The sequence below is a fragment of the Sinohyriopsis cumingii genome, unplaced genomic scaffold (genome assembly GCF_028554795.1).
Source record: "Sinohyriopsis cumingii isolate HCF-2022 unplaced genomic scaffold, ASM2855479v2 utg000198l, whole genome shotgun sequence".
In the NCBI taxonomy this organism is placed as follows: Eukaryota; Metazoa; Mollusca; class Bivalvia; order Unionida; family Unionidae; genus Sinohyriopsis; species Sinohyriopsis cumingii.
Genome location: NW_028315875.1, coordinates 4,247,694 through 4,319,782, shown reverse-complemented (window position 1 = coordinate 4,319,782; position 72,089 = coordinate 4,247,694). Strand labels below are relative to the sequence as shown.

Genomic DNA, 72,089 nt, shown 5'->3' with positions numbered 1-72,089 from the left:
AAGCAAGCTCAAAACCTCAGTCCAAACTCGCCAATAACCTTCCCAAACATTACTCAAACACTCGAAACCGAGGAACTAGACGATACCCTCCCATATCAGAATTATCAATTCCTAGTACAGACAAACAAGTAATTCAGAAACCACTACCCACCCCGAGTTACTTAGAAAATGCGCAATCACCAATTAAAAAACGAATTGCCACAATCATTGAACCAACTAATAAACCAAAACCACAAGCAACAACTACAACCCCTAGTGACTTAAAAACATCCAACAATAAGCAAAGGAAAACAACATCAAAAAAAAAGTAAAGTCAACTGACACTCAAACCAAACCCCCCAAAAAATCCAGTAAAACCTCACCAAAAATAGATAGCATAACAGCCGAACCCCAGGACCATCTTAAATACTAACTTTAGGGGACATTGTATACAACACTAAGGAAAACAACACACCAAACAGGGGTGGTCTAAACACCAACGACCATCAAGCCCAGCAGCACAAGGGTGCAAATAAAACAACGATAATTTAGACAAGTAAGACCTTAAAAACAGAATCCTTCATATAAGGTGGTCTCTAAAGTCCAAGACCATCAGGACCAGCCAAACAAGGTGGCAAACTTTACTAAAATCTGTCACCTAAGATACCTCTCCTAGACTAAATTCTAAACTCAAAACAGCACAGAGTTTTTTTTTTCAAAATTGTGTAGGACGACAATTTAGACACGATACCCTGAAGTCTAGGAGCACCGACCTGTGACCTTGGAGCCGCCTTTCCTCCTTCTCCTCCCTTGCCACGGCCAGACATCAAAACAAACAGTGTACAGTGCACGCACTTAATACTACTGAAAATCCAGTATCAAACAAATGAGTATGTGATGGGTCCATTCCCACTCATACATACTTAAAATGCAGCTTAGTAGTGACGACTGAATAGGTTGAGTGTGTGCTGGTCTATTCCCACTCGCCTTCAAGCACTCTGTTCAGACAGTTAAGACCTCTTGTCAAGTCCACTGCCTGACGGCTTTAATTAAAAAGTGCTCCCTGATCACAAAAATGACATGGGGAAATGGCTCCATTTCCTTCCCCTAGGAGCAATAAATAGCCAACCATGTAGGCATAAAGCAGAGGTACATGCTCGAAAGAGCGCAAACGTCTTTAATCCAACATAGATAGATCGTTCGCGCCATTCAACCTTGAATAAACCAACATTGCAATAAACTTGTTCAACAATTTGAAGGATAGTTGGTATTGGATGGTAGATGCGGAGTATGTAGTAGAAAGACTTGAAAGAGAATGGAGGTTCCCAGGCAGCCTGGACTTTGCGAACAGCCTAAAAGTAGCCAGGAACCACATACAAGGGATGATAGAAGAGGAAGTAGAGAAGTTGAGAGGTTTCATCAATCCTAAATATGTAAGAGTCCTAATGTTGAAGCAGTCCCTTGATATTGTTATCAAAGTGAGATGTTTTTTGGATAATATCTTCAATTTGACTGAGTGGGCATTTGTCAAAAGAGGACTGGACAGACTAAAGAAAGCCGAAGAAATTATGAAAAAGGTAATGAAAGAAAAATAAAGAAAATTAAAGATACCTCAAAAAAAAAAGAGAGAGAAAGGAAAAAGAAAACAAAAAGAAGAAAGAAGAGTTTGACAAAATGAACAAGAATTGGATGAAGATGCAGGAAAAATTTAGAGTCATAGGCCATCCTGACTGGATAGCAGAGGATGAAAACAAGAAGAAGAAAGAAACTTTTGGGAATGTAAGGAGCTGGTAGAACAACTGGGGAAAATAGAAGAAGAACCCAAAGGCCCTTGTCAGGGCCACTCATGTGCCTCGAATAGATTTGCTTTCTTGCCTCAAATTTTTTTAGTTAGTTGTATAGTTGTTTGTCTGTTGTCTGTGTTAACTCTGTATCTGTCCCGCCGGTTCCGTTCCCGCCAAGCGTTCTAGGTTTTTTCCCCGCTCTTTGGTCAATTGAGGTCAGCTCCTCGCAACATTGTTGCTAATCGTTAGTACCGTGACGTCACATTCCCTGTTCAATTCCTCTTGTCCTTATACAGTTCCAGTACTTTTGTCCGTATATAGTCCCAAGGTGTCTTTGTCCGTATATCGTCAAGGCGGGGGGAGGTCCGTAATGTATTTTCCCATTGTCCGTATATCGTCCCCCTTCACTATTAATAAACCTGAAAAGACACAGTTTAATCAACGGAACAAAAGTTTTACAACAAAATAGTCAAGGTTTGTTTAAAAGGTAAACATGGAGTACTTTCAACCAACGCGACCAAAATATCATCTATAGTGGAAAGGTTGAACCTGTATCAGAAGACTAGAATGTGGAAATATTTCACTCCAGTGGAAACAAAAAACCAAAAAAATGTGTTTACGTTTGACCAAAACTAGTTTAAGAATACAATAACACTTATCAAAAGACAGGACTTCTGGAAGCGAGCGATCACATACAAATAGATGATGAGTGTGGTATCAGTTATTTAGCAAATAATACAAATGAAACGCTTGAATTCACAATTGGTAAAGCAGCAAAAATGCAAAACACAAAACAATAATTTCAAATGGGCTACCTTTCTAACTTCACCGAGAAAATATTTAAAATCAGGTAAGTGATAATATGTGATAAGGTTATTCACCTGTTTGAAGCGTTGAAGGGAGAGGATCATGATAATATTTGTTACGAGTTAGGATATCTACGGCATATTTTAAGCAAAAGATATGACATATTCAGATTTGTAGAGATCAAGAAAATGAAATGCACAATTTATGTACCCATGCAAATGAATAACCACTGGTTTACAGCCAAAATACATCCGAAATAACTGTTATCAAACTTTACTAATTCTGGGTCACTGAGAACGAAAATGATATTAAAGATATAAGGGGCGGTCGACCCTTCTAGTGTCAGTGGCCAGCTGTCCATATTGGATGTCCTTTGCAAGCCTCCGATCCTCCATGCGTCGGATGTGCAGCAGCCATCGAAGACGGTGTTTGCTCTGCAGGGAGTACATGCTGGGGATACGTGCACGCTGAAGGATCTCTCTGTGTGGTACGCGATCTTGCCAGCTGATCTTCAGGATGAGTTTTAGACACCGTATATTGAAGGAATTGAGCCGGCGCTCTTTACGCATGTAGGTGCTCCAGGTCTCACATTCATATAGGAGGCTGCTGAGAACATAGGCCTTGTAAACTTGGATCTTGGTGTACCCTGTCAGCGCGTTGTTTTCGCACACCCTCTTGTTAGCCGGAACATAATGATGTTTGCCTTTCCAAGCGTTCTGTCCAGCTACATATCAAACGAGAGAGTGTTGCTGATGGTTGGTCACAGTTAAGTAAAGTTGTTGACTGCTTCCAGGGTGCCATTGTCGATTTTGATGGAGAGGGCAGTGGTGGAATCTTGAGCGCAAACGTTTGTCTTTTTCAGGCTGATGATGAGCCCGAACTGCTTGCTGGCATCAGCGAAACGGTCTCCCAGTCTCTGGAGGCATCCTCTGTGTGGGTCGCCAGAGCCGCGTCAACAGCAAATAGCATCTCCCTGATTAGCACCGGCCTAACTTTGGTCTTCAAGCGCAGTCGTGCCAGGTTGAACAGCCTCCCGTCAGACCTGGTGTGCAGATATACGCCTTCAGTTGATGAGTCGAAGGTGTAGGACAGGAGCAGGGAGAAGAAGGTCCCGAAAAGGGTTGGTGTCAGTATGCAACTATGCTTCACGCCGCTGTTGATGTGGAAGGAGCCTGAGGAGGATCCATCGTAAGGACTGGTCTCTTCATATAGGCATGGAAAGAGATTATCATGCTGAGGAGTATGAGGGAGGGGGTATCCAGTCATCCCGAGAAGTTTAAATAGGCCCTTCCTGTTGACCAGGTCGAAGTCCTTGGTGAGGTAGATAAACATCATGTAGAGTGGCTGACCTTATCTCTGCTCTTCTCTTTGAGTTGTCGGAGGGAAAAGATGATGTTTGTTGTCGACCTGCCTGCTTTGAATTCGTACTGGGATACAGCGTAAACACGGTCCAGTAGCAGCTGAAGCCTGTGAAGGAGGATGCGGGTGTACACTTTGCCAACGATGCTCAGGAGTGAGATCCCTCTGTAATTGTTACAATCTCTGCTGTCTCCCTTGTTTTTATAAAGGGTCACAATGCTGCGTCGCGAATGTCTTGGGGAACTGCTCCTTTCTCCCAACAGAGGCAGAGTAGCTCAATTAGCGGCTGAAGCAATGATGGTTTCCCACGTTTGATAGCTTCAGGCGTAATGCTGTCACTACCAGGTGCTTTGTCCTTTGGGAAGTAGTCGATGGCTTTGCTGAGCTCCTCTAATGTCGGCATTTTGTCGAGCTCCTCCATGGTGGCAAGTATCTGTATGTTTCTCAGGACCACATCAGTGGATTACGTTTCTCAGGTGTACTGCTCTGAGTAGTGCTCCACCCATCTGGCCATCTGTTTCTCACGATCTTTGATCCTCTCTCCCGTTAGCGATTGTCCTATATCATCTCTTGAAATCATACAGTCCTGTACTCTCATATCAGTGTTTCATTTTGTAAAGGGACATTTTTATGTTTACCAAAAGTGTGCAGGGATGCAGCGTACTTGTGTGACAATGCAAATAACCTCCGCCATGTTTTTGGCGAAGTGATTTGTGCATCACAAAAGTGCAGTATAACCACTATGGTTAAGAAAGCCTATCACCTTTATTTTGGCTGCAATATTAAAGATCAGGAAAACAGGTGGGCCCCATGCATAAGCTGCAACACGTGTACTACAAATCGTCGACAGTGTTTGAACAGGAAATGTAAATATATGCCTTTTGATGTGCCAATGATTTGGAGAGAGCTTCAGATCAGTGTTATCTCCTGGCAGGTGATGTTAGTTTCCATGTTCCATGACCGTCAAAAGGACCTTGTCCCATTCTTCTTCATGGAAGTTGATCTTGTAGCCTGCAACAACATCGATGGTGTGATCGCAGCCCGCAACATCATTATGATCAAGATGAGTGGAGACTGTTCATTTATTCGTCGAAGATGAGTGTTAAATCTGTTTTGCTGCGTATAGGGAATGTTGTACCATCAATTCCAGTTGGTCATGCAGTCAATATGAAGGAAACCTATGAAAATATGCAAAAACATTTGAGGTGCATAAACTATGACTAACATCAGTGGCAGCTTTTTGGTGATTTGAAGATTCTTGCTCTCTTGCTTGTTCTGCAGACTGGAAACAGAAAGGTTGTGTTCTACAGTTTCGTATTTTGCATAGGGTTAGAATTTTAAAGAAAAGAATTTCCCCAGCTTTTCTCAATGGTTATACTGGCTATTTAAAAAAGACCTTGTATATTTTAGTTATAATTCAAAGAACCATTTTTGGTGTATGATTGAGGGGCTTAATATGGGTTATAGAGTATACAGCTTGGCTTTACTCCAGACGTGCACCTTTCCAAAAAGTGCTAGCTCCACTTGGTCATTTTCACTTCCTGACCTTCAGAGGTAAATTGTTTTAAAAAAAGACCCGATAACTTTTTTTTTACATTTTAAATATTTGGTAATTCATGCATTGCACTTTCAGAAGCTGGTATTGTCAAGTCTGGCAAAATTCATTTTCCCTATTTTAATAGCTGCTATGGAAAGTGTACTTTAGACTAATTCAGGCTGATTTTTTAGCACAAGGGAGCAGTCTTTTTAGTTAGCAGTGTGCTTAGATCATGTACAATTTCCATCTCACCTCTGCCTGCTTGGGTTCGAGTCCTTGGCTCGGTTGGAATGTGTACGTAGGAAAGCCTGCCAGTAGCTTCTCGTGGGTCGGTGGTTCTTCCCTGGGTTTTCCAGGGTTCTTCCTCCACCAGTTATACTGGCCGCCATGTATAGCCTATCTTGTGCTGAAAAATGGCGTTAAACCCTAGAACAACAACAACAATATCAAAAGAAATATCCTCCACATTACATTAATGTAGCATAGATGTATGCCAACATTCTCTCCATTGTGCACGTTTTAAATGCAAACAACTTCAACTTACATACGTCACTCTCTCAAAAGTACATAATAACTGGTAAGTGCCCCCAAAGTAATGCTGTTTTCTCTGAAAATGTGATAGTAGTGCGAGAGATTCCCACTATATTAAGAAAGAGTGGCCACTCCGACAGTCGTTGGAGCCTGGGAGGAAAAGTGTTCAGCATCCACCACGTATTGAATCAAGGAATATTTTGTTATAACCCTTGCAGATCATGCTGGGTCTGATGAAGAACTTTGTCAAGGCCATGGACAAAACACAAACAGCTTTCTAGTACCTCCGTGGAAAATTTCCAAGGTTAAGTGAAACTAAGATAAAGGAAGTTGTCCTTGTTGGTCCTAAAATTCGTGTAGTTCTTCGAGATGATGCAGTTGGCCGTGCATTGCATGGCAAGGAAAAGACGGCAATGAATGTCTTCCAGTTAGTGGCAGCAAATTTTCTCGGAAACAACAAGGTCAACAACTTCAGGGAGTTGGTGGAAAATCTCCTCAAGGCATACAAAAGTCTTGGTTGCAATATGTCACCAAATATACATTTTTGCACTCTCATCTATATTTTTTCCACCGAACTGCAGAGCAGTGAGCAACGAGCACGGTGAGCAATTTCACCACGATATTGCAAAATGCAGAAAAGATATCAGGGCAAATGGAGCCCACCAATGCTTGCGGACTATAGCTGGACAGTGACAAGAGATGCTCCATTTAATGACTACAAGAGACAAGCCAATAAGCGCCGAGTAGACACTGAATAAGGACTAAACTATGTACTTACAAATACATAATAGTGTTTTGCCTTTGTTTCATAATAAATTTTACTTATGTAACCCTATTCCCGTTTTATTTAAAGCGTTACATAAACAAGACAGGTGAAATATTATCATGGAAAGCAACTATAAACACGTGAAAAGACCTAGGTTTACAATTTATGGTTAAAACTCTAACTGTCTACACTATATATATATATATATATATATATATATATATATATATATATATATATATATATATATATATATATATATACATATATACATATATATATATATATATATATATATATATATATAGAGAGAGAGAGAGAGAGAGAGAGAGAGAGAGAGAGGTAATAGGAAAAAACTTTAACATCTTGGAAACATTAGCCAATCAACTGTTTTAGTTCTCATATTTGAATTCAACTAATCAAAATCCATAATAAATAACACATTTTATCCTTGAAGCAGACAACTTCTACAAAAATATAGACCAGTGTAATTTAACAGCTGAGAATCATCGTTATTATTAAGTTAGCATAAGTAGTTGAAGTTCATGACGTAGGTCGAGGTGTCAAGCAGCAAGAAGACCTCGAGTTCTCGAAAGATGTTCTGTTGGCTTTAACGGCACTTTTAACATTATTGGCTAAATATTGCCAAGGAAGTGGCGCTATATCCTTTGCATATGGAAATATCGAGACAGCCTACACTGGCTAACTTGGATGGTTATCTAACCCCCATGCCTTGGATTACGAATCTGACGCTCTAAAATATATGCTGATCTAATCACCAAGACATGTATACTCTTCTCAAACTACATTTAAAAACGATAGAGTTGCGAGTCACACAACTGCTCGATCAAGTATGCATTTTTCCTGGACAAAATCTTTAGCATGTTAAATAGTACAATATCACCAAAATCATGGATAACATAGAACTGCCACAGGTTTGACCAAAATTGATTTGGGAAGAACGTTCTTTTCTTTGAACACATCTTTCAGCCTCTCGTCTAACTTTCTGTTATATTCAATACTGATTGTTCCAAATCTTTACCTTCAGTTTCTCTTAAACTTTGTTAGATGCCAAACTAATGATATCATTTTTATCTATTTAATGCTGTTTTCAAACATTTCAAGACCCAGTTGTATGAATTATGCATGTTTTGACAGCTGCTTTTACAAATGCTTTTAATTGTTTTTCCTCTTCTGTGCAATTTCTCCTTTGAAAGATGTTCTCCGCTTTTCTTGATAATCATCGATTATAGTTTCTGATTCTCTCTTATGTGAAAAGGAAATAAGTCATTTGTGTCTACTGGCATCTTTATTTCCTCGAGTACTAACATTCATTGTCTGATGGCAACCGATGACTCATTTGGATATTGACTGAAAACATTGCTAATCAATTAACGTTCCAAAGATTCTTTCGTTTCTTCTTTGACTCTAAGAGTATTTAATCTATCTTGAAATTTATTTGTTATGGTAGAAATAGAAACAACTTGAACAATTAGAACAACTGAAATTTCCGAAGGATCTAGGTTAAGTCGTTTTGATCTAATTATAATGTTATAACGACATGGTATTAAGGCTCATTATTTTCGGCACTTATTTAATTTTCATTTTCTAATATTTCTATATTATATTTCTATATTTTAATGATCATCGACTTTGTTTGTTAAATTCTTGATTTCTTCTGCGATAAATCCCGATCCTCCGTATCTCAATCGAACTACAAATTCAAGCGATCTTTAATACAACACGATAACTCATCATTACAATTTCAAGATTTATTATACGAATCTTTCCTCAGAAATTCTGATCTAACATTATAGTCATTATTTCTAGATAGTAGCTCCAATGCAACTTGTTTTTCTATTCAGTATGTTCTATGGTATTAACACTTACGACATTGTTATATTTTTTCATTAAAACCATAGGAAAGATTTTACTTTTAAAACCATTATATACATTTATAAGATCATCAGTTATATTTACAGAAGGTTAGTCAATAAAAGCTTTTGACAAATCCCGCTGGAAAACATGAGTGATAAATGAGTCGTAAGGACGTATGAATTATTTTGTCCATACCAGTCTCTTACTCATTTTCAGATGTTTCAATTTACACTGCGACACCATTGATAAATAACATGAACTGAAAGATAACTCCATTACATAGGAAGGAACAAGATATTTCACTAGATGTTGGTCATTTAAGCTAGACTTCACTCGATCTGCGTTTAATACTGGGTTTAATAATGTGCGACTATGCATTTTTCAAGACGACAATAGAAGGGAAAGTGGGAATAAAAGATTATAACAGATAATTGACAATTATAAACGGCAGTTGTTGTTTTGTTATTGATGTATTGGTACTTTTAGCCAAACTAATTCAGATAAGAAGCATCTTGTTATCGTGAAATAGTTACGAATCTATGGTCTTAAGTAGTAAGAAGAGTGAAACCAACAAGATTTGTTAAATTTAACAAATAATTTATTTTTTATAATACGAAATGAAAAAACAACTTACATAATTTTCAGGCGGTATGTAAACAGTTTTATCTGGTGCAGGTTTCATTAGCTGAATTCTGGTCTTCATAAATACTAACTGATATAGTTCAATTAATAATAAAATCATGTAACACAGAACTTATATCAATTTTATCAAAATATTTGGTTTTAAAGAACATTCATAACATGGTTTTGAGACATAATGAAACCGTTGCGTTAGCCATTGCTAAATTGAACAGCGCCGACGACGTGACGAGCAATGAGTGTACGGATTAACGTGATAAGCAATAATAAGTCAAATTGCACAGTTACAGAGTACACTGAGTCAGGAAAAAGACAAAAATTGTAAGAAACACCGATCAATAAATGGATATTCGCTGGTAATTGTTCGTTTTAATCAAATCTTTTGGATACGACCACTGTGCTAGAAAAACCTACACCAACTGAAACTGCTTATATGCTTGTCTCCAACCATTTAAAACCTTTAATATAGTTCCGTATTTCGTTATCATACCTTTGTCGTATTTTCCCTCCTAGACCAAATTATATTTTATGTCTTACGTCTAGAATATATGGTTGTGCCGTTTCACTCGTCTCATACGACGTTTACCTATCAAATAAAACAAAATATATCCAATATATACTAATTCTGCCAGGTAAAAGCTCTTTCGCTATAAAGCACTCAGTTGTGAAGTGGACAATATAAACTGTAGTAATGAGCTTGGCAGCTTCAACTGCAAACTACCATAGCTTTTCCAAAAGCATATTGTATTCAAAAGAAATGACAACTTATTGTCTCGTGATGAGTTGTGCTGTATTTTTCTATTGAGCTATACGTGTTGTGGGTCATGTAGTGACCACGCTAGTAATATATACTTGATTTAAAACGCGAGTGTCAGATCTTAACAAGCTTGTTAGATAAAAGTCATTTGCCATTATGTAGGAACTTGTGAAACGACCGAGACTGAGTAGGACAATTATCTTTGCAATACCTTTAACGTAAATTGTAAATGCTTGAGATTTCGTTGATTGCTCATTTTTATTTTTAACATCTTTTATAAACGTCTGTTAGAGCGCTGAATCAACGTAACATTTTGAACAAATGAACAAGATTCCCAAAACAGTTACACCTATCAAATAGTAAATTATGTTGCTTGAGACTCTTTCGTTTATTTCGTGTTGTTTGATTTCACTTGCGTCTTGTTACTACTTCCAACGTTCAGCACTAGACCCTTTAAATGCCTGTCACGCGTCTTTTGAACATCAAAATAATCTAGTAGAATTAGTAGACCTAACTTTCCATCTAAACAATCAGGCTAGCCTTAGAGGTACAACAAGGTATGCTGAACTCATTGAATGTTTGTATTACCTCTCTGAAAACCGTTGAGTTGATCACAATGTAACTTTGTTCTTTCGTTTTTGATATTCAATTAAATTTCAATTGTTTTGTCTCATGCTGTCGATGCGACACAGTTTTAGCATTGTATCCACTCCATTTACGGTACTAGCAAGATTTCAAGATATTTATAATGTGTGTTTTGTAGTAATGCCTCTGTCGATTGTAGACTACATTTACGAAAATTTGGTAGTAATCAAAGTATGCCAGGAGTGTGTGTGTGTTTTGCTGGATTCATGCAGTAGTCGATAGCTTTGTGACAGTAATAAGTTAAAATAGCGCGATCATAGAGAAGGATGCTAACTGAAGTCCTGGTGTTTGAATTTTGTTGTTGTTGATGTTGTTGTTGTTTTAGGGTTTAACGCCATTTTCAGCTCAAGATAGACTTTACATGGCGGCCAGTATAAATGGTGGAGGAAGAGCCCGGGAAAACCCAGGAAACAACAATCGACCCACGAGAAGCTACTGGCAAACTTTCACACATACCCACATTGGCCGAAAACTAAACTCGAACCCACGCAGACAGAAGTGAAATGGCAGTGATCCGAAACGGGAATTTGAATTAAACACTGTATGGATGAATTTATCGATGGATGAAAGGTCACCTAAAATCTATGAGAAATAAAAATTATCTGCATGATTTGTCGTTACAATTAACAATTTAGAGCACTATAAACGTCTGACTTTATTCTAAAACGCTAAATCCCTTTGGATTATTGGCATGCAGTATTGCTTACATGGTTTTGATGCTTTTACATTGCATATTTTTAAGATATTACCTATAGATTGCATTAACAATATCGGAAAAGAACTCAGGGATGAAGGGCGTTATCTCTCACTTCATGCATTTCATATCCTTTTTCATTTGTGTGTAGTTTTTATTTGCTTTTTGATAGTTTTAACGGCACATTTAATGTCTTATTGATTATATCATACCTAGAAAATGGGAGCTAATTGCCTTTCCAAAGGACACACAAGCAGTCTAATCAGACTGGCGACACAGGGATTACAAGTTCGACGTTCTACTAACAAAGCTGTAGCGGTTAATTGAATTTCTGCTGAGTCAACTATCAACGCAAGCACGTCAGATACCATAAATTATTTTCTCCAGTTGCAGACAGTTTTTGCAAAAATATATATTGCGCACGTGGGTGTGCGAATGGTCTAAGATGCTAACCTTTACAGACACTCACAACTCGTCTCCGTCCGCGTAGGATCTGGTCTCGGCTGGACCAACGTGGATATATAGGAAAGCTTGTCTGTAGTTTTCTGTGGGACAGCGGCTTTTTCCGAGATCTTCCTCCATCGAATATATTACTCTATCACCTACTTGTTTACTTGGGTAAGTATTCTATGTTCATCGCGTTTACATATGCATCGCGTTTACATATGCTATTATAAGTTTTACAAAATGAACACAAAACTCGTAGATGAATACACCAATTCGTTTAAACGTTTCATGTTCCCAATTATAACGGTAAAAAATTAGGTAAGGTATCGCCTCGTGCTTCTTTGCCTTGCTCTTAGTCATTCGACAGTCGTGACCATTATTTTCCAGACCTTACTCGTGTACGCTTATTGAATATCTTCATTTGAATACAAGACATGATGTGTAGTATTGAAAACTGAATTGTGTCTGACACTCTAATTTGAAGCAAAGGTCACCATAAAAGGCTCCAGCTTCAGTACTAAACTAAAGCCTGTAGGTTAATAATGAAACCGGAAGTATTCAATGACCATGACAGCGGGACACACTCCACGGTATTGCAAAATCTGTAGCCTTAAAAAGCCAATTAACTGTTCAGCCGGAAAATATAAACATTGGTAAGATGAACAAAATAATCTCCGTAAGGACATGCCAACATCTGCTTCTTTTACATAATGAAAACTCGTTGGTAAAATAGCTCCCCATACGATTTCGTAAAAACGGGAATTACAAAATAAAAAATATTTTCAAAATCATCGTTACCTTTTTACAAGAATGCTAAGAGCAATGATAATGAATATTTTATTTCAGCCGTGTCAAGTCATTTCCAGGTACGAAAATTTGGGTTTAACTTTAGAATATTCTCTTCTATACTGAATATAATCTGGTAGTTCACTGTATCCAAATAACTTGAGATCAATTTTAAATATTTGCTGAAGCTTTGACACCAACGAATCCGGAACAGAACTATACGCCTCCAGTAGAACTTCCACTCGATTTCGCTTTCTATCTACAACATCGCCAGAAATATATAACTGTAACACAGCGTTAGTCAAGTCAGCTTTTCGAATGGTTTCGCTTCTCTCAGGCCTGAATGGATATGTGTCTTTTTTACTTAGTATTCCACGACTCTGCAGTCGGCGCCAGAGTCTGAGTAAGGCTTGATGGAAACTGACGCCGCACGCTTCAATATCCTCTCGTAAATTAAAAACCCAATCGACGGCGTCAGCTACTGCATTTTTCTCCGCATCGACACTGAAGTCATTGAATATTACACGATTTGTTTGATTGAGTTTTGATATGATGTACCGAGTATCTTGCTCAATTGTCTCCATCTTTCCGATATACGTGTAGTCAATGTCACACGGTGAACAGTGACGGAAAATTTCAGAGAAATGAGGCTCAACGCACTGGTTCATGTCGAACCACCTAAGAATAAAACTGACAAATTCTGCGAACGTAACATCGTAGCCACAATATACTTGCTGAACACCCTTTCTCTCTGTCCTCACTATTTCAGCTCCAAAGTATTTCCAGTTTGGGGGATTCGGATTGTAGAATTTATCAAGGTAAGCGGAGAAAAGCCGAGAAAAAGGATCTCTCACGAACATAACCTTGACTGACTTTCGAAGAATATCATATACCTTACCGAAACTAAGTTCCTCGAATGTTCTGAACCCACCTTCGTAGGCGGAAAATGTCTCGATTGCCTGTGGATTATAGACGTCTTTGTAGCCGGAAAGAATTTGTAAGATCCGCAGCCAGAAAGTGCTTCCGGCTTTTTCCACTAAGCAAACTGCTAGGTTCGGGCCCGGGGACGAGATATAGGCAATATGCTTCTTCATCATCTTCTCCCTGCATGCATCGGTTAGAAAGGCTGCGTCATACTCCGTTTGCAACTGGTTGCAACTTTTCTGTAACAAAGTTTTGCGATTCTGGAACCTTTCTTCAATCTCGCTATCATTTTTTGCACGAGGCTGAAATGTATTTAACATGCACCATGAAATCAGCAAATGTCTTCAGGGGTTAAAATTATGTTCTTTTTAGTGTTATATATATATATATATATATATATATATATATATATATATATATATATATATATATATATATATATATATATATATATATATATATATATATATATATATATATATATATGTGTGTGTGTGTGTGTGTGTGTGTGTGTGTAATAATATTAAGAAAGAAATTACAACAACAACAAAAATTGCCCCCATAAATCTTTCTCGTACATGACAAAAATTCACACGTCATATTTCTATTTCAAAACCCTGAATTTATGTATAATGGTCGAAATGAAAAACCTTTTAATCTTTATCGATGAATGTAAGATGTTTTTCAAATAAAAAGAAAGAAACCAGCGAAATTACTCGCAAAAGATAGAAATGGGCCATTTAAAAAGTCTCCTTCGTCGTTGATGGTACGATATTTTTGTACCAAAAGTAGTATTATTAGAGAACTAAAAGCCCTACGAGAATCAGCATTACGCTGTAGTTTAATATTTGGGGTGGGGTTGTCGATATAGAGCCAAACGGGAAATCCGATGTTAAACTGGTCTGTAGGATTAGCATTGGGGTCAACGGTAACGATGTCAGAAGCAGCTGATCTCGATTGGGGTTACATAGTAACATTGTTTAAGTTGACTTCAATATACGCCCCCATACGTACGCATGGGAAATCCTATGCTAAATATACCAATAGGTTTAACATGGGAATTATATTATAGATCTAAAATATAAATCCTAAGTTAACTTGGGATCGTTTAGACCGTTGCCATGTTGAATTTCTCTAATCTGCTTTCCAAACCCACACTATGTGCAATCTAACACCCGCTTTTTGACTAGTATCCAGACACACCGCATATACAATCCGATCCCACTTTTGATACTATCCATTTCAAACACACCACACATCCAATCCGGTACCCGATTTTTGATTACTATCCAAACACACGCCCCTCTCAGAATGTATGGCCTAGAAAGGTTTTATTACTTCAAACGGAAAATTAACATTCCCTTGTAGGTTTTAGACCATGTCATCATCTCTATACAAGTCTATTGAGTCGAAGAATTTATGTCATCGAATGATTTTATTGCTTCAAACAGGAATGCTAATGTTATACTTTTCATCTACAATCCGGCGCGCACCTTACCAGTTCAATACAGCATATGCACATTTGAGACCATATTGCCTCCTGTATAGAAAACTATGGAGTCTAAGAATGCATAGCCTCAAAACGATTTTAGTATTTACGGTACTAATTTAACTCCAATAGTAAACATATGGAAACACTATCATATTCAAAATTCAATAACTTAAAATTTCTGAGCGCTGATGATGAGACCTATAATTCTCCATGCACGACTAACCTTGGTGCAAGCTTATGTGTGGAGAACACCATATGAGCCGCGGCATTTTGTTTATCTACATGTGCATGAAACACATATTATTGATTCTGCACCAAATGAATCAGGTGCTACTTTCATTATAGAGTACTCCGAAGTCAATCCTGTAAAAATACGAAAATTGCATCAATAGAATTTTGTGTATATTTTTTTTAAACATTACAGATAGGATAAGTTCTCAAAAGATGTTTTTACTAAAATTATAATTTCCATTATTAACCAATTATGGACCACCAAACCCGTAAATACTCTATTATTTGTTCACCCATTTCTAGACTGGTTCAAAGTTCTTCCGTATAATTAGTACCGTGTGTCCTATAACCAGATTTAAAATTTTTAGAAAAAGTTGTTTTTTACTCATTGATATTGGAGCATAATTGCAAGAAAGAATTGGCCATGCTTGTGCATGGATAATAGTGCAATATCATTTTATGTGATACCAATGTCTATAGCTAAATTGCATCCGCATTACATGTTGCTGTGTTGTAATGTACTTATAAGTGGCTTATTCTTGTTATTAAAATAATTGTTTCCTGCCTATGTATCTTCATGTTATCTTTCTATGGCTTGCATGCTACACAAAAGAAACACAAGCATGCGGACATCAGCAAGTATGGCATCACAGGGTATCAAATTACATGACGCATTGTATTTTCATCTCTCACTGGCTATAAGACAAGTTTTAAATGTTTTAAATTTCAAAATTGCATTTCTTTTCTTGCTGACTCTCACAGAAATAAGATACAGTTCATCGCTGTTCATATCAACCAAACAAAACAAATAAGTGTGCCACATGACAGGTCAAAATGATAAGAGGCCAATGCCCTTTTGTGACTAAAACAAATACACACACCCATGAAGCATCAAGAGATGCGGACATTCCAAACTTATTCAAACTATCATCACATGTGATTCATCACCCCCAAATCTTAATAAAAAGGTATAAAAGCTAAAGAAAAGTTCCATAAGCTTTATTATACTGAAGAATTACATAACAGAGTGCTACCTTTTAGTATAAAACTATGGGGAAGGGTGAGGAAGCAAAGAATAGACAGAGTAATTTCTTCAAGCCTGGAAATGTTCCCCACAATAAGGGGTAAAATGTGCATCAACCCAAAAGACACAGCCCCTTGAGGTCTGTTACATAAAGACAACAAGAGACAAATTTGAAAAAGCTATCCAAAGTTCCTATAATGCTGACATTGATGTTGGAGACAGAAAGCCCATGTACAAACTGCTGCTGCCCAAGTTAAGAAGTAAGCTGGATGTGGAGAAATATGTGGAAAACTTTGCGATGCCAAGACAAGTCCATATTTCAATGCAATATTCAGACACTGATAAAACTTGTCACTGCATAAACTACTTGTTAAATTTAACTAATAGAATTGAATTGCATATTAAAATTGTCTAATACATAAATCTATACCTACATTTACCCGAAACTCAAAAAAAGTTAAGAAAAAGTCTCAAAATCATTACTGTGGCTACTTTCCACTATAAGTAGTATTAAATTACTTACTTTTTAATATAAAGCTGAATAAAATGCACAAATTATTGAAAAAAGAGAAACAAAGCAAACCTTGCAATCCCTCAATTACAAAGGGGAGGGAATACACCTTGATGTGGCAAACCAAGTAGCAAGCTCTAATTTACAGCTAAATGATTCCTTACTATTACTTGATAGTAAGTGCAGAGCAATGTTGGCTTATAAATAGCTTTTGTTTCAAACATGAACTATATTTCTGATATGAAGCTTTTTTGTCATCAATTCACAACAACAGATCTGGTGAACAAAACACATATCACTTAGTGCACACAGGAAAAAATGTTGAGATGTGGAATAATGTGTTCCGAGAGCACCAGTTCCAACACCCTGACTATAAAGGTTTTCTATCATGGGACTTGGTACAGGAAGAGAAAATATGTTCACCATGCAGCTATACATCAAGAATGTTTCAACTGTATGAAGAGATGCCGAAGAGAGGTTGGGGAAGAAAAACTGCCTGTGTAAATAATGCAATACAGACAGGACTTTTGTACCTAAAGGAGGGGAAAACCTACAAAACGAAGACAGGCAGCAAGCATTTCCACGCAGTTGTGAACCGCAGATCGTAGATGTACCAGGACCTGAACAACAAGAATCTGCACATCCCACAAATATGAATCTTCTATGGCAAAACTGACTAAAGACAGAGAACGAAGAACAAAGGAGAAGATATGTGTGAAGTGTTTGACCCTAACGATCCTGCGTATCAGTTAGAAAAAAACTCGTGGGGTGAGTTCTCGCCAGTAACAAGAAGTTATAAATGAGACCGCCTCGGTTCGTCTGTAGTCGCTCACTAATAAAATAATGGAATGAAGAATTTTTCACTCTGATACGATATCAGCGACGAAGTTCGCACGCCAATGATGAATTCGGATGCGATTCAAATATTGGTGTTTTGCGCGAAATCTACGTTGCATTCGAACATATTGTGACAAATACAATCCGAAGTGTTATTTCAATTATTACAATATCATCAACAAAACCAGAATTTAGTGTGACTTTTTCTATACCAATTTCCGCGGGTTAAGTCTCGTGCTCGAGATAGCATTTGCGTCGTTGCATATTTATTTCATTTGATCTAATATCTGAGCATGGTCGTTTGATGGTCCTGGTGCAAATACCTCGTCTGTATTTTCTGCAGACAATGGCACCACCTGGAAAAATATTACGACATGGAGTTAATTAATAAAGAGATTAGACGAATAATGACGCTGGTGAATGGCTAAGACTCTAAAAAGAATTCTATGTGAACGTGATCCCACACTCAACTCTGTCAATTCAATCCAATCTGTACCATATGTGGTTGATATTACACAGTCGTGAGTAAGAACAATTATTGATTATCCTGAACGAATTTCCGAGGACAAACAAGTTCCATGCATTGGATACCATATTTACCTGACATTGTCAGGATTACCTCAACCATTCAAATTAATTCCACTTGTGACACCATTAGCAGCAATTTTGAAAGCGGAACTTCCACAAGTGTGGCTGCTCAAGGTGACATACGTGACGAGTTTTCACATACTGTGAACTGGATACTTGATATCGATTACTCACGCATTACCCGCGTATCTTCCTAGTCATAAATGGTCAGTTGACACAGGCCGTTTTACCCTTGTAGACCAGGACAGATTCATAGTAGATCTCACGGGGAGATCTGGGCAATGCAATTGTACGTTTGAGATTGTAAAGATAATTAAATATAATGACAATCGTACTGGACTTGTGGTACCAGTGCGTGTTGTTAATACGTCAAAACCCCTTTATATGGCATATTATGGATCTGACTTTGGTGATGTTGCCTGCGAATTGTTTACAAGCGCACCCACTGTGTTTGCGACTTGGTCATCGCGCTCTGCACCAATTTTGCGATGCGAATCGCTGATGGCATAAAAAAAATGTTGATGAAGATCGATTGAAAAACCAATGGTTGAAGTGGTTCAATCCTTTCTAGATATATTACTCATCACCGGAAATACTGCCAACCTCGGTTGGTAAACTCACTAATGAAGCAGCTCAAAAAGGTATAGCTGATGCATCTATTGCAAATATGGTAATGATGAGTGCATACGGAAAACGGAGCTTCTTAAAAATGATATAGGCGAAACCATTATTGTATAGCTTCACAACGACTCATTTCAAAGATATATAGATCCTTAATCTGACACTGATTCATACCCGGCTAATGTACAAAAAGCAACAAAAATAGAATTATAAGTGCAGGGCACGTATTGTTTTTTCTTCCATGTGATGCCTTCTTAGAAATTGAGGAAATATTTGTACAGGCCAATTATAACAATTATAAATAATTACAATTATAATGCTAATGCCAAGATGGATTTGTCAACAACTGAATCAAGTCGTTGTTCAACAGGCAAAATATTTCAACAATGATAAAGAAAATCAAAGCTATTCTCGACAAGGTAGACATTGCCGCGAGATTTACTAGTCTATGTAGTTTATCAAGGATACCTCCGATAACGCAGATCATGAAAATTATACAATCAGTCTTCCTCTAACAAAAACAGGCAGTTTCACTGCAGGTAAAGAACATATAATCATTAATACAAATTCAAAGGTTAACTTTTGATTTGTACACTGTCAACTACATCGTCGTGGAAACGTGTTGCAATTCCCCTCAGTAAGCTATCTGGGTTTTGTAGGTATGTCCGCACGGTTATTTTTGAAGCCAAACACGGTCACATTATTCATTAATAACAACGCCATTTTAGCGTGTTAAAGCTGCCGCGGCTGGTAATTCCGAGTTGTGGATACTGACTTTGTGGATGCTTGTACTCACGTTTTCGCTGACCATATAAGAATATTTGTTATCATTTATGCAGTCTGGAATTGTGTCACCTCTATCGTTTCTCGTACATACCACAAAGGTGCACCCAAGAAGCGATGTTCAGGGACAGTTTACAAGGCAAATAGGAATTCAGCTTGGTTTTATCACACCAAAACAGGTATTCGTGGAGTTTCAAATTGTAATTAGCGATAATGACTAGACCCGTACAAGATGATATTTGCCACCTACGAGTGATAAGTTTCTATACAATTAAAAGGTCATCAGGGAACCTCGAAAGAAATTTTGCTTAATTCCAAAGAAAAGTCGCACGTGCATTATCACAATTTGTGCACGACTTTCTTCAATTATACTCCATTTATTACTTTTGATTGCAACAGCTGAACTTTTGAGACAGTTTGTTCTCGACACGTATTTTCATGACCGTGTAGATTTTCCTCTAAGACAAGATTATGTTGCTGGAAGGAGCAAGTGGATCTATGTTGATTCTAGATGCGCCTGTGGAAAATGTATATAGTAATTAGACGTCTCATTTTTTAAACAAATTGTCCTATCACAAAGTTACGGCTGGTCTTAGCAAAAAAGCAGCTTATCAAAATACAAAAACGCAATCAACCAAATTTGTTGAATCACTTTGATTATCTTCATGTAACAAAAAGATAAAAAAACACCTCGCTGACATTAAAATTAACCAAGTCTTAGGTAATGCAAATGCAAAAATCTCGTAGAATATTTCCATTCATCACAGTAATTGCAGCGTATATAGAGATGGCAGCTGCAGCGGATGCAAAAGCGGCCGCTTATGGGGCTGTCGTAACCGCATCCGGATTTTCTTTGAAAAAGGCGGTCATTGGACGAATAAAACAGTAAAAGATCTTCATTTGCCGGGAACTAATTTCAGAATACTTTCTGACAGTGGTTTTCAACTACCCGGTACAGCTCACATAAGGCATTGTCTCTCATCATTTCTGATTTACTTGCGATGGTAAAATCGGTCAAACATTTTCGAGGCGTCTTAATGCGGTATGAACTCGGATCCAACTACTCTCAGGCGACGATTGCACGCACACGGAAACAAGCATTGGTAACCTGTTATACGGGTGGTGCTAGTAAAATGTATTTCATTACGGATATATTCGCGAATACGTGTCCATTCATAACTTCTCGCAACAACACAAAAGCAGTCTTATTACGATTAACAAACACTACTCGTCGGCTATTCTGGAATAATAATCAGCAGGGCCAAGTTCGAGACTATATCAGTGGAAATGCAAAAACATCGACTGCTCCGCGCACAGATACGGAAACGGGACGCCAACGACCAAAAACAAGTTGGAGCTCTACAGACAGTAAAAATCGAATAATTATTTGCCTACGCATATTGATCAGTATGCCACACTCAGTTTGATTTGCGAAAATGTGTACGCGATCAAGGAGTGTAGTAATCGTATTTTCCATAGTGTAATACTTCTGTTTCCCCAAAATTACATAGTTTCACGTTAGCCAATTTTGCTACTTACCACTCTACTCAAACTAGCCATATATCTCGTCAATCTTACCTCTCTGGCAGACATCCACACTCCACCAAAGCTTTGTCCTGGCTTCATTACTTGTGTGAAAGTGAAGACAAATGAGTACAAAATGCTAGAAACGAGGAAGAAATGAACATTGGAAGTCTTTCTGTGGACGGATAGGATTTAGAGAGAACCCAGATCTACGAATTCCAGTGAAGCTTATTTCACAAATGTCCCGCGTGTTTCCCTCAACGGAATATGAAAAATCCTTTCTTAGAGAATATCATGTGGAAGAGTTGTACAGGTAAACATACCAACGATGCTTAACGGGAAATAGAGAAGGATGTCAGAGTATATAAAGTACGATAGACGTTTCAAACCCGATCCAGAACTTAGTCACATTATTGAAAGTTACAAAGTGATGGACATTGAATGTCTATATCCACGCGACAGTTTATTTGGAGGACAGGCCAACGTAGCACGCTTTCTGTACGAAAAGACGAGTCACACTGAGAAGAAATCAAATACATCGTGTTTCCCTGTATACTTTTGTATGTAATTATGCTCGATTTCCAACTGGGTTCCATCGATATAGAACGCATTCGTCAATATAATGGATTGATCAAATGTAACGTCTAACCTCTATCTCACTTGTACCATCCGGGCTGACCTCATCATTTCCAAGGAAAACAAATATTTTCTTTATGGATAGGTAGTCTTATTATCGGCACTGCAATGTGTCGCGAAAATCATTTCTAACATTAGATCTACGTTTTCCGACAAGAAAAGAAAGTTAAGACTAAGATGAGTATCCAACACATGCGAAAAATAGATTAACACAATGTAACAATGTATGCCTGGTTTTCAGTCCTTTTTTAAACAGTTTTTTTTTCTTCAATATTCTCCAATCTATGGTTGAAGGAATTTTGTTGATTTGGCTTTATGGCACAGCTAAACAAGTAGGTTAATAATGCCTTGCCCGAGAACATAGCGGTAGCTGAACAAGACTGGACCAATAGTATGATTCGAATGGCATCCTTTTGATTGTGAGTCTGGCACGCTAATCACTTATCCACCGCTGATCCCAGGGACCTTTTTAACGTTTAAACCATCAATGCAAGTTCAGCAAAACAAGTATAGTGGGAGCACAGCAAATGTTACTGCAATCAGTCGACATTAACTATACCACACCTTTTTCAAACTGATGAATTAAAAAAAAATTCACATTGAACGTTTCTAACATAAAATTTACCCTTGTAATCAGGAGCTCATACAAAAGGCTAACCAAATGTTAATTTCTCTTTGTCCTGTAATGCCACAAAAACATAGAACAAAATGGCCGTCCAACTTGTCTGTCTTTTACCATCCCCTTATACTCTCTCCCCTCTGTCTCTCCCACAACTGTAATCGCTATAAACTGCCACACTGCAGTCGTAGCGATATGACTGAAACATTGTTAAAGCTACATTACAAAATGTACACACACACACACACACACACACACATTTAGAGATATACAGACATATATTTGACTCCAATGGAAGAGTGGAGTACCAAATTGTACTAAAATATTAGTAGAAGTCTAAATATACTATTCAGTTGAAATGTGTGGATGATTAGATTAACATACGAAGATGCACACTGGGTCTGACACCATTGTACATGGTAGGACTGTAACGAATATAAATGAGAAAATAGTTACATCAATCAGACCATTCCTACCTGTTCTTGGGCGTGGTAGTCAAACATCGCTGTCTCTATGATGCGTCTAACCTGACTTAATTTTCTTTGCTCCTCAGTCTTGCAATAAAAACCTATTAAGAGATATATGTATTACAAAATTAAAACCCACATGGTTTGCCACAGAGGTGTGCCCATTTATTGTCAAAGCCATTTCCACATTTTAATTTATGTAGCATAACACAAACAATGAATTGTAAGATTCCATCCGATTCTTGAGTTCATTGGTGAGATATGATTACTGTATCGTATACGTTTGATTCTCGGCACTATACCAAAGTTTAGTAGGGATTTTCTCCCCATCCCAAATACCAGACATTCTGGCTTTTCGTCCCACACAAATAACTCCGTTTGTTATTATTGCTTTATGCATATTTTATGATAATTTAGACTGAACAAATGTTAGATGAATTAGATTGTTACCATTCAATCATCACGTGGTGTAGTTTTGACCCCATAATCCTCAAATGTATGCATTTTAGTTTCGGCACTCTGTTGTAGTTATATGTCAATAAAATTTGATGTACCGCTTTCAAGTTACAAACTTTTGAATAGATCTTGTGAAAAGTATATGAGTTGGAACTGTTTTACACAATTTTTCTGCATTGTAATTTGTATTAGCGCCCCACCAAAACAACTTGGCAATAACAAGCATCACTAACAACTCTAGACCTTTCTATTTAATGAAAAATAGCTACGAGTGTCACAAAATAAAGCAGGTGTAAATTAAAACGTGTTTCAACTGCCTTGAATGTTTTGGAATTATTTCGATAATGACACTGAAAAATATTAAAAATCCATGCAAGGACTTACCTATTAGGATAACGACGAACATCAGCACAATCAAAAAATGTGTTGCTTTCTTTTTACTGTTGATCGGAAATCGGCGGGTCAGGGAAAACATTGATGTATTCGTTAATGTTGTCTGCAAAAGAGACAATATAGTTGCTTTAATGAATGTATCCTGAGAGAGAGACAGAGACAAACAGAAAAAGAAAAAAAAATCAGAAAAGTTTCATTATCTGGAAATGTTTTAATATTTCAGCATGTATTGGTCTATACGACAGTCAGTGGAAAAAAACACTAGGGGTGTGACAAAGAAATACTGTGAAGGTTGTGAGAGACGAAAGACGAGAATCTTATATATCTTTGTTTAATTCTATGAAACCCGCATCGACAAGTTTGCAATTAAGGTATAAAATGTGTTTACAATTCAAAAATATAGGTAGATAACTTGGACAACCCTGTGCAAGCCCTCAAAAAATGATCTTATTTAAAAACATCGCTTTTATGCAAATCCCATGTGTAGTTTACAAATAATCATCATGTAAGACTTATTTTGAGCGTTTTATTCAACGTTTAGAGGTTTGAAACGCGGACTAAGATGTCTTCATAAAGCTGACATATAGCATAACGGTGCCCGACTGAAATTGCCCGGGTTAGATTTGACTAAATTAAAACTTTATTTTTATTGATTTTATCATAACTTACACCTCTCTCTCTCTCTCTCTCTCTCTCTCCCTACCCCCCCCCCATACTAAAGCAATAAAGTCATGACCGTCATCATCATGATATACCTTACAGAACTTGGCATATGTAGATTTTTCCCGTTTCACTCACATTATCCTGAAGTAAAGTATCTTCCTACTTCAGTTTGTTTTATTACAGAGTATCTACCCAATTCATCGCCAGAAAACAATTAAATATGTCAGTCTGCTCCATTATTTACATTATTCCTCAAAACGATTTTACGAATATCCTTACAAGACAGTTTTTCACTTTAATCTTTAACTTTTAAGAAATAAAAGAATAATAAATGGAACAATATATTAACGTGTCGTAATTGATGAACAATATTATCATGCAGTGATGAAAATATATATCATGGAAATGTGAACATAGAATTGTATTTGTTTACTTAGCGTTGTTTTAATTTCTTGTCGTTTTTTGTTTGCTTCGTCTGGGGTTTCTTGACAGTTGCATCTGGTGAATCGATGAGTTATTGCTTAAAATTACGTATATTCTATTATGTATTGACTATATGAATCGTCTGATGTACCCAACAATTTATATTATTTTATTTATGAACTATATGAATCGTCTTGTGTACCCAAAACCTATATTATAGTATACACTGACTATATGTATCATTTCATGTACCAAAACCGTATATTTGATTATACATGGACTATATGCATAAGCGCATGTATATATTCTATTATTCATTGACCTAGTGTACCAGAAACATCTATTCCATTAAACATTATCTATATGCGTTATCTCGTGTAAAAAAAATGTATATATATATATATATATATATATATATTGCAATGTGCGTTACCTCATTTACCCATTAAATTAATAATTACCTCATTAAATCATTGAATTAACAATTACTTCATTTGCCCATAGAATTAACAGTATAATTCATATGCATAGTTTCCCTTGATAAAAATGCGCTTTATATATAGTAATATGTTTATTGCTCCTATATATAACATGCTTTTCAGTATTTTGTTACTTGCATTTTGTATTGGGGCATGTTTCGCAATGTTTTGACCCTATAGGAGCAACATATTCGGTAATTCTAGAACATTATTCAACTCGTTTCATAAATTCAATATTAAATCATTACCCATTTGAGAACTTCTGTAGTTACTTCAGTAGCGTAAGGTCGCTACTTCGCCCTTTCTCTTCGCCTTTACCTTGCGATACTCACCACCTTCAGCATATAAAGGTTAACATTTCATCTTCACCTAATTCACCGCCCCGACTTAAAACATATTTTATACTTCCATATGTTCTAAACGATATATTATATCCTTAAATTCAATCAGAGACAGGTGGAGAAGGTGCAATTTCCTTTCCAGCTGCATTGCACCTTCTCCCCCCCCCCCCAGGAGTCGATCACCTTTGTCCCCCGTGATTACCTGGGTTGCTCAAGTCTGGTGTTCAATCTTAAATGTTTATATATATGCAATTCTGTCCAACTTCAGTAATTATATGTTTAACTGTTCCTGTGTTTAAGGTAGTTTGCAAATAAATATTCTCAATGTTTACTCTATATGGTCTTGTATTATTCTTTCTAACCAAAAGCTAGATATAAATACCTAAATATTTTGTCGTCCGGATGCCACGTTGCACTATTAGACATTAAATATATGTATCATTGAATGTACCGAAACGTATATTCTATTATTCATTTATCAAAGGTACCATCTCATGTACCAAAACGTATATTCTATTATTTATTGATCAAACGTACCATCTCATGTACCAAAACGTATATTATATCATTCATTGATCAAACGTACCTTCTCATGTACCAAAACCGTATATTCTTTTATTCACTGATCAAATGTACCATCTCGTGTACTAAAACCGTATATTCTTTAATTCACTGATCAAATGTACCATCTCATGTACCAAAACCGTATATTCTTTTATTGACTGATCATATACGCCATCTAATGTGCAAAACCGCAACCATTGCATTACAGAAATGAAGGCTCGTGCTCAAATTTTAGTTATTACAACACGTATTTAGGACATTTGAAGTTTCAATAAGCACAGCAAAAAACTGTGCAATGTAATTATTTGTATGTGCTGTAGTTCATAGTTTATATTATGCAAGTTGCCAATAATTCTAATATTTAATATGCTGCCAGATGAACGACCAAATAAGTTTTTTATTTGCTAATATTTCACAGCAAAACTTTCCAAACAGTTTTCAAACAGCCCGTATAAATGTATCTGAAAGCATGGGCCGATTCCAGGAAGATCATTTAGGGTGGAGGTGTGTGGGTGGAGAAAGGGCATAAACAAGTAATTAAGGGGCCTATGGTATGGAACCTCCAGTGAATGTACCAGGATCCGAAAATTCTGCATTTTAAGCCGGTCTAGGGTATAATTGTGACCATCTAACTATTAATAAAATTTATTCTAGGAGACATTCCAATTGTTGTCTCGGACTCAAGTGTAGAACGGGGAGGGGGACTTTTTACCCCCAACGCAACCTAACCCGACCTCACTCGCACTAATTTTTAAAAAGTGGCGCCTTTTAACACCCCACACCCATTGAACCCACCATGGAAAGCACCTACAGAAATGACCACGTACCATAGCGGCCATGTATTCCAACCATATTGGTTGCTGATGTTACAACCGACTAACCACACCCTAACTGGTCAGTTTAAAAGCTAATTTCAGTCTTTCTGAGTTGGTACATTTTTTATGAAGATTTAATAGTAGCCAGATACCTTAAGGATCATCATATCACTTTGGTCATTAAAGCTTGTAATTTGACCATAAGTAGTGAAAGGGGGCACTCTACGGACAATGGGAATTAGCATTACAGAACCCCTTGGGTCAATCTACGGACAATGGAAATTTAACATGGCGAAAAATCGTGGGTCAATCTACGGACAAGGGGAATTTAACATGGCAATAAATCGTGGGTCAATCTACGGACAAGGGGAATTTAACATGGCAATAAATCGTGGGTCAATCTACGGACAAGGGGAATTTAACATGGCAATAAATCGTGGGTCACTCTACGGACAAGGGGAATTTAACATGGGGAATAGAGTTTGGGTCTGTCTAGGGACAAGGGGAATTGAACATGGTGGGACTGTCTAGGGACAATGATGGTGGAGGGTCAAACACAACAGAGACAGAGACATACATACACTAGTACAAGCGTGAGATTTATATATAAAGCATTACCAAGACCTGAAATCTTGTTGGGGTGTTCAAAAATTTGCATATTTCTAATGATGCTATAAATAGCTATAATCAAGGAAATGTTCAACGACAAAATGGATGTGACTAAAAGTAACGCTAAAATGACGAAATTGTCCCGGAATTTAAAGGAAAATAAACATATCCCCGAAAATTAAGTTACAATGGTTTAGAATCAAATGGACAAAATTAGTAACTACTTAAAATATCAACTTGTGTGACGATCGTGGATAAACACCCATGTATCTATTTATAGCTATAATCAGCTAAAATTCCTATGAAATCCCACTATCTATTTATAGCTCCAACTTGTGGGTTTTTCCTTTGGAAAATCACACTATCTTTTTATAGCCTCAGCTTGAGTGACGTTCCTGTTTATGAATTCTATTATATATGTATAGCTACAAAATGTGGAAATCCCCAAGTCGATATTTATAGTCTCAAAATTTCCAGCGTCAGTGACGTCACTGTACTGAACACTAGGGGATAAATGGCAACAGTGTTGCAAGTGGCTGACCTGAATACGCGCTACTGTAGGTAGGAAGGTAGAGTGTATCTGATAGGGATAAAGTGAGTTTTATACGGACAAACAGAGACCAATAGACACACACACAAACACACACACACACACACACACACACAACGTACGCGCGCAGACACACACACACACACACACAAACACACAAACACACACACACACACACACAACGTACGCGCGCCGACATACTCACACACACACACACACACACAGAAACACACAACGTACGCGCGCAGACATACTCACACACACACATAAACACACACACACACACTATAAAATAGATCAAATTAGTAACTACTTACAAAATCAACTTCTGTGACGATCGTGGATAAATACCTATGTATCTATAATCAGCTGAAATTCCTATGAAATTCCACTATCTATTTATAGCTCCAACTTGTGGGTTTTTCCTTTGGAAAATCCCACTATCTTTTTATAGCCTCAGCTTCAGTGACGTTCCTGTTTATGAATTCTAGTATATATGTATAGCTACAAAATGTGGAAATCCCCAAGTCGATATTTATAGTCTCAAAATTTCCAGCGTCAGTGACGTCACTGTACTGAACACTAGGGGATAAATGGCAACAGTGTTGCAAGTGGCTGACCTGAATACGCGCTACTGTAGGTAGGAAGGTAGAGTGTATCTGATAGGGATAAAGTGAGTTTTATACGGACAAACAGAGACCAATAGACACACACACAAACACACACACACACACACAACGTACGCGCGCAGACACACACACACACATACACACAAACACACACACACACAACGTACGCGCGCCGACATACTCACACACACACACACACACAGAAACACACAACTTACGCGCGCAGACATACTCACACACACACATAAACACACACACACTATAAAATAGATAAAATTAGTAACTACTTACAAAATCAACTTCTGTGACGATCGTGGATAAATACCTATGTATCTATAATCAGCTGAAATTCCTATGAAATCCCACTATCTATTTATAGCTCCAACTTGTGGGTTTTTCGTTTGGAAAATCCCACTTGTTTCTGTTTCTTCTCTTTTCTCGTAGGGCACTCTGAATTCCAGTGTCCTTTCTCCTGACAACGATATTAGGTATCTTGACTTTTGTCTCTCTTTCTTAGACGAAGCAGGTATTTTGGAGACAAATACCCATTTACCTTTGCAGATATAGCAAACTTCATTAGCACACACTTTCGTATGACTCTCATCAAATCAACGACCAAAAGAGTAAGTTTTGTTGCCACTTTCGCCTGTGAATTATGCTTTCGTATGACTTTTAGCAAATATTTGACCAGCAGGTCGATCTGTGCTGACTCTTCCATCTTCTTGATCGTTTGAGAGTGGGATGAATACTCTGACGCTAAGACACTCTCCTTATATACAGTGACCTGCTGCGTATGAAACCTAGTCAAATGTAATTTTGCAATAAGATGAAACGATTTCATTGAGGAAGTAAAAGGCAATGATGTACCGTATCGCCTCACACAAAACCTGAAGTGTTAGCTCAGATCCGTGTCAGCGATTTCGAAGACGACATAACTGAGCTTTCATCAATGCTCTCCATTTATGAAACAAAACCACGAGTCCTGATTCACGCCAAAAGAAATTTCGTTCGGTCCATAAAAATAGTATCACATCTGAGAAACGCAAAAACGAACTTCCAGAAAACTGAGAACGACGGCTTTCACCTACAATGTGAAATGTATGAGTTCAAGTAGTGCGTAAAACTTAGTCAAATTAAATTTTTATAGTCAAGACGAAACGATCTCTTTTCGAAGAAGAAAGCAGACACCAAGCGACAATGGCGATCTGTGTCACACAACACTTTTCAAAATGTCTATGATCAGAGGTTTGTTCTAGCGATCTGCACGGTTAAATTAAATGTTGATGTATTTTGTAATAAGACGGACACAATTTCCATGGGATCGCCCATGGAACAATTGTTCGTGCATTAGTTTAATTTTTTAAAATATTTTTTTAATATAAATCGCCTATAGGATAGACCCAGTAAAGCATGGCCATTCTCGTCACTGTCTGAATAGCTACTCAAGTCAATTCGAAGTGAACGCGGTAAGAAAATAAGTATAGCCAATGAAATGGCTTACAACGGGTGATGCATTGTTTTGTTCTAGGACTGTGGCATAATAATCCCTATGTTCTTGCGTTGTTACCATTACAGTGCAGACAGACTGAAATGTGAACTTACAAGCCCTCTTTGTGTGTGTTGTACCATTTCTTCTTACCACATCAAAATACTGAGCGTCACAGTATTGGTTCGCGTTTTCAAGCTGACCATTTTTTATATCTCACTTAAACATTTTAACATAAACACTCACACTCACATCGGTAGAGTCAGAACAGACGTGTTACAGTACTGAGGGGCATGTTATCTTTTTTTTGTTTGTTTGTTTGTTTGTTTGTTTTTAAAACTAATAAATTTGGGGTTTGTATGAAGTAAAGAACTCAAGGATGATGACCCAATCTGTCTGTCTATTGATGCGTGTATTTACTTAAGAAGAAATATGACCTCTAAAACACAAAGAGATACGGCAAGCATGATTAGAATGAACACAACGATGTTTTCCTTCACGCCCGTGTAATTTAGAGCTTCAATCCTTTTTGAAGACAAACTTGGTCTCCTTTTGTAGGGCTTGAAATAATAAAAAACCCTGAAAAAATCTTAAGCACTTTGCTATAGATAATTTCATCAACAGACTAACAACATAAATACCGTTACAACACTAGAAAGCCTTAAATCTTCTATCAAAAAGAAATGCATGAAAAAATTAAAGATTAACGATAACTAACCAATGAAACCGAATTTAACAAAGGCAATGACTTGTGAAGAAATGGCTCTCACTTTGGAAAGGTAGGCGAATGTACTCTGTCATGCACCATCAACTTGAAAAAAAATTATAAACAGAGAGAAACCTGAATTCAAAATTCAGTTGTTTTTTTTTTCAAAATTATTTCGTTTCTTTTTTCTTTTTTTTTTTTTTTTTTTTTTTTTTTGGAACAAATCTAAGCACTAATATAGAGTGGAAAAGGGAAAATGCACATACAAGCTTTGATATTTCTGAAAAAATGAGGGGATATTCCTAACGTTCATAACCACCTATGGACTTGGACTTTTCTGTGACTTATCCACAAAACAAGATGTACATATTTCTGGTCCAGCTGCAAGTGTGTGCGTGTTTTTGAAAATGGTAAAAATTGGATATACAATTTTCTCGTGACACATAAAGTGCAGAGTCTGTGCAAGTGTCAAAAGCCAAAGTCATATAAGTTTTGTATTTTGTACGGCTTGTAAAGATTTCCACTTTAGAAAATGTGAAGTATCACAAGTTATTATCACAAACAGAAGTAGAACATAGGGGCTTGCAAGAAAGAAAATAACCCAGACAGTTGGTGTCATCAAGAGTGCTAGAGACGGTACCCGAACTTGCTTGCTTACTTACTTGAATTAAAGTGATTTTCGCTCGAATGGAGCATATATCACTGGTTTAATAACGCACCGCGTGATTTTTAATTACTCCTGGGGAAGGAAAGAGAGTCTCATCCCCCAGGCTTTTATGTACTCACAGACTACTTTTAAATTTAGCCACTCAGGTGTAGGACTAACTAGTCCTTAACAACCTGACTGAAAGGCTTTAAACATGAGTGGGAATAGTCTCACCACACACTCATTTTTCTGTTCGAGCGTGGTAAAGGAGGAAAAAGGTGCTCAAAAAGACAGCCATGGGTGTTAAGTACTCAACAAAACGCTAGCCCGTACTTATTTCAAATCAAGTCCCGTTTTTGCTAATGGACAGTAAAAAGTACCAATAATGTGTTAACCACTTGTGCAATTAGTTCAAATCTAAAGAGTCTGTTAAATTTCCTACTTCCTAACATATCTATCTAATATTAGTACTTAGTGTACATAAAAATAGCCATACTGATCTTATTTAAATCATTATGTCTAAGAGACATATACCAGTTTGGTCACTGTTAGGTTTAAAAAGTTTGTTGCGGTGTTCCAATGGGTCAAGTTTGTTTCGAGAATAGTTTAGTGAAGGAGGGATACCAAGCCAAATATGGTTCCCTAGTTAATAAAAAGCAATCTTTTGGAGCCCTAAAAAAGGCTGTTTTTTTCTGTTAGAAGGTAACACGTCTCTCTTTTGCTTTCACGTTCTTTCCCGCACTCCTAGTCTCATGAGTCTTGATATCAGGAAATGCGTAGCCATGATGGGCGGCAATGTAAGCAGCGGCTTCTACCAGTTGACTGAGGGGGTATCCAGTGTAGGTTTGTCTGTAGAATTGGGGAAGAACTCTGACCCTAATCCCCATTGAGAAGGTCTTGGTTTAAATGTGTCTAGAGATTTGTAGGCAACGTATTGTATGGCTCTAATAAACTACCCTGCTTGATCTAGTCCCATTTCGGTGTACTTCTCAACCGGGGTCAGCGTCCCCCTCCTCCTCCTCAACCGCCTCAATTTCCTCTTCCGGTTCTGATACTAATTCTTTAGTTGAGGTAGATAGTTTCAAATCCGCTGTTATGGTGTCTGTCGCTGTTATTGTTGCTGTGGTTGTTCTTTCAGCTGAGATTGCCTGTAGTATCGGAGTGAGAAAAGAAAGTTGTTGTTGTTGTAGGGTTGAACGCCATTTTTCAGCACGCGATATACATGGCGGCCAGTATTAATGGTGGAGGAAGAACCCGGGAAAAACCCGGAAAGAACCACCGACCCACGAGAAGCTACTGGCAAGCTTTCTCACATACCCACGTTAGCCGAATCCGAGACTCAAACCCACTCAGACAAAGGTGAGATGACAGTGATCCGTAACGGAGAGCGCTTTAGACCACTTGGCCACTCGGGGCCCCAGAAAAGAACGTAGTGCCTCCGATAATTACATTTGAGTTTGCCTTACCGTTTGTCTAACATAATTGGCCCTTTGTTTTTGCCACCACTCTTTCCGGGGCATGTTGTTTGTTAGGTATAGTCGGATGTTGACTAGATGTTATTTGTGTTCTCGAGGTGGGTGGAGTGCTAACTAGCTAGGTCTGCATTTCTTGCTCCCGCTACTGTTGCGTATATTTCTTCCCTCCACACCGAGTTCTGGGCCTAATTCTTTTAATTTCGTTGTACCCGAACTTACATTATCCATATTATCACCAACAAAAAAACCGCACAAACCTAAAAGAAACACTCACTCACTTTTTTACAGAACATTACTATTTTTAAAATTTTGGTAAGCGACGGAAACGAAGGACTTAGAGTCACACTTTCTAACCAAGATAAAGAAATCATGTGCTGATAGACTCTTCTGTATTTTTTCTTCTAACTGACTAACATATCATAGGCAATGGAATGTTATTTCTTTTCGAGAGTATGGGGTAGCCCTGAATTTTTTTTTTGGAACTTGAAGCTATGGCGGTCGCTTAGGTTATAAGATGGCGACCTACTCTGACGACAGGCTTTCTCACAGGATAAGGTATGCTTCTTCGGAAAAGAGAAGAAGAACTCTTTGGTGTCGATACAACTGTTGACAAAGCCTCTGTCAGGTTCATGCTGCTGCTGTTGCTGCTCTCTCTGCTGTTTATGAAGTCGGTACTTCTCCATCCATTCTTCTTTCTCCTTCTTGAATTCCTCCTTGAAGAGCTCTTCCTTCAGGTCTTCAGTGACTTTTAGCATTCTCACATTTTCTATCTCTTCTGGCTTCGGTATCAGACTGTGTCTGACCCTATGCAAATTCACGTAGGCTTCGTTTAGCTTAGCTAGTTTGGAGCACATCTTCGTAGGAGGATGAGTTAACAATGGATGGGCAGACTGGAAACTTCCCCCGATTCTTAAAGTCAAAGCGCGGACGTGAAGGAAAACATTACTACACGGTTTTCTAGCCGGAACGTTCAAATAGTGTTATGGGAGGGATAGAGAGAGTCAAAGAGCATGAATCAACATTCCTATAGCCAAACAAACCACAAAGGCATTTTTTTCTTCAAAACACAACATTTTTTTATTCATACTAACAAACAACTCTAACATTTTTTTTAACAATAATCCAACACTATAACATCAAACATTTTTTTCAAATGCCAAACATTTTTTTCAATTCACACTCTACTTTAAACAGGGCTGACAACGTTGTGAATGAAATTGTGATTTCCACTGTTGGAAATCATTAGGCCATTGATGGACACTACGTTTCCTAGCTTGAGACAAAAGATAAGCATAATGGTCACAAAACCATCGATCTACTTTCACATCGTTTCTCGAAGAAGAACGAGGATCAAAATGAGTCACTAAATGTTCTAAGGAATAGCCCAGGCTGCGATGATGCAGAAAATACACACAATATTGTCCACACACCAAGGAATATGTGCCTTGTTATTTCACATTATTGAATCGTGTGGTCTGAGCATTTCTTCCCATAAAGTCAATGATATCGTCTTCCAAAGGGGGCAGTCCATAGGAATCAAAATATTCCACACATCCTTCTTGAAGAAAGTAGACGGCTACCCAGTGGGTTCCTGGGAGATGACTGTCGTCCGTGTTGATCACGTAAGCTTGATGGTCTTTAGGTTTGCGATGAGGGAGTTCATCTTTAGCACAGACGACAGGATTCCAAGAAGCAGTGTACAAACTGTGGTTCAAAAGGTAATAAAGTTCTCAGGTATCCATTTTTTGTTTTTTTTTCTTCTTCACAGGTAATGATAAGTGATCAATTCGATCCTGACTTTTTTGCTTGAAAATGTCTGACAAGTAACCGTTTCTTCGCCTTGTCTCCCAACTCTGATCCAACAGAGCTTCGATGCGATGGATCTCTTGAGTTGTTAATGGAGGACAATAATGTTCACGCAAGCCTTTATACCACTGTTGTAACACGTCTGCTTCCGAGATGAGACTCCAAGCTTCGTCTAGATATTCGTCCAATTTTTTCTTCTTGACTCAGCATCAGGCATTTATCGTGTTGAATTTCACTGGGATGATCGTTATGACATCCATAGCAATCTTTCTTGATCAATTCCTTATGTTTTTTCTGTCAAGACTATAGCATAACAGGAAACTAAACGTGATTCTTGTTCTGGCCATCTAGACTTCATCATGATGACTTCTTCGTCTTTGTCTTGGGGTTCTCCTTCCTCAGGATCTTCACATTCCATGTCCAAAGAATCCCTACTATACAAACATTGATAAAAGTCTTCCATGACTTCTAATAGTCTAGAATGACTTCTCTCAAACTGTTGGTTTATATCGTATTGTCCAATTCAGCATACAGGATGACGTTCACCGTATTATCTGCGCGTAGATTTTCTGCAGACTGAAATTCCACACGCATCTGGCCGGATTTTATAGGGTGAAAATGTCCCTCCTCGCTGTCTTGACTTACAATTCGTTAGAGAACCGTTTTCGAAAATGGAGTTTCACTGTAACTTTCCCTTTGGAGAATGGAATATTTTGTCTCAGATCTCCTTTTATAGCAATGTTGACAGTGTCTAAATACGACTTACTGACGAGCATATAGTGAGGATGTACAAATTCACGGTGTACGTGATAGGTGTTTGCACCTTCCTGGTCATTGTTTGTGGTACTATCCACTTTGAAAGGAATGACACGCAGTAACGGAACAGAGGTGTGTCCCACCACGTTGTACTCCACCACATCGGAATACACAAAGATCAAATTAAGTCCTTGGTTCAGTTCTACCGGGTTTCCAAAAGCTCTGTAAAAATCCATATTACTTTTGATCTTGGGGCTCATATTGTTTGCGACCATTTCTGCATGTCCACCCAAAATTTCAAACAAACTACCATTGAACCTGAGGGACAATGTGTCCGTATCTTGAAATTTGATCACGAGACGATGAGCCACTTTATGGTACTCAATCTTCACACTTTTTTTGGCTCTGTTCAGTGCTTTGCCAAAGGCTAAGTTGAACCTGTCCGCAATAGTGTCCACCAAATGTTCACCACTAAAATAATAACCTGAAGGAATTTTCAAGGTGTAGATAATGAAAGCTGGATTGCTGGCTGGTCTTGTGTCCCCTAAAAACCCGATTTTGTTGATTTCTTCCTCCAATTGGACATTCAGGATTTCCACCTCGAAAGTGTTTTGCTTTTCGGTGATGTTTTTGATTTGTGTTGGGTGAATGATTTCCACTAAAGCCACTTCCCAATGGGCTTCGTGATCTAACTGGATGGCCTGAGGTAATTTGACCGTGTAACAGCACAACGTGTTGTTGGGAAACACCTCCATGGAACTGTCACTGGGTAAGGTTAAGTAAAATTGGTTGTTATTGCTCATAATTCCAGAGTTTTGTGGCTCTCCGAGGCGATACTGGAAGTTAGAGGAGTGTCTCCGCCCAAAATGGGGTTGTTGTTGTTGTTGTGGTTGTTGTTGTTCGACTGGTGACTGGCACTGGCACTGGACACTAGGTTCCCGAGGTTCCCGTTCGAGGAGAATTTCAAGGAGGGATTAGGAAGCAGGTAACCGATGTAACTGCTCAATACAATGGTTCACACGTGTTTGTCTCCTTGTTGCAAACTCAGATTGGCAATGGATGCACCGATGACACAATACACCACGAAGGTTTGGCAGAAAAAGACGATTTGCGTTTTAGGCACACGTTTTCCATACCACACCCACAAGGGTTGTGTTTGTAAATCTTGCAGAGAAGAATTGGGTGACGGAGTGATCGCAGTAGCTGAATCTGTGTGAAAGGGCATGATGGTCACTTCTTTTTATAGTGCGAAGCGTCGATGCAAGAATCAAAACTGGGTGGATATCCTTTCCAACGTACTTTGACTTCTTTGACACGTCGTTTGCCCACTTTACGGTTTCTGCGTTTGACAATGCCTTTGATGTCGTACACGTCGTTTTTTTTTGGTGACACGACTTGATTTGAAATAAGTACGGGCTAGCGTTTTGTTGAGTACTTAACACCCATGGCTGTCTTTTTGAGCACCTTTTCCTCCTTTACCACGCTCGAACAGAAAAATGAGTGTGTGGTGAGACTATTCCCACTCATGTTTAAAGCCTTTCAGTCAGGTTGTTAAGGACTAGTTAGTCCTACACCTGAGTGGCTAAATTTAAAAGTAGTCTGTGAGTACATAAAAGCCTGGGGGATGAGACTCTCTTTCCTTCCCCAGGAGTAATTAAAAATCACGCGGTGCGTTATTAAACCAGTGATATATGCTCCATTCGAGCGAAAATCACTTTAATTCAAGTAAGCAAGCAAGCAAGTTCGGGTACCGTCTCTAGCACTCTTGATGACACCAACTGTCTGGGTTATTTTCTTTCTTGCAAGCCCCTATGTTCTACTTCTGTTTGTGATAATAACTTGTGATACTTCACATTTTCTAAAGTGGAAATCTTTACAAGCCGTACAAAATACAAAACTTATATGACTTTGGCTTTTGACACTTGCACAGACTCTGCACTTTATGTGTCACGAGAAAATTGTATATCATATTTTTACCATTTTCAAAAACACGCACACACTTGCAGCTGGACCAGAAATATGTACATCTTGTTTTGTGGATAAGTCACAGAAAAGTCCAAGTCCATAGGTGGTTATGAACGTTAGGAATATCCCCTCATTTTTTCAGAAATATCAAAGCTTGTATGTGCATTTTCCCTTTTCCACTCTATATTAGTGCTTAGATTTGTTCCAAAAAAAAAAAAAAAAAAAAAAAGAAAAAAGAAACGAAATAATTTTGAAAAAAAAAAACAACTGAATTTTGAATTCAGGTTTCTCTCTGTTTATAATTTTTTTTCAAGTTGATGGTGCATGACAGAGTACATTCGCCTACCTTTCCAAAGTGAGAGCCATTTCTTCACATGTCATTGCCTTTGTTAAATTCGGTTTCATTGGTTAGTTATCGTTAATCTTTAATTTTTTTCATGCATTTCTTTTTGATAGAAGATTTAAGGCTTTCTAGTGTTGTAACGGTATTTATGTTGTTAGTCTGTTGATGAAATTATCTATAGCAAAGTGCTTAAGATTTTTTCAGGGTTTTTTATTATTTCAAGCCCTACAAAAGGAGACCAAGTTTGTCTTCAAAAAGGATTGAAGCTCTAAATTACACGGGCGTGAAGGAAAACATCGTTGTGTTCATTCTAATCATGCTTGCCGTATCTCTTTGTGTTTTAGAGGTCATATTTCTTCTTAAGTAAATACACGCATCAATAGACAGACAGATTGGGTCATCATCCTTGAGTTCTTTACTTCATACAAACCCCAAATTTATTAGTTTTAAAAACAAACAAACAAACAAACAAAAAAAAGATAACATGCCCCTCAGTACTGTAACACGTCTGTTCTGACTCTACCGATGTGAGTGTGAGTGTTTATGTTAAAATGTTTAAGTGAGATATAAAAAAATGGTCAGCTTGAAAACGCGAACCAATACTGTGACGCTCAGTATTTTGATGTGGTAAGAAGAAATGGTACAACACACACAAAGAGGGCTTGTAAGTTCACATTTCAGTCTGTCTGCACTGTAATGGTAACAACGCAAGAACATAGGGATTATTATGCCACAGTCCTAGAACAAAACAATGCATCACCCGTTGTAAGCCATTTCATTGGCTATACTTATTTTCTTACCGCGTTCACTTCGAATTGACTTGAGTAGCTATTCAGACAGTGACGAGAATGGCCATGCTTTACTGGGTCTATCCTATAGGCGATTTATATTAAAAAAATATTTTAAAAAATTAAACTAATGCACGAACAATTGTTCCATGGGCGATCCCATGGAAATTGTGTCCGTCTTATTACAAAATACATCAACATTTAATTTAACCGTGCAGATCGCTAGAACAAACCTCTGATCATAGACATTTTGAAAAGTGTTGTGTGACACAGATCGCCATTGTCGCTTGGTGTCTGCTTTCTTCTTCGAAAAGAGATCGTTTCGTCTTGACTATAAAAATTTAATTTGACTAAGTTTTACGCACTACTTGAACTCATACATTTCACATTGTAGGTGAAAGCCGTCGTTCTCAGTTTTCTGGAAGTTCGTTTTTGCGTTTCTCAGATGTGATACTATTTTTATGGACCGAACGAAATTTCTTTTGGCGTGAATCAGGACTCGTGGTTTTGTTGCATAAATGGAGAGCATTGATGAAAGCTCAGTTATGTCGTCTTCGAAATCGCTGACACGGATCTGAGCTAACACTTCAGGTTTTGTGTGAGGCGATACGGTACATCATTGCCTTTTACTTCCTCAATGAAATCGTTTCATCTTATTGCAAAATTACATTTGACTAGGTTTCATACGCAGCAGGTCACTGTATATAAGGAGAGTGTCTTAGCGTCAGAGTATTCATCCCACTCTCAAACGATCAAGAAGATGGAAGAGTCAGCACAGATCGACCTGCTGGTCAAATATTTGCTAAAAGTCATACGAAAGCATAATTCACAGGCGAAAGTGGCAACAAAACTTACTCTTTTGGTCGTTGATTTGATGAGAGTCATACGAAAGTGTGTGCTAATGAAGTTTGCTATATCTGCAAAGGTAAATGGGTATTTGTCTCCAAAATACCTGCTTCGTCTAAGAAAGAGAGACAAAAGTCAAGATACCTAATATCGTTGTCAGGAGAAAGGACACTGGAATTCAGAGTGCCCTACGAGAAAAGAGAAGAAACAGAAACAAGTGGGATTTTCCAAACGAAAAACCCACAAGTTGGAGCTATAAATAGATAGTGGGATTTCATAGGAATTTCAGCTGATTATAGATACATAGGTATTTATCCACGATCGTCACAGAAGTTGATTTTGTAAGTAGTTACTAATTTTATCTATTTTATAGTGTGTGTGTGTTTATGTGTGTGTGTGAGTATGTCTGCGCGCGTAAGTTGTGTGTTTCTGTGTGTGTGTGTGTGTGTGTGTGTGAGTATGTCGGCGCGCGTACGTTGTGTGTGTGTGTGTGTGTTTGTGTGTATGTGTGTGTGTGTGTCTGCGCGCGTACGTTTTGTGTGTGTGTGTGTGTTTGTGTGTGTGTCTATTGGTCTCTGTTTGTCCGTATAAAACTCACTTTATCCCTATCAGATACACTCTACCTTCCTACCTACAGTAGCGCGTATTCAGGTCAGCCACTTGCAACACTGTTGCCATTTATCCCCTAGTGTTCAGTACAGTGACGTCACTGACGCTGGAAATTTTGAGACTATAAATATCGACTTGGGGATTTCCACATTTTGTAGCTATACATATATACTAGAATTCATAAACAGGAACGTCACTGAAGCTGAGGCTATAAAAAGATAGTGGGATTTTCCAAAGGAAAAACCCACAAGTTGGAGCTATAAATAGATAGTGGAATTTCATAGGAATTTCAGCTGATTATAGATACATAGGTATTTATCCACGATCGTCACAGAAGTTGATTTTGTAAGTAGTTACTAATTTGATCTATTTTATAGTGTGTGTGTGTGTTTATGTGTGTGTGTGAGTATGTCTGCGCGCGTACGTTGTGTGTTTCTGTGTGTGTGTGTGTGTGTGTGAGTATGTCGGCGCGCGTACGTTGTGTGTGTGTGTGTTTGTGTGTTTGTGTGTGTGTGTGTGTGTGTCTGCGCGCGTACGTTGTGTGTGTGTGTGTGTGTGTGTGTGTGTGTTTGTGTGTGTGTCTATTGGTCTCTGTTTGTCCGTATAAAACTCACTTTATCCCTATCAGATACACTCTACCTTCCTACCTACAGTAGCGCGTATTCAGGTCAGCCACTTGCAACACTGTTGCCATTTATCCCCTAGTGTTCAGTACAGTGACGTCACTGACGCTGGAAATTTTGAGACTATAAATATCGACTTGGGGATTTCCACATTTTGTAGCTATACATATATAATAGAATTCATAAACAGGAACGTCACTCAAGCTGAGGCTATAAAAAGATAGTGTGATTTTCCAAAGGAAAAACCCACAAGTTGGAGCTATAAATAGATAGTGGGATTTCATAGGAATTTTAGCTGATTATAGCTATAAATAGATACATGGGTGTTTATCCACGATCGTCACACAAGTTGATATTTTAAGTAGTTACTAATTTTGTCCATTTGATTCTAAACCATTGTAACTTAATTTTCGGGGATATGTTTATTTTCCTTTAAATTCCGGGACAATTTCGTCATTTTAGCGTTACTTTTAGTCACATCCATTTTGTCGTTGAACATTTCCTTGATTATAGCTATTTATAGCATCATTAGAAATATGCAAATTTTTGAACACCCCAACAAGATTTCAGGTCTTGGTAATGCTTTATATATAAATCTCACGCTTGTACTAGTGTATGTATGTCTCTGTCTCTGTTGTGTTTGACCCTCCACCATCATTGTCCCTAGACAGTCCCACCATGTTCAATTCCCCTTGTCCCTAGACAGACCCAAACTCTATTCCCCATGTTAAATTCCCCTTGTCCGTAGAGTGACCCACGATTTATTGCCATGTTAAATTCCCCTTGTCCGTAGATTGACCCACGATTTATTGCCATGTTAAATTCCCCTTGTCCGTAGATTGACCCACGATTTATTGCCATGTTAAATTCCCCTTGTCCGTAGATTGACCCACGATTTTTCGCCATGTTAAATTTCCATTGTCCGTAGATTGACCCAAGGGGTTCTGTAATGCTAATTCCCATTGTCCGTAGAGTGCCCCCTTTCACTACTACCATATGACTTCAAAGGTTAATCATACAAGTTGAACCTAACACGTCACATGTTGCAAAGAATTCTAACTGCTGGTAGTACCTACTACGCTAAGTGCTAATCGGTACAAATATCTAACAAATTTCCACTAAAACAAAAAATAAATTTTTTTATTTATTAATTTATTTATTTATTGATTTACCTGACAGGAAACACTGGCGAAAAATTGCGAGTCCAAAATATTTCAAAGCTAGTTTGCATCAACCCATAACAATTACTGAGGACTGAGTAGTAATCATCGATGTATCGGGTGAGATACCTTAGCTTTACGACATGTTTAAGGCGTTAATTTCAGACGTTTTGACTTGATCTATTTTGGTGACGTGTTAAAAATTAACACAAAATTATTTGTTTATTGAGTTTATTAAATATGTTTACATGTTTGTAATTATCATAATGTAATAAAGACCAGCATCTAATTTTCGAAGGGAGGCTACTGGGATTTAAAAACAAACATTTCTCCAAAAGGTTAAAAATAGTATTGCTTTGTTGTATATCAAGATCAAAAATATTATGTCCAATAAATTACCCGGAAAAAAAACAATCTTGAGGTGAAAGGCAAAAACTATCCTGGCTCAAAAGAAAATCTCAGCATCCTCAACCCCCACCCAAAAAATCCAATAAAACGGCAGTCCCTGACAATGTATAGTTTCTGGTGCGCTCATTTTAAGTCAAAGTATATGGTTTGGTTTGCAGAATTTAGCGGCACTTTAATAAAACATTATTGGCTATAGTATGGCCTAGATAATGAGAGCCAATTGCATTTCTAACGGACACACCCAGGAAGCCGACTCGGGCTGACTGGAGTGTGTATCGAAACCGGGAATCCGACCACCCAAAGTACATGGTGAAATGCCCAAAATAGTATGATGACGATTACAAAAAAATGTAAATAACAAGTTGTAAAGTCAAGTTTTCATCTCACCTTCAAAGTTCTGATGACATGCATATTTGAAGAAGCGACGTTGGTGAAAATATCCGTACAATCAGGTCACGAATCCGTTAAGGAAATAGCGGCACGTGAGTTTCGTGCGAGAAGTGAAAAATGTTCGACCCCTCCCTTGCAGAGGTCAGACTGTATTCGCAAACCAAGGTCACGTCATTCCTTATTTAGACGGGATACAATTTTTATTACCGACATCAGAGTGGTGAATATCATGTATGTGACGAGGTCGCTGTTGGATCTAATATGCCATTTTCATTTATCACTCAAGCAGTAAACATTTAAAAAACAACGACGAAAATGGCAAGAACATCAAAGATTGATTATGATGATAACAATGACAAAGATTATGTTGATTCTATTTTTCAGGGGGCAAAGGATTAAATATAGTAACAATAATGACGATGACTATGGTCACTTTATTATTATTATTATTATTATTATTAATCACAGCACGATGACGAAGAATCCAATACAACGAAGACAGCACCATCACACAAATGTAATTATCATAACATAAACAACCGGGCTCGATGACAACATTCATTTTTACGTTTCAAACGAGTACAGGTACTTGTCTGAGTCGTTTCCCTTTATGGGACTCCCGTTGATGAAATAGTGGCACGTTAATGTCGTACGAAGTGCACTTTGCAAAAACCATCGACCCCTTCTTGCAGAAGTCAAATTTAGTCATAGACGGATTTTACGTCTTCCCCTGTTTAGGCTGGATATAAATTTGTCACCGATATTATACATGTGATGGGAACAAATATATCCTAGAAGAGTATAGTGTATGTGAAGAGGCGGCTGTTGGGTCTCAGATATTTCAATTACCACTCGAACAGTAAACTTTTAAAAAGCAATGATTAAAATGGGAAGAACATCTAGGATCGATAACGCTGTAAACAATTTTGATAATTCCAAAGATGATACCATAATAATCGTCGATAGTAGTGAATGGGGATACTTTACGGACAATGGAAATCCCAGTCAAAAAGGTCGTGGAAACGTTTATGGACAAGATTTTTCAGACCCCCACTAGGAACGTTTACGGACAATGGGAAATAACATGGATCATATTGGGACTATATACGGACAAAAGTTTGGTGTTGTTTTATAAGGACAATAGGAATGGAACATGCGAGGTGACGTAACGGTACTGAAGATTGGTAACAATGTAGCAAGGGGCTGACCTCAATCGGGACCAAAGAGCGGGAAAAAAACCTAGAACGTTTGGTGGGACAGAGACATATATAACACAAACAAATATACAAACACAAACAACTATGCAACCGACTAAAAAAATTTAGGCAAGAAAGCAAATCTTTTCGAGGCATATGAGTATCCCTGAAAAGAGCCTTTGGGTTTTTGTTAACACCATTTCGTTAACATAGAAGGCATCGCATACGTCTTCTTCTCTTCCTCAAACTTCTTCTGACTTCTGGTCCGTAGATAAGGACTCTCTTCAAACAGCCTTGTCTCTCCACTTAAATTCTTCTTCTTTTCCAAACACTCGTATCGGTGATCTGGATAATTGTCCATGATGATTTCATGGGTAAGTCTGTACGGAACAACATCGACGATACGAGGGTAGATGATTCTGCGTTTGTCCACATCTTGTGACGAGAACAGGTGAAGGGAATAAAATGAACGGGGTTATTTATAGTTGAAGAGCGGATCGAAACGGCTTGCATTTTTTCACCAATCCCAATATGCGTTACAAAATTTAGTCACAGTGCGGAGTCTGTCTTCAAATCCGAAGAGAGTTGCCTGTGACGTCACATTCCCTATATTCACGCGCGAGCGTCTGTGCGCAGTGAATCAATGCGAAAAAGTTTTCAAAACATGATGGAAACTAAGAAGATGATGAATAACTCCCTTTTTTAAATCATTGTCATTTTCTATACGACCATATATCAAGAACTGATTTTGCTACTATAAAAACTAGAATTAAATAACAATGTTTTCCATCATGTCCGCATGATGGAAGATTTCAATCCGATTTATGCACCAAGGTGCAACAACATCCGAAAGTAACTGGACAACAATATGCTATGGCATATACTATAACACAAGTAACAAGACACAAAACATGCACTCGTACGACAAAAATGCAAGCATACAGACACCTTATTATTTTTTTAACATTGAATATTTTCGGTTTAAATATATTATTCCAAAGTTTTCCACACTGATAGGTTTAGATAAGGGAAACACTATATATGATTTGACTCAGAGCCATCCAAACAACCAAAGGGAACAACTACAACAAAACACGCATTATTACACAACACAAATGATTTTGGCAGAGTCACTTTCTAATAAACAAATTACAGGGGATAAGGGAAGGAACTTTATCCTAAGACTTAGTAGTTCCAAGGAGAGATAGTACTATCCTAAGTTCTAAGTGAGGGAGGATAGAAACCAGGCCCACTGCCAGCCCAGGCAAAGGGAAGGGAGTATAACCACTCAAACTTTAATAGTATACATAAAATTATATGATATGATAAACAAAACATAGATCAACCCTGACTAAATTTTATCTTTATTTCTTTTTTAAGACAAGCAAACTTATAACACTATATGGGTGGACAGGGATACGTAAAGCAAAAACACTATTAGAAAACCAGGGTGTCACATCTAAGTCGTAACCAACTAAATGTGTTGGGATAAGTATATGAGGTGTCAACACGATGAATTGGGGTGCATCGTCCGTGGAGACGAGAAACGATGGCATAGCAGAGGCTACCAAAGTCAACACAGCCCTACTTCCAGAAAAGACTAATCCTAATTGGGATCTAGTGGATTTTCTCTCTTCGCAAGAATTTGTTTCGGTACCGGCACCTTCGCCACATACTCCTTCTTTACTACACTCGGTGATTTTAAACAGAGACAGACGAAATGAAGAAATCTGTATAACAGCAGAAAGAAGCAGAACAAGCTTTTCTCCTTTAACAGAAACAGCGAGAAGAAAAGGCAAGAAGAAGGAAACGACAGAAAGAAGAAGAAGCAGAGAAGAAACAAGGTCTAAGAGAGAAGGAGGACAGTGAAAGTCAAACAGTGACGGTACTCTTAGATATTTTAACAGAGTTAAGGAGTCTGAAACAAATGCATCAGACTTCTTTAATACGACCCAAGAAAAAAAAAGACCTTCCAGAGTCAAACAACACAACCCTGTTACAACGCATGCAATACCAACCCTAGTGATTTCTACCAAATCATCATTCACAGGAGCTAGTTCAGAAGTAGACCTTGGACTTGGCAAAGGCTTAAGGCAGTTAAAGCTGATTACGTCCCGTTCCTACGAAATTGTTTTAAACAAACAAATACTCAACGGTCCTTTTCAGGGCCATTCACTTCTCTGGAAAAGAGATAGCATTCATTTTGCCAAAATCAATTGAAACTCAAAATCCATTTTTTCCCGTGAGTGAGTGAGTGAGTAGTGAGTGAGTGAGCGAGTGAGTGTAGGTTCTTATTCTAAAAATCAAAACCAACGGACACTTACGTTTTTTTTCTGGTATATTCTGTTACAAATTTTACAATCCAATTAACAACACAACACAAAACTTTAAAATGTTCATAGACTTCTTCTGTGTCTTTGTTCACTCTCTCTTTTTTATATAATTTCTTTACTTTCACATATTGTTCTTCCTCTTCATCCTCACTTTCTTTTCTTCTCTTTTCTCTCTTTTTGGACGTCTCTGTATTCTTCCTTTGGGAAGTGTACCTCTTCTTCCGTTTCGGAACTCCTCTCTTCCTCTTGCTCCTGTTGGTTCGTAGGGCATTTTGAATACCAATGTCCTTTCTCTTGCCAATGATAAAAGGTATCTTGACTTTTGTCTCTTCTGACATATGTCTTGCTTTTTTGACGGTCTGGGCTCTCTGAAGACCAAAGTTCTTTTTTCTTACAGATATAGTAAATAGCTTGACTTTCATCTCGAAAGGAGGGGGAGTAGTCCGTCGGCTTGTCTGAAGAAAAACTTTCGTATGACACCTCGCAAAGCTCTGATTAGAAGTTCGATCTGTGTGGGCACTTCTATGGTTTTGGTCGGCTTGAGAGTGAATTGAATACTGGAAGGGAAGACACAAACCCTATATATATATATATATATATATATATATATATATATATATATATATATATATATATATATATATATATATATATATATACATACATACATACATACATACATACATACATACATACATATATATATATATATATATATATATATATATATATATATATATATATATATATATATATATACATACATATACATATATAGATACATATACATATATATATACATATATAGATACATATACATACATATATATAGATATAGATATAGATATATATATATATATATATATATATATATATATATATATATATATATATATATATATATATATATATATATATATATACACTAGTCTGACATGGATATAAAGGAACCCATAACGTTTAAAATGTAGTCATTTGTCTTTTTTACTCAAAATGAAACGATCATGTCGTAAAAAAAGAGAAGAAAGTAAGAGTCAGAAACGTGTTTTAATGCCCCGTACAACAGCTGAAATCTTGGCACAAATTCACGCCGGTGATTTTGAAGATGACATGAGTGAGCAAGAATCCAGACCCAGAGAGTCTACACTTAACCAAAGCTCACCACCATTAACTCCTAAAAGCTACTACCACATTAGAGAGACGGAAAAGCGCTCCTCTATAAAATTTAGAACCACGGCTTACCCGTACACGGTGAAGTTTTCCGATCTCATGTCCGAAGTACCATTGAAGAAGGCAGAGGGGTGAATCACCGAGGTGTGGGGTTCTTTGTTAAGCACGCTGTAACGACAATTTCAAGCCAAAGAAGACGATCGCTTGAGACTTTCCATTCATCACGACAGTTTACAGTTCCCCGTGTGGATCGAGTTTAGCAGTCCTGCGGAATTGATACCTTGCAAAGTCATCGACAAGATTCAACACGTGCAACAATCCAACGGCAAGTTTCACATCACCGATGGAAAAGTGACACAGTTCATGACCCACGTATCTCTTCCCCAAGGGACCAGACGCAAAAAGGTGTTATTGGTGGACGAACTTCTCAGCACCAAAAAGAGTCGTTCGAATTAACAACCCTCAAGATCAGACGTGTTTAGGCCGTGCCATCGTGGTGGGACGTACGCATGCTGACATGAACGACACGGTAGAAAGGAAAAGAGCTTGGCAAACAATTCAAAATACGAACCGAGCCAAACAGCGAGGAGAAGCAGAACTCCTCATACAGCCAGCGGGGTCATCCAAAGACACAACCTATGGCATTCCTGAAATGCAAAAATTGCATGACGTCTTAGCTCCACGCTACACGTTGAGAGTACACCCTCAAGAAGTTCGTAGACCTCTGTTGTTTCGAGACAAATATTTCAAAGACGGAAAATACATTCACGTCTATCATCACGATGAACATTTCCATACCATTCCCAGTATAACTGGATTCCTGGGATAAGATTACTACTATGAGAAATGTGACCGTGGCTATAACAATCGAGAGCAACACTAGCATTGTGGATCGAAATGTGAGGGATGTTTGGCCTCTCAATACTGTCTTGACAAAGGAGAAGAAGAAGTGCATTGCCCTGCTTGTAAGCGCACTTTTGTTAGCCCTGCATGCTACTAATGACACCTAAAGACGCAACGTTCACAGCAGAAAAGTGCTTGTTAACTCCTGAGATTGTGCCCTACTTGTGGACAAGACATACGTACCAAACAGTGCCAAGGCACACGTATGATCAGGAAAGAAACGATGTCACAAGTGTCACCAAATCGTAGACTTGGAACACAAATGCTACATTCAAAAATACCATGCCAATCTTCATGAGGAATACGATGACCAGAAGAAGAACAAAGGCAATTTCATCGTTTTATATTTCGCATGCATGCAAGAGACCGGCATTCACATACCTAATTTCTGCGTGGCTCAGCGAGTGTGCGAGAAGTGCATCCAAGAGCCTATCTTTAGTCATTGTCATTACTGCGGCAAGATTCATGGAGGACGTGAAAAACATCTTTCGGGGACCGAACACGCTAGCCGATTTAGCCCAATCGACGAGACGTGGAGCCAAGAGGATATCGAACGATACGGAGATTGTCATCGCCACGCCACGGTGACGGCTCACATTTTCTCGCGATACGATGGGCAATTTCTTCTCAGATACTATACGGAACAAAGTACCGAACGTCCCAAAATGACTTTGAACGGAGCCGAAATCATTTCCATGCAAGTGGGACAAGTACAGTATAAAGATTCGATGAGTTACTTGGTCATGCCTTTGAGTCGAATGCCTAAAAACGTTTGGAATGACAGAAATGACCAAAGGCTATTTTGCCGCACGTTTTCAATACCGAAGCCAATCAACACGCCGTTCTACCCCATTTCCCTGAGGCTCACTTCTACGACGCCGACAACATGCGTACCGAACAACGAGAAGATTTCTATGTTTCGTACCAAACTCACGCCTGGGACCCTTTCGATTTTAAGGGCGAAATGTTAAAGTATTGTCGTTCTGACGTGGACATTTCACGGAGTTGCTTTGGAACATTTCGAAAACTGTTAATGGAACACGGACGGATCGGTCCTTTGAAAGAAACCTGTACCATCGCCTAAGCGGGTTCCTTAGTGTACCGCCAAAGATTCATGCCAGAAGACACCCTAGCTGTCATGAGCCCTCAAACCACCAACTTTGTTAAACATCGATACTCGGTCAAAGCCCTACGCAGGCTACATTACTTGTGCGACAAGGAAGACAAATGGATCCAACACGAGTTTAGCGGATGCTTATTTCACGGATGTACCCTCTATTACCCTCAACGTGGCACTAAACATCAGGTTTTTATAACGGACCTTGGAAGACTTGTACTAGGACACTTGTCAGCGACGGTTAAAGGTAGAACAGCAATGATACCAATTGGTGGAGATGTGGAAAGACGAGTACAATCACCGTTTGAAAACGGATCCCGAGTTTCAACGCGTCGTGGAAAGTTACAAGTTGGTGGACCCATTTAACCCACGAGACAGTTTGTACGGAGGACGGACAAATTCCACCTGTTTGCTGTACCAAGCCGACGAAGAGAAAGAAGAAGAATCAGATACTTGGACGTGTGTTCGTTGTATACTTATGTGTGCATATTAGGTCGCTTTATCGCAGGGGACTTTGCAATTTCTGACAAAACACATCAACCTGGACAACATTCGACAATACGAAGAATTGATCAAGTGCAAAGTTTTGCCTCCCACGGACTTGCAACATTCCGTTTTACCTCACCATTGCCAAGGAAAACTGATGTTTCTCTTGTGCCGAAACGTGTAACCAAGGCAGGCCTTGACAGCACACCCAGGAAGAACCCGCCTTGACATGAACGTGGGTCAGCGTGGAATTGTTCAAAGCTCTGGACTTGGGATACCAACTGTTTGAAGTGTAGGAAATTTTCCAATTTCCAAAGGCAGAAACATAGCAAAAGGTGACCAAACTTAGAAAGGCATTTTCGCAGAAAACGTGGATGCCTTTTCAAAAATGAAACAAGAAGCCAGTGGCTATCCTTCCTGGTGCCACACTCCCGAAGACCAAAATAAATTCAAGGAGAAATACGGTGAGCAATAAGCCATCACTTTAGACCACGTGGGGAAAAACGAAGGAAGACGATCGTTCTCCAAAGTGATGTTAAATTGTTTGTGGGGTAAAATGGCACAAAGACCGTGTTTACCCAAGACGGAGTATTTGACAGAACATTCCCACTACTTCCAGATGATTCACGACAAAACAAAATACATGAAACACGTGGACGTCGTTCGTGAGGACTTGATCGAATTTGTAAATGTCATCATTGCGGTTTACGTGACAGCCCATGCTCGCTTCAAATTTTACGAAGCTTTATATCTATTAGGATATCGCGTCCTGTACTTTGACACAGACAGTTGCATCTACATCGATCGCCTGGGTCAGCGTATCCCTGGCATCGAAGGAGACCGTTTAGGAGCCTGGACGGACGAGCACTCCGACGACAAGATTCTAAGTTTCGCTAGTGATGGTCCTAAAAGTTGCAGTTACGAATACCGGGACAAACAATGAGAAGTGCACACGTAGTGTAAAGTGAAAAGATTGACTCTCAAGTATCGCTCCAATCGAGTGGTGAACTTTGGCGTACTGAAAGAAGCTTTGTTGTCTGGACAGGATGAAAACTTTAAAGTGACCACCTACTAGCCGCACAAGATTGTATGTTTACCCACACAACAAATTGTCAGTCGGTGTTTGGAAAAAGTTTATCAAATCGTGTACCAGAAGCGAGTGCGTCTTCCCAGTCACTTGGTCAGCATATAAAAAGGAACAACGTCCAAGACCGATAGTTCAATGTCTCTACCAAGACCAAGCATCATTCAAGTTCGTTGATTCTCAAGTTGAGTGAGATGTTGTGCCTTGCGATGACAGCGATGCGTACGCTGTGATCTCAGCGATGCAGTAAAGCATCATGGGAACTTTGTTATGACTACTACTACCACTACTACCATACCTACCAAGGAAAGTGATGATGTGCATACATTACACACTGTCCCTAAAACATGTGGTACAGTGACATGTTTATATTCCACTTTGATCGTTTTGATGCGTATTTTATCGTTGTACTTAACCATTTGGCTTTTATGTACTTTGGTATTTCGTGTTGTCTCATTTTAACTTGTAATAAACGTGTCCTGAAAAAGGTATAAAAACTCTTGTCTTGTCTGTCTTCGTATCAAAAGTGACACTCTCTGCACTATGGCTGCCTCTACTGCCTCTGGTCCCTCTGCCTCCACTTTCAACGTCATCGACGAACACTTAGATCGTTCCAATTGGGAGGACTTGTATCTTCGCCATCCCTTTAACATGTTAATTGCCTGACCCAGTGGTTCAGGCAAAACCGAATTTGTGAAAGTTGATCGAACAAACATCATTTGATCGATCGTCCACCTCAACGGATTGTGTAATGTCACAAAGAGTGGCAATCGGCGTACGACCTCTTGCGAGAACGTCAAGGCGATTCAATCGTGTTTGTGAAAGGCATGCCTAGAGAGGAAGACGGAATCGTGTCGGACCCCAGTGAAACCCATTCGGTCATTTTAGACGACATGTTAGTAGAAGACGAAGAAGAAATTACAATGTGGTTTACGCGCAAAGGGCATCATCGTAATGCCAGTGTCATTTACATTATTCAAAATTTGTTTCAACAAAGTAAAGCCCATCGCACCATCAGTCGCATCGCTCATTGCGTGGTCTTGTTTAAAAGCCCTAGAGATAAATCGCAAGTGCAAGTCTTAGCCAAACAGTTTGCAACGCCTTGGGTGACTCATACGTACGACGATGCCACTCAAACCCCACACGCCTATTTACTCGTGGATTTAAAACGCACCCACCAACGATTATTTGCGATTTCGTACCCATCTGCTTCACCACTGGTGCCAAGACGGAGAGACTGTCGTGTACACGTCCTCGTCGTCGACTTAACAGAACAATCTTTAAAAACCTTGGACACGTTCAGTCTGTCTCACACAGCGTCAACATGACGTCCCTTTAGTCTCATCTTTCCTTCAAATTGAGCCGTGCCTTGTACGGCGTCCGCGCGCGCGCGCGCGTGCGTGTGTGTGTGCGTGTGTGTGTGTGTTGTGCGAACATTCCTACCCTTTTCAGGGATGTTATTATGCATGTGTGATCTCTTCTACTCTCTTATGTGTGATAGTATGATAGTATGTTTATGTGCATCGTGTGTGTATCCCTACCTTTTCTTTCTTTCACTCCATGAATGATAGCATATTAATTGTTTTTGTGTGTATGTATATTACTACCCTTTTCAGGTATGATGGTACATTTGTGTACGTTGAGCAATCCTATTCTTTTCATTGTCTTTTTGGTATAGATGTTGTTCAGCTGATGCGTGAGTTCTGGTCATTCAGACGGTGTGTTGTCCTTATAACATGCCCCCTTTCCTGAAACAAACAAAAAAAAACAAGAAAACAAATATGGGGACAAAATGGTGGTGATGGTTAGTTCGTGTAGTTTAAACGTTACTTTCTCCCTAGTCCAATAATGACTCAGTCCTCAGTCCAACAAAAACCACGGTGACAAAAGGAATGATGTTAAATTCCCATTGTCGCCCACACAGGCCAGTCTGTGCCCATGCTCCGGTTGCTACTGACTGCTTTATTTGTCTGATTCCACTACTGCCAACAAATATCACAGAAGAAAAATTTGCTTTTGGACCCGGGTTCGAACCCCTAATCTCAGTAACTCTAAATGGAGGTTCAAACAATTGAGATACCCAAGCCTATGCATCTATCTGTATATTTCCTATAACGAGCCGTTAAAGAATTATTTTATATTTTCGCATATAGGAAATTCCCTCTCACACATTAGAAATAAATAATATTTGTCACATATGTACACGTTACGACATATATGAAAGCAACGTGTCAAAATAAAAATCTTCATTTAAAAAATAGTATTTTTACATAAGAGCAATTTTTTTTACTTACGTAACATTACTTTTTACGTACTTAAATTTCTTGTTCAAATATGTGATATTTCTGTTAAAACATATACAATGGATTATTTAATTGAGAGCGAAAGAACCTGATTATTTGCTATATGTTTTATCTGCCGTTAGATGGTTAAAACCATGCCCTGGAGTGGGATGACACTGGGGAGTCCGTCCCACAGAACCCTCGCCCACTTATTTACGATTTTATACCGAGTGTCCGAGTGGTCTAAAGCGTTCGCCGTTACGGATCACTGCCATCTCACCTCTGCGCCGGTTCGAGTCTCAGATTCAGCCAATGTAGATATGTGAGAAAGCATGCCAGTAGCTTCTCGTGGGTCGGTGGTTCTTTCCGGGGTTTTCCCGGGTTCTTCCTCCACCATTAATACTGGCCGCCATATATAGCCTATCGTGTGCTGAAAAATGGCGTTAAACCCCATAACAACAACAACAACAACAACGATTTTATAAACGATACTTTCTGATCCGCCACTGCTGCTTCACATATGTTAAAATGAAATTCCCATAAATTAAAAAATTATTTTGCAGACATATTTTGACAAATGTTAAATAAAAGCTTATTGTACATATTTTTGAAATTCTTATTGGCATGCATAAAAAATGATGCTTTTATATGTAGGTGATATTTTTCAACACATGTAAATTTCTTCCTTGAAACAAAATTTTCATATATGTACAAACAATTTGACGTACGTCAAGTGCCCTTTAGTCCCTACAAATTTGAAGTTATTTTCATTTTTGGGAGGGAAGTTTCTGCAGCTCTTCTGTTAGAGCGTCGGATTCATAATCCAGGGGTAGCAGGTTTGATACCCGCCCGGACCAACGCAGGTCGGCTGCCTCTGTGTGTTCCTGGGAAAAGCACTTAGGTCCCATTTCCTCGGCATGATATGGTCAACAATGTGTTAAAAGGGCCGTTAAAAGCAAACATAACACATTAACTATGTCAGCTGTGTTTAAATTCTGAAACAAGTGCATTAATTTGTTACCTAAGAAATTTCCTTTCTTTTAATTATTATTAGTGCAAGAGACTTTTAGCTATAATTCCTAAGTGGTAGAAACGCGACTGAACGAAATGTTTTTTTTACGGTACATATCAGCTTCAATGGTTTGAAGTTGTTTTTATTCCCGCCCGCAGGAAGCCAATTGTACGCATGCGTGACTTAGTGGTTTAATTATGGCGGAAGCAACACCCAGAAAATTGACACCTGAGCAATGGAAAAGAATTGACAGCGTTCAGGATGCCGAAAGTTTACGCCAGGAATCAATAAATGCTCATCATGATCATCTTATTACCGAAATCGAGTCATCAGATGGTCCATTGGCGACAACACTTCGGTTAGTTCGTATCCTAAGGAGGCCTTTGGTGCTGGGGTGGGGGTCATGGTTGCAGAACTACAATGTAAACAATAGTCAGTCTAAATAGTTGATGCATGTAAACCACTCTTCATTTTGATATGGCAGCAGTGTGTTTGAGGTAGATTGCTTTTTCAACGTATTTAAAAAATGAATTGTGCGATTAAAGAGACGGGGGTTCAATTCGACACTGGAAAAATCTATTGCCTGGATCACAGGAGTCTGACGTTTTATCAATAAAGTACGGCGAAATCTCTGACAACGTGAAATCACCTTGTCGGTAATATAAATGAACACAATGAGTACAATCCCCTAAATTCGACTTTTCTCACGCGTCTTTTATTGCTTCAGAATGGCAAGAAGACCTAAAAACTACACATATACATTCAAAAGACATAGACGTACCAACACATAACTCTCGGACGACCATGTCATGAATCCAGTTGGCGAATTAACCTTTATTTTCATCATTATGGTCACAAACCCTTTCTATTAGAATCCACCAGACGGAATTAGCCCATTTTACCACGGGCTGAATAACATGATGAAAGTAATTTCACAAGATAAAATGTTTAGCATCTCACTCAACACCCCAGTACACTCCAAGTCTCTCCAAGAACACATCAAGACTTTATAAAATACATGTTTTAAATTTCAACAACATCACAAACAAAGCAACAAAAAGTGTGCATATTTTGTGATTGTTTATGTAACGGGAAAAGGAGTGAGGTTCAAGAGTTGCCATGGGAAATAACTCCCATTTAAACAAAGAGTGTTCGGATGCAGAAACTTGAATATTTGTCATTGTTTATAAATAATTAGCAATACCACGTGGGAGCAAGACATTTCGACCCCAAGAAAATTCCCAGACATTTCGACCCCAAGACACTTCAACTCCATTCAAGGGACAGTTCACCCCCAATTCATGCATGTTTAAAACAATAATTAGCACTAATATTAATTTCAACTGATCACACCATTATTCATTGATGTTTGCAATTAAATATGATACCAATGCATCTCTAAGTCGCCGATAAAGATGCCAACAGTTAATTATAATTCACTTTTATTAAGTTAATGAATGCACGCTAATCTGAATGAAAAAAAATCACATTTACTGCACACTGTAAATTTGCATAATGAATCCAATTTTTTATAAACAATAATTAGCACACTGCTATTGGTCATTTCCACAAATCACTCAGTTATTCATTGATGCCAGCAATTTTAAAAAAAAAAAGATGTAAACAGTTGATTATAATTAAAGTCGCTTTTATTAAGTTAATCAGTGCAAGGTAATTTTAATGAAAAGAAAAAGGTTTGAAAATTAAATGCACCACATGCTTCAAATTTGTACAAAAGGGCTGAAAATTTTAATTTATCTTTCCAAAACGTGATATATATTTTATGATTAGCTGTATATAATAATAATAGCCTTATTAATTCTGGTGTATTTTCCATTTTGTGATTTCATGTACTTTGATTTCTGTATATGATTAATGTCCTTGAGGAAGTTTGCAAAAATCTCTGTCTTTTGCTTGTTGGATTTGCACCTCCAGATGCTGTTATGTATGTGGCATGTGTTCTTTTTTTATTAACTGTTAATTCCCACTGTTGTGAAGAGTGCTTCTATCCATGAAATGGAGCTGTGTCATGCTGAACAGTTTATGTATTAGGTCTTGCACATGTTGTGGTTTCCAGTCAACGGAAAGTTTTAGAATGTTATTGATTGACTCTGCATTGTCATTAGTCAAATTCATGGGTTCAGTATTTTTGAAGCTAGGTTTTTGAAAAATATTTCTGTAATCTTGGTTTCAATTTATTTATAAAGTATGGTGCAAATGTTGGATGCTATTCATTGATGATTGTTTCTAGAAGTTCCGATCAACTTTCAAAATCTGTTGTAGTATTTGCATCTGTGATCCCACCAGTACCAAATATTTGGGTCATTATTATATCACGTTCACCCTTTTCCACCCATATTTTATTTTGCAGGAAGTGCCTGACATTATCCTTCAGATGTTTAGTGCAAAGATAGCGTGTAGCCGAGGGGAATACTGGCTCTATTGGCTTGTTTATACTCTTCTCTTCATCACTTCCAAATTCGATCATTTCAGGCACTCTTACTAACATGGATTCAACAACTCTGTCTAGCTCTGTAGCAATATGTTCCAGAAAGCTCTTGTAAGTTCAGTAAGAAGTGTCTGTGTACAGGACAGGATCAATACGTATTGGCAGTTCGTTTGTACTGTTTCTGACGACTCTTTGATATGTTATACTATAGTTTTACTCATCAATAACTCTTTATGCAATTTGTTTTGTAAATATAATGCAAAGAAAGCACAGTTTGCTAGAGAACTGAGTAATTAATAAATATGCATTACTATTTGATAGTGTTGATAATGACCTGATTTACGAAAAGTTAAATTTATATTTTCTTTATGGAAACATTGGAAAGTTATTTTGGTAAAAATAAATGTAAATGTGATAGCCCCTATCTTTTTCTGATTTCATCTAGACACTTGCTATATTAAATAAATTTAAAGCTATGAAAATCTAGTAAAGGAGAATAGCTGATACTTTATACCACTGATTAACCATTGCTGGTGATGTGTGTGAGAGAGAGAATGATGATTGAAGAACAAGAAACATTAGTGGAGAAGCGCAACCCGAAACAGATAAATGGACTACGACATTATCTTATCTTTAAAAATAACAGATAAGTGCTTTTCCAATGGAATGCATAAAAGCTGGATGATGGTGGTCTTGAGATGTCTGGAACCTGTGCATTACTTATCAGACTCTACCAACTGGGTCACAGTGGCACACACACACATGCAAGAGAGAGAGAGTGCATGTGAGAGAGAGAGATGAGGCAGGTAACACAAAATACTAAAATTATCAGGGTTAATGTGTATACAATGTGAGGACAGTCTGAACACTATCAGCAGCTATATGTATGTATGTATGCATACATGTAAGCATGTATGTATGTATGCATATATATGTGCAGAGTGAGAGCATTTTATTTACAACTTTTGAAAATAGTAATATAATACTGTAAATTCAGCTAATCAACTGATTATTAAATACCCTAGTATTAAAAGATAACAGATTCTGCGCAGTGTTCTGTATGATTATTAGACACTAACATATTTTTACTGCTGGGTAGATACTGGTAGAATGGGATACTTCCGTCTGGTGGATTCTAATAGTTTTCTTGTGATTCTGAAGCAATAAAGGACGCATGAAAAAAGTCAAATCAAGCGGAGGGTTGTGGTCACTGTTGCACTCCGTGTGTTCATTTACATTACCAATAAGGTGATTTCATGTTGTCTGAGATTTTGCCAAACTTTATTGATAAAACGTCAGACTCCTGGCCTTGATGAGCTTCTTCTGCTGAGATATTTGTATCTGATTTCTTTCAAAGCACCGTCTGTCACTCACATTATTTTAATCTCGACAATTTATAATCAACAGGCTTGTGTTCATTGCTTGAGATGTGGTTGTCGAGAATGGGGTTTAACGAAACATTAGTTATTTTTTAAAGGTATGGTATCAAATAACATTGGAATATTCCCTCATGATCTTTTTGGCATGCTTTCAACCCGACGTCTTGTGAATAAATTTTTTGTATTATATCTCCTGAGTGTAATTCTGTCTTTGACACTGTTGTACAGCCCAACACCGTCTTGTGAATAAGTTTTTTGTATTATGTCTCCTGAGTGTAATTCTGTCTGTGACACAGTTGTACAACCCGACGTCTCGTGAATAAGATTTTTGTATTATGTCTCACAAGATTAATTCTGTCTGTGACACTGTTGTACAGTTAGTTTTGTAAAAAATGATATTGAAGAACAGCATCAGTTGCATATAGAAAACTCAGGTTATAGGAAAAATTAAGAAACTCAATACAGCATTCCTAAATCATTTCTTATATTTATCACAATTTTGGTTTTAGGTAGATTTTGTTTCAGTAGCTCAAAGAATCAAATTTTGAAATATCATGATTGTATTATAATAAAATTCTTTACTTGTATTATAAAATGATTAATTTTTGCATATGACCTATTTTGTATAAACTGATTTGACAGTGTGAATCAACCTGTATAATTTGTACAGAAGATACTTGTGATCTTTTATGTTTAAAATGCATTTATACTATCTATGTTAATTTAGATATATGGACCACACAGTCTGAAATAAAGAAATCTTATCTTACAGAACCTCAGTCCTTGCATCAGATCACCTCTGCAAAATATGTAGGGGTGAAATGATTCATCAATATATTGATGCATTGATACTTTTGCTTTATTACCTTTCACATATCGATACAAGAGATGGATAATTAATACAAAATGGTACTTACCATATGCAAGTTATTTTAGTCTTCAGCAGTCATGAATAAGTATTAGTTTGTCTTGTTATTCTTTAAAATTAGAATTCATCTGAAACAGCATCAGAAGCATTCATTTTTATTAGTAAAAATGAAATTGACTTGAGAAAACTGGCTTGCTTACACAAAGTTCATTGTTCTTAATCTGCCCCCCCACCAATTATCTTAATCCACCAGCGTATTCAGTATATATAGGATACATTCCAAAGGTGTTACATATGTTTAATGAAGTACATGTACAGTGTAACCCCGCTATAGCACACTCCATTATAACGCAAATTCAGATATAACACAGTCGTGGTGTGGTTCTCGAAATTTCATAGACATGTATTTTTCTCATACACAAAACAAAATTCTTTCTGAAAAGTACGAAAACCATAAAAAGTTTATTATCATTTTGGGGAAGAGATCATGAGAAAAATACATGTATATGAAGATTGTGGCGTGGCTTCTGAAATTTTATATGTATTTTTCTCGTACATGATAAAGTAGTTTTTTCTTCTTGAAAGTACGAAAAATAACATAAAATGTTTATTCTGGGATTGTGTATGGCTTCGCCAATGTCACAGACTTTGATTTTTTTATCTGTGTGTGTGGATGGGAATATACCATCTGGCAACATTTTATTGCCAACATTTTGGCTGTTTAAACTTATATATACAACCACTGGTTTGTGGAGTGGAGAAATTCAGAGGCCTCATGAAAGGAAGCTGCAAACTGGATATAAAATGTGCTGAAATTCAGCTGTTGTTACATAAATAAATTCTTTGTCCATATTGAAAAACCATCTAAACAGTGTATTGTTATATCATAATCCACTTATCTTGACATCTAGCATGAGCACTGTATGTTGTGAGATATCCACTAAAGGCTTCCTTTGAAGGACCAAACAAATACCTATTTGATATTGCTTCGGCAACATCAGATAGTTGTAGAACATTGAGACAGATTTTTTTAAAATTTGCTTAGTATCTATCAGTGCTTCAGAGGTAATCAGTTTTCTTTGAAGTTGCAGCAAAACTATTTTTTCTGCCACCTGGTATTTTTTTAAATTGCCGTCGTCTGGTCGACTGTAGTCATTTCACGTTTCTGCCTTCAGAGGTGGTCCATTCTAGCTAATCAGTTGCATGGTTATTTTGATTATATTACAGCATTCAGTACCAAGGCCAGATATCAGCATAAGCTGATTATGATATAACAGTGCACTTTTACTGACATTATCTTTTAATGTATACAAAACAATTGATATGGTGTAGTTAAACATTTGTTTCAAAAATAAACATAATAAAATTGTAATTTAACATTTATGAATTTAGCTTTTTGAATATCAGAAGCTACAGGAGTTAGACAGTGATTGTGACAGCACGAAAGAGACACAATTCAACACCTTGTATTACATTGTGAAAGAGGGTCAGCCACTGAGTCAGTACAACAAAGTAATCGCTCTCCAAATCAAGAACAAATGTCCAGACCTTCAAGAGCACAAGAAATTGTACACAAGTGAAGAAATAAAGATGGACATGTTGGAGGCCATAAACTCTACTTTAAAAGAAGTAGTAGACACCAAGATAACTAATTCTGACTAATATTTGGAACTTATTATTGATGAAAGTACAAATGTGACTATCCATAAAAAGCTGAATGTTTATGTGAAGTGTCTGAGTAGTGATAATACGTCAGTGATTCATTTTGTGGATTGTATCAGTGTTATAGATGGAAAAGCTGCAACAGTTGTTTCTGAAATAGTTATTTGAGAGAAAGAAAATCCCTCTCAGCAAGCTAATGACATTAGCTAGTGATGGTGCAGCTGTCATTACTGGTAGACTCAATGGTGTGTGTGCTATACTGAAACAGTATCACTTCAAGCATCTAATGCAGATACACTGTGTTGCTCATAAGCTTGCACTTGCTGCAGGCCAAGCATGTAGGGACATTACACTGTTCAACGAATATCAGCACACTTTGAAGATGGTGTATAGGTACTTCAGCAATTCTGCAGTACGATACAATGACCTGAGAATGGCTCTCAGGTCATTGTATCGTACTGCAGAATTGCTAAATACATTTGTGGTGGACATTGTGGACAGTGAAAACATGAAATATGTAACTGAAGGAACCAGCAAGTTTCCAACAGCTTTCTGTAGAAGCAGCAGTGAGAGCAATAGTCAACTGTTACTCAGCTGTGTATGCTACACTTGAACATGATGTTGCAAAGGGTGTTTCTGAGGCAAAGGGTATTTTCTGCGTAAAGTGTGTGACATTTGTGTTGGTTTCAGGATTCTTTAAAGACATTCTTGGAGTAGTAGGAAAGCTATCTCAAGTGTTTCAACAAGGCAATGTGGACATTGAGACTGTGAATATTATGGTGGAATCTACTCGATTGAATTAGCCAAAATGTATGATGATCTCACAAAATGAAAGTCTTTATATCATGGGGTGAAGGTAACAGATGGAGATAAACTCACATTGCAGTTTCAGATTAATGCAAACAACTATCTGGACAAACTTGTAGAAAACTTAGATGTGAGGTTTTATGAACAATCCATGAAAAACCTTCAGCTTCTTAACACTGTGCTGAGCCCATCCAAAGTCCCAAGAAATGCTAACAGTCTTGATGATCATGGTGAAAATGAACCACAGGAATTGATCAATATTTGTGGTGGTGGGGGTGGAGTTATTGATGTTGAAAGAGCACAGGCTGATTTCTACCAAGTGAAGGTAGTCATAAAATCATTGAACTGCACACTGACAGAAGCCTGTACAACTCTACTGCAATAGTACAGAGATGTATTTTCAGACCTTGTAGTCCTAGCTGTAATTGTGTTGGTGTCACTAGTGACATCTGTGGCATGTGAGAGAGGCTTCAGTGTGCAGAACAAAATCAAGGCAAAGGGAAGGTCTAGAATAAAACATGAGACCTTAACACAAATGATGCATGTCAAAGAAGAGGGACCTAGTGTGGAGGAATATGATCCAAAGCCCAGCATCAGAAAATTTTGTGAAATGCGACATAGACAAAAGTAAACTATATTGTAGTTAAGAATATTATATTTGTACTTGATATTAATTTTGATTCATAATATTTTAAAGAATAATAAATAATTACCAATAAATAAAAATGATCAAGTTCTGTGTCTGTTTATTCCTGGCATTTTAATGGACATTTAGCCACTTCAACACGTTTCTGGGAGGGGACTGCAAGTTTTGCTGGTGTGACTCCTATTTTTACCAAAGTAGGAGTCCTGGACTCCTAGTTTTAAAATCCTAGTGAGACCTCTGGTTTCCTTTTTGTAGGGAAAAAGTTTATGCTTATGAATGCTACCAACTTGTTTGCAGCTTTTGACACAATAAAACAATATATATTACTTCAATGTCTTCAGTGTGTGTTTGGTATACATGATACAGGTACTGCTCGGGTGGCCTAGTGGTTAGAGCATCCACTGCAAATGCGGGAGGTCATGGGTTCAACTCCCAGGCCGAGTCTTACAAAAATGGTACTAACGGCTGCCTCGCTTGGCGCTCAGCAGTAAGAGGTTAGTGTTAGGACTGGTTGGCCTGGTGTCAGGATAATGTGCCTGGGTGGGACATCATGCTACATGTCTGCTTTATGATGCCCCAGTGCTAGACATCACTATAAACTATCACACTGCAGACATCATAGCGATATGACTTAAAAATTGTTCAGGCTACGTTAAAATTCCAAATCACACACACACACACACATGCATTGCATCCTTCATAAGTTATTTCTTCAGAAGTGCAAATAGTTAGAGTCAGAAGACAAAGTTATTGTTTTGTTTTCAATCTGTTATCATTCTGATGAGTATTAAAGAAATTATAAGTTAAATTGGTCAAAATAAAGCATATCAAGATTCTCCTTAAGGGTGATTGAAAATTTATTATTAAAGTCAAATTACTTACCAATAGAAAATTTCAGTACGTTGATTTAAATAAGCAAAAATGCAGGAGATGCAGGTTTAGTTATGTAATATAAAATTATGTGTTTCTTGAAACTTTCTTCAAATCATAATAACAAAGAAACACAGATGAACATCAGTAACGATAGATACAAATAAAACTTCATAACATTTTACATTATTCTACACATTGTTATTGATGCAGTTATTTGCTGTGAGTCATGTTGCTACAGTATCACATGTTGAGTAGCAGACTTGAAGACATTATTGCGGAAGTGCATCGTCTGTATGGTTTGTAAGGAATTTTACGACCTACTGTTTGGAAAAGAGAATTGGTAAATTGAGTTTTTTCATGCTATTTATCATTACACAGCTGATAATGATTGGATTTTTGACAATTTTTTCTGTGTTGATCCATATGCAGTATCATGCTGTGGTTGTGAGATGTATCTTCTGAAAGTTTATGACACTGCCAAAATAGGTTGTGGGATGATACCACATTAATAATGCTAAAAATGATGGATACTTCTTTGTATCACAATTTGTAATCTGTGAAGAAATTTTCACTCAAATGTTTAATGAATTACTTTTTGGGGATGAAAACCTGTTAGTCATATACATCTTTGTTATGTTTCCCTTTGATTTAAGGTACATATTTACGTATGTGATCTGGTTAAAAACTGGTCACAAGCAGAAGCTATTGTTATTGGCTTAACACCATTTTTGAGCACTCTTTTAGGCTATACATGGTGGCCAGTATAACTGGTGGAGGATAAACCCAGGAAAACCCTGATAAGAACCACTGCCCCACAGGAAGCTACTGGCAAGCTTTCTCACATACCCATATTGGCTGAACCCGAGACTCAAATTCAATGGACATGGGTGAGATAGTGAGTGCTTGCGACCACTTAGCTACCTGGGGCCCCCACAGGCAAACATAAACCAGTTCATTGTAAATTTTGACAATATATGCATTTTGCATTTATGTTACAGTATCTTAAATATTAGGGATGGCTGCTGTGTTTATATGTGCAAATGGCCATGTTTAATTTACTGTCTGTAAACATTTGCATAATTAGTGAACATGTAAACAAACACATATATGGCTGTCATTGATGATGGAAATACGCATTCCAATTAAATTATATTATATTTGCACTTATTTGCTTTAGAGGATTGTTTACATATGATGTTTTCTGTTTACATTTTCTTAAAGCATGTCTCTGATTTTCTGATTGGTTGTGCCATCACTAGGAAAAGCAGAAGTATTGGCTATGGCACATTCCACTTCACTGATGATGCCAATATATCAGAACCTTCTGGACAGTAGTGGTTTCCACCTGAGATGAGTTGTGTCCCCTGTCATTCACTGCAGTCTTCAATGAATGCAAAACTATTATTGAATTTTGTTTTTTCTTCATTTTCTTCAAACCTTACTTAATAGTGTAGTATATTTATGGTAATACTGATTGTGGTCATGTGACTGTTAACTGGCTTCAGCAGGGTAAGAATATTTAGTTGATATATTCAAGTATCATAAAACAATTAGCATCTGTTTAATTCAGTTAGTAGTGTCGTTTGGCTTCAGTGACTGAAATTTGTTGAAATAGAATATACTTTGTGTGATCAGAAGTTATTCTGGAAGGATTGAAGATATTAATTGATTATGGTTGGATTACTAAAAGGCAAAGTCATTGTCAGTTAGACTTTAGTGTTGAAAAGTTCCTTGAGTTGTCTAAGCGTGCATTATCTCCTGGTGCTAAAGTACCAAAATCTAAACTAAATTATCACATGAAATTCAGTATTGGATGGAAACAGGAATTTCATTAGCTGAAATCAAGTTCAAAGGACATGAACATTCATTTTGTCCTTCTTGTAATGCTGTTGTGGATCCTCATTGGGATAAGAAAGACAAAGACATGTGCCATTGTTTCAAGTAAAAACTCAGACCAAATTTGGTAAATATCCTGATTTTGTTGTAAGCTGACTCATTGTTTTCCTTTACCCTCATTTGTGCTTCAGAGACCCCCAAATTTTTAATTTGACCCCCAGTTCTGATACTAAAGTTTGTTTTTTACTCAGCCAGACCCCCAGTTTTGACACCAAGGAGAGTTTTGACTCTCAGTCTTGCACCCATAGGGGATACACAGGCTGACTTACCTGCTCTGTCAAATGTATGTAATGCTGTTGTGTTGATATAAATTGTTTGAAACTACAGTATTTACCTTTAAACAACATGTCTGTCAACAGAATCTTTGATAACTTAACAGTGTTCTTGTTTTTAAAAAATACCCACCATTTCAAGTATGTAAGACAGTGAATAGATCCTTTAAAAGCATCCCATGTACATGCCCAGTTTCATTAAATAAATTTCATCATGTCAATATATATGTTACACAGGGGTAGAAAAATTGTAAAAGTCTATGGTTTTCCCTGGTCAGCCAGTTTTGAAAATCCAAATAGTCAGCAGATTTGTTTCGTGTTCCGCGAAGTTCCTACAGTTGCCCCAGAGATTGCTGTAATCAGTTTTTGTCACCAACTGTTTTCAGAGATGTAGTTAGTCCTAATTGCACACAGTATTTTTAACTCATCATGAGTCCTGATGATGTCATGTGTCACACAAGTTTGCACAGTTTCTTTACTTGTAATCGTGCACCCCTAGTGAAGAAACTGGATATAACGCTTTTTGAGAGTGATTTGGGTGATGTTTTTTATACAGCACCAGATGACCTAATTTGGGATCTTTTTATTAGTTAAGTTGTATTTGACTGGAAATATGTTTTCTGTTAAGTACTGTGAAAAAGGACATCATAACAGGATTTGTCATAAATTTCCTTGTAGCTAGAAGGGCTAGTAGTTTGAGAAATTTATTGGTCATTAGTCCTCTCCACAAGACATATGGGTAAAGAATCATTTTGAAATACAAGAAATCAGATCCCATTTTTCCAACCCTTTATGGGGCAACTGAATCTCTGGGATTTGTGCATTTAGCTTCAACAGAACTTTGAGATATTCTGATTTCCAGACTCTATCTTTAATTGCTGTTATGTATATTTAATTTGTATTGTTTGCTGGCTTTTATCAGTAATTATATGTTATGTATATTTGTAATTTGTAATTGACCCAAAATCTAGTTAATGGTCTTGCTGACTTTGACATTTATTTTGTAAACAACATATTACATAGCTTATATTTTCCATGATTTTAGATTAAATATTCAGATAATTATTATTGGATGTAAACTGTGTTACCTGAGTCTGAGTCACTTGGAAATTCCTAAACTTATTGACAACTTTGGATGTTTTAGGAAGGAAATTGGCCCACATCCTGGCTCTGTTATTGTGTCTTAATGTTTTATATAATGTTGTTTACTTGATAAATACTCATTCCTGATTTAACATCCAAAGTGAAATCAGTCTTTTAATGTTTAGTTTTTAAATTGGGTGGAATTATTTAAGTGAATTTAGTCAGTGACATTTTTGGTCTCCGTGATATGTTTACCATACCAGTTGTGGAAGTGTGTTTTTAATTCTTTTGTAGTGCTCCGTATTTTTTGTCAAGTCTGGTGGTTGATGTTGGTCCGTACACAAGACAGGAATGATTTTATTGTATTCTGCTTAGTTTTACTTTAATGGGCTCTGAACACAGCACTTACTGCTAACTGCATTTAGTGGCAGTTGGTAACATCTTTGGTTCACATGTGATATGTCGACATTATCAAACATGAGGGGGCTCTAAGTCAAATTTTACCACTCCTAAGCCATCCTGCTAATGCCATGATTGGCAGAAAATGCCTATGATGTAATTTTATAGACAGCATTTCAAGCAAGAGATCATACATATATACTGTACTTCAAGACCTAGTTGTCGTTGGATGCATTGGGTCCCTTAGTTGTTGAGCACTCAGACAGATTAAGTGATTGAACTTGACAGACTGTTTCATTTCTGCTCATACGGGTGATGTTACTGTTTTGACCATTTAAGTGACCACAGTTTGTTGATGGCATGCATGTAGTGTTTTTTTTGTCTGTATTCTTTATTTGTAGTATTTGTTGAAGTTAATCTATGAAATTAAATAACAACAAATATGCAAAGTTTGACAGGTAAATCCACCAATGTAAGTACACGTACTCATGAAATGCATTCTTTTACAAAACCACAGAAATTGAGACCTATGAAAATAAATTAAAACATGCTATAGATTTGATCAAACTTGAATGTGGCTTATATCTTGACACTGTCTGAGATAATTTTGATGATTTCTATCCATTATATCAGGCCTAAGGTCAATGACCATGATAAAGAATTTTGTCCCTGCAATGTGTTTACTTAGACATGTAAGAAAAAGATGCTGTCGTCAGTTTTGGACTGTTAAAGTTTCTTATGAAGATCAGAGATGGTTTCAATATTTGCCTTGAAAAGAACTAAAGAAAACAAGAAATTAACATCTTGGATTCCTGGAAATTCTTTTCAGCCACTAGTTTCGTTACATTCACGGAACTCTTGTTTGTGATGGATTTAATTTTATGACTATGTCCACCTCACCCACACCAATTAAATCCTCTTCAAATATTTATGATTGTACAGTATTTACATGGAGTATTGTAACAGAAGAGACAACTTGAGGAATCCATTTGTTATGCTTGACACATTCCTGTTCTTTTTAAGTGCAATGTTCTCATGATTGAAATTATTAGACAAACTATATAATTAAAGAAAATAACTCATCTCTATACAAGATTTATGCTAGGAAGCATGTTCCACGATTCATGCTGATTTCCTAAAAATTTGTTCCAGAAAACCAATAGAACATGCAAACATTTTGCATCATATTTGTAAGCATTTCATTAAATTTCTCCTGTATTCAGATATTTGACTCCTTTTGTTCAGATGGAGGGGTGAACATGCTCGCTAAATTTCAGTTCTGGAATAGACACTATCTGTACACCCTGCTATCTCTTTTTTAGGGCTGTATATGAAAATGATGAGCTGGAAAAATTCATGGAAATGTTGGATTCAAGAATCAAGAATCATGATAAAGAGATTGAGCGGATGTGTAACTACCACTATCAGGGCTTTATAGACTCTGTCAGGGAACTCTTGCGGGTCAGCACAGATGCTGCTCAACTTAGAGTAAGTATGATCACGATTTTCTTTTTACTTTTATGGGTGCCATTGGCCTGACTTTTAACGCTAATGTGTAGACATGGTGTTCTTAAAATAATCTCAATAATGAGTGCCCAATGTTGGTTTTGCTTTTGATTACAGGTAATACAATGTTTTTGAAAAACTAAAATTTTAAGCAAAATTTTATTGCGTCAGCTATGAGTGCCTTTATGATGCCCGCTATTTCATTAAGACAGCAGATACTGGCATTCAATACAAAACGATACAATTTCTATTTTATTGTGCCTGCTATGAGGGCCTTTATGATGCCTTCTATTTCATTAAGACAGCACATACTGGCATTCAGTACCAAACAATACAATTTCTATATCATATAGAGATCTTGAGAATGAAGTAATAAAGTATCAAACTGTATTTCATAATGTTTGGGACTTAGCATTTCGGTGACAACAGTTCTGTCCCAAAATCAGATAAATTGTATGCCAATATCAAAAGATTCTGACCTTGTCAAGAAAGTTCTATTGTCCCAATTCATGATGCAGATTGTAAAAAGTAGAACAACTCGAAAAGTTGACATTGGCTACAGCAGCCAGTGTGTATTTTGCAACATCTATGTACTATCCATATAATTTTAGCTCAGATGGTTGTAGAGCTTATGGGATAGCATCTTGTTCATTGTCCTGTGTCTGTCCAGCTCTTGCTGCTACTCCTGAACTACTTGGAGGATTGCTGTAAAACTTAATACACATTCATCCCAGGTTCTTGTTGGTTCAGAATGAAAATAGTGTTGTTATGATCTTCAGTATGATAACCACAAATGCCAGCTTGAAGATTTTGTTATTGCTGCTCTTCCAGACTGGATGGTTATACCAACATGGAGTTTCCACTGAAAGACTTTTTGTCATGTCTAGTTGGTCCTAAATGAAAATGGTGCTGATATCATGTCTAATATGGTTGCCATGACAGCCATCCTGAAAATCTGGTTATTGCTAATTCTCCTGAGCAGAAAGTGATATTGAGCTGGATGTTTCACATAAGAATGACTTCTTGCAATGTCTAGTTGGTCCTAAATGATAACGTTTCTGCTTGAACGTCTAAAATTGATACCACAGTGGCAGCCATCTTGTTACTGCTGCATGACCTGACTGGGTCCTCATATCAACATGGGTTTTCACTAAAAGACTTCTTATGATGTTTTCTTAGTACTGGATAAAAATGCTGCTGAGCTGTTATCCAGTATGGCCACCATGGCAGCAATCTTGAAAATCTTGTTATTGCTTTTAAAGTGATATCATCTTGAATAAAAATAACTCTGCAGTTCTGATATCCACAATGAGCATCTCAAAAATCTTTGTTATTGGTGCTCCTTCTAGATACATTGTGTTTTCACCCGGAAGACTTATGATGCCATTATTTACTGAATGAAAATTTTGCTGACCTATTACATCCATTATGACCACCATGGCCGTCATCTTAAAAATCTTGTTTTCATCAGAATATTTACGTATTGTTGGTCAGAATGAAAATGGTTCTGATCTGACATTATATATGGCTGCCACAAAAAGATGTTACATGTCTGCATACAGTACAGGGAAAAAAAAGGATTGTTGGGTTGTTTTCTAATAAGCATTATACATGATAGAAATAATTATACATGATAGAAAGTTTACATCATCATAATTGTTTTAATTGTATAAAATGTTGGCATAATTGAGTGGTATGACTGACTTTTGTTTTTCCAGAGGGGGAGAGAGGGTGAGAGAGAGATCGAGATCAAATGTTTTCATCAGTGATGTACTTATTCTGATTTGTGTTTTGAGAGAAAATGTGAGTTGTTATTTCTTGGAGGGGTAAAGTGAACACTTATGTAGGCAAGTTCTAAAAGCACTACCATATAGTGTTAACTTTAAACATTGGAAGAAATCTATTATGACTGAATATTTCATTGATGACATACTTAGTCTGGCTTCTATTTTTCAATTTTAAAAAAGTGTGTGTCATGGAGAGAGAGTCATTTAGAATTTGTTCATTTTTGTTTGTCTTTTCTTTGGGTTAAGGCTGTTGTGTTGGTGAAGTGCATCCTATAGTGAAAATCAGGTTTAACCCCCAGCCTGAGGGGTGTTCTACTTAAACATACCTGGTATCCAGGGAAGGCACTTTAAAAAAAAATATATGCCTGGTTACTCTGGTTACTGAGGAGTTCATATGAAAATGATATGAAGTTCTAAATTGCAATAATTTCTATGGTTGACTACCCCACATTAAAAGTGCCTTCCCTGTGTATCAAGTATATTTCACTGGAACAAGCCAAAGATATTTTATACAAAGGCATACTTGTACACAAGTAAATCTAATTAAGAATATATATATATATATATATATATATATATATATATATATATATATATATATATATATATATATACACATATACACACACACCATTCCCTCGATAACTCAAGCCTGTTAACTCAACGAACCTGCTTAAAATGCAGGGTGAGGCAGCATGGATCTCATTTTTGTAAACCATAAAATACTAAAATCATTTATCACTATTTCCTGAACTTGAAGAAAGTCATGATCAAAATTTGTAACTGAAACATTGATATATCGCTTATTTTATGGTCCAAAACGGTAGATAAGATCTGGAAATTATTAAAAAAAATTAGAAATTATCACTGTTTAATACGAAATCATATAATTGGTTACATTTTCTTTCCAAATGACATTCTTAGTAGAAATTTGATAAATGAAAATGTCATGCCTAGTGTATGCAGTACATTAATATTTAGATGCCAATCAAATAATTTTTGTTAGGTGAAATTCGTGTTTTAATTTTATCTTTTAGTTCCTCTTAAGTGTAATCATCATGAATGCAATGTGTATTTAAACCTAAAATGTATCATTCTACCATAACAGCTGTCTGCAAGCATTTCTCTGAGAACAGAACCTAATTAAGTGCTGACCGTGTTTTGATGACTTGATGGAGTATTTGTTGGTTTGTTGCACTGAATTAAAAGCTGGCCTCTCTTGCATTACCATGTTAATTATGTCTTTTGAATTAAATAAAGCAAGTGAAATAAAAGAAAGGTTAAAAGGCATGCAAATTCTACATTATAAAATCTTGCTACCCCAGTTGTGTCAGGCGAACTCACTTCAGTTTTCAAATCAAACACTGTTATAAATGTTATTGTGTATGTAAGATAATTAAACTGACCTAAAATAACTGACTCATTCATAACTGTGATCAAAGATAGCAAGGCAATCAAGGAAAACAAATACTTCGTAATATAAAGAGTTTGGTTTCACAGATACGGACCATTGTGGGCAAGCGCATTTCAGAGAATTTCTAACTGGCACTTAGAGATATCCTCAAGGATGATATGAAGTTTCACTCTTACTTCCAATGAAATGGCGACAATAGTATTTTACTAAATGAACAATACAAAAATTGAGTTTCAAGGAAATCTTGTTTGGTACTATATCAACAGTTAGTCTAGTTACCTGCTACTTTGACTCCTGACTGGCACTATACTATTAAGAACCATTCCGAGAACCAGATTAGTCAACAAAACAAAAGAAGTAATGTATTACACAGATGTTTTGTTTTCATGTACACCCTTAGCTGTGTGTTTCTGAAACCAATTGGAATGATCTTTTACATGTTGGACATTTTGAAAATAAATGCCATTTATACAGAATAGCGAACAACTTCAATAGAAAAAGCACATTATTAACAATAATTATCGACGTTATAAAATGAGGATTCAGTAATTAAACAGCCCATTTCCCTATTCCTGTCCCCCCGCTGTTTTCTTGATGTCTAAGTACAATGTTTTTTTTTTTTTTAGGTCCCTCAGTAACTCATGCCCTTGTTTAAAGTGTGGTCTGTGTT

The 72,089-nt window shown here is 37.4% G+C and overlaps 3 protein-coding genes and 1 pseudogene across 3 annotated transcripts in view; 2 read left to right on the top strand and 2 right to left on the bottom strand.

Annotated features, from left to right (window-relative positions):
- Nucleotides 1-12,028: 12,028 nt before the first annotated feature.
- Nucleotides 12,029-13,832, bottom strand: LOC149774600 (carbohydrate sulfotransferase 9-like). Its single transcript, XM_089945056.1, has one exon. The coding sequence runs from the start codon at nt 13,704-13,706 to the stop codon at nt 12,675-12,677; it is 1,032 nt and encodes a 343-aa protein (XP_089801182.1). The 5' UTR covers nt 13,707-13,832; the 3' UTR covers nt 12,029-12,674.
- A 4,062-nt stretch (nt 13,833-17,894) lies between these two features.
- Nucleotides 17,895-42,895, bottom strand: LOC149774599 (uncharacterized). Its single transcript, XM_089945028.1, has 4 exons — nt 42,793-42,895; nt 23,707-23,818; nt 22,876-22,967; nt 17,895-17,984 (listed from the first exon to the last, which is right to left on the bottom strand). Exons 1-4 carry the CDS (start codon nt 42,814-42,816, stop codon nt 17,895-17,897), a joined length of 318 nt encoding a protein of 105 aa, XP_089801154.1. The 5' UTR covers nt 42,817-42,895.
- An 11,678-nt stretch (nt 42,896-54,573) lies between these two features.
- Nucleotides 54,574-72,089, top strand: part of LOC149774597 (exocyst complex component 6B-like) — a 136,374-nt gene continuing 118,858 nt past the window's right edge. Inside the window, exons 1-2 of the mRNA XM_089945081.1 lie at nt 54,574-54,736; nt 68,035-68,200. Coding sequence (XP_089801207.1) covers nt 54,576-54,736; nt 68,035-68,200 — 327 coding nt within the window. The 5' untranslated portion in view covers nt 54,574-54,575. The remainder of the gene's footprint in view (nt 54,737-68,034; nt 68,201-72,089) is intronic.
- Nucleotides 56,921-62,515, top strand: LOC149774598 (zinc finger protein 862-like; annotated as a pseudogene).

Bases quoted from the DNA above. Each gene is read 5' to 3' on its own strand.
- LOC149774600 (XM_089945056.1), bottom strand. From the start codon at position 13,706: ATGATGAAGAAGCATATTGCCTATATCTCGTCCCCGGGCCCGAACCTA.
- LOC149774599 (XM_089945028.1), bottom strand. From the start codon at position 42,816: ATGCATGTCATCAGAACTTTGAAG. The intron at 22,968-23,706 runs GTAAGTCCTTGC...ATCTCTTAATAG, and splicing joins GTTCGTCGTTATCCTAATAG to GTTTTTATTGCAAGACTGAG. The intron at 17,985-22,875 runs GTAGGAATGGTC...ATATTTTTCCAG, and splicing joins ACTACCACGCCCAAGAACAG to GTGGTGCCATTGTCTGCAGA.